This window comes from Artibeus jamaicensis, unplaced genomic scaffold, assembly GCF_021234435.1.
Source record: "Artibeus jamaicensis isolate MK-2021 breed Jamaican fruit bat unplaced genomic scaffold, CSHL_Jam_final scaffold_537, whole genome shotgun sequence".
Lineage (NCBI taxonomy): Eukaryota > Metazoa > Chordata > Mammalia > Chiroptera > Phyllostomidae > Artibeus > Artibeus jamaicensis.
The window spans coordinates 45,996,354-46,068,250 of NW_026522047.1; the positions used below are offsets into that span (position 1 = coordinate 45,996,354).

A 71,897-nucleotide genomic window follows, 5' to 3' on the forward strand; every position below is an offset into this window, starting at 1 on the left:
AAACAGTATTTATTGTTTCTTGTTAAAACAGGTAACTGTCATGAGAAGAGAATATGCAAAGAGAGCCTTCCTACTGGGCATTCTCGTGTGTGAGCACTGGGAGTGTCCATTCAAAGCTTCGCACTGTGTGGGACAGAAAGCTCTCCACCTTCTTTTGGGAAATTAGACTACTTCAATTTTGATTACTTCATGCCTAAAGCACCCCCAAACCAAACAACCTTACTGTTATCAGGCTATCTGCCCCTACATGGGCCTCAAGTCCACATCCCCCTATGCCATCCAGGATAGGATGGTACCCTGGAAATCTGGTGGGTGTTTCTGGCTAAGGATCAAAGTAGACTTCAGCTCCCAGTCAGCTTCTTAGAAACATGCACAGTACTTCCAGTGAAACGCTGAGATTTTCACTTTTGGGTATAATAGGGCCAGTGGTCAACCAATCAGTATATAGTACTCTGGCCACAGGTGGTACCTGGTCTATAAGCTGCTCACTCCATCTCCAAATTCTCTTTTTTTAAAAAAATTATTTTATTGATTATACTATTACAGCTGTCCCATTTCCCCCCTTCATTCCCCTCCACCCTGCACAGCCCCTCCCACCCACATTCCCCCCATTTAGTTCATGTCCATGTGTCATAAGTTCTTTAGCTTCTACATTTTCTATACTATTCTTGCCCTCCCCCTGTCTATTTTCTACCTACCATCTATGCTACGTATTCTCTGTACCTTTTCCCCCCTCTCTCCTTCTCCCACTCCACTCTCTCCGTGTGATCTCCAAATTTTCTTTAAGTTGCTAAACCAACAAGAGTGAATTCAAGTTTCAAAGTGGCACACCAAGTTTTATACCAGGTAGAGGACATCACCTGAGGTAAATGCTCTCAACAAGCCCATGCACAGAGCTCTGATCCCACCCCCCCCCCCTCATCTTTAGGATGGCCCAGTCCTTTCTACAGCTCCTCTATGGTGATAGTTCCCAGTATCCAGAATCTTTGAGTAGCCTTCACCCTTACAGATTGGGGGTGGTTGAATTAAGGAATTACATGGCAACTTCAAAGCCAAGGACACAGGCTGCATTGGCTGAGAAGGTCTCGGATCATCACTGCATTGAACCCTTTGTACAAGGATGTGACTCTTTTGTCCTGGGTCAGCTCCTTCAGCACATCTGAAACCATTAGGATATGTCCCAGGAGGTTAAGTCTGGAAGTGGGATCTCAACATGGCTCAGGGGATGGCCACAGCCCAGCTGCAGATCCCTGTGATGCCCCAGCCACCAGGATCCCAGGAACACTGAGTTCACTGACACTCTTTCTTTCTGGAATGAAGATATTTTCAGCCACTTGAATGTCATGAAATACATCCCACTGGCTGGAACCTCATGCATGAGGTTGAGCACAGACCCTTTTAGGTGCTGAGAATCCCAGACTCCTGGTACAGCTTCTCTGCAAAGTCTCTGGTATCAGCATACATACTTGGTTTCCCCTCAAGAAGCCTTAATCTGTAACAAGCATTTGATTCTTTATCTGGGTCTCATGATTCCTGTGATGAATATGTCCAATAACAGCAGTGAATAGTTGGGGATAACTATCTTCTGGGTGTTTCTGTTGCATTTTCTACCCCAAAAGAAACCCAAAGAAGCACACAGCAAATATGGGGGTGACCTGGATGATGGAGGTAGCCATGCCTTTATATAGCCCTGTGATGCTCTCTCTAATAAGTCTTCTGAAATAGTTAAAGATCCCAGAATACATGGGAAGCTGTGCAAACTCAGGGGTTGTATTTGCAGTCAGACCTTAACCATGTCCAGTGGGTGCCCCATGAACACCAGGGACAGGTTTCCAAATCCTCTGGCCAGTGGGTTCTGAGCGGGTTGATAGGCTTCACCTAGTCTGCCATGGTTTGTCCATCAGCGTGTCTGCATGTTCCCTGCAGCCTAGCTCCATTGCCTCCCCTAGCACTTCTTATCTGGACAGGCTGATAGGAAAGCTTGGAGAATTAGGGACTGTGAACTGTTCCTTTCTGGGGCCCTTCTCTGGTGAGCCATGCTGCCTGTGTTATATTGTTGACACTGCCAAGCCTGGGCTCAATATACAAGGGATTCTGAGATGTAAATGTTGATAATTTGTTGTATTTCTGGAGCATGAGTATGGGAATAGGGCTCTCCTTACAGGTTTTGAGTTGATGCTTTAAAAAAAAATAGAATTTATTGGGTTAACATTGGTTAATAAAATTGTATAGATTTCAGGTGTACAATTCTACAATGCATCATCTGTATATTGTATTGTGTGTTCACCACCCCAAGTCAAGTTTCCTCCTATCCCCCTCTACCCTCTTCTTCCTTCCCCCACCCCCTTTTTTTCAGGTAAGCACTCAACCCCCCTCCCCTCTGAGAGCTGTCATTCTGTTGTCTGTATCTATGAGCCTGTTTCTATTTTGTTTGTTAGTTTATTTCATTCATTAGATTCCACATATACCTGAAATCACATGGTGCTTGTGTTTCTCTGACTGGCTTATTTCACTTAGCATAATACCCTCTAGGACCATCTGCAATGTTGCGGTGAGGGGTAAGATTTCTTTCTTGAGTTGATATCTTGATTGGAACCTCTATCTGTGTGTTATAAGGAAAGCTGAGTTATAAGGAAAGCTGAGTTCTCCTCGATATAATATTGGGTTTTGGGGATGGGGTCGGGGGACGGTACCAGGGTGATATACCCTGTGAGGTAAGTCTATCAGTCTGTCACTCCTTAAAGAACAGGAATTTTCTTTACTCAGTTAAAGAAATTCTTTGAAATTTATCTTTTATTCAAGTGTATTTCATAATATATTATTTTCAGGTGTGTAACACAATGACTTGCAATTATTTACCTTATGATGTGACCACCACCACAATAAGTTTAGTAACTGTCCATCACTGTACAATCCTATGATATTCCTTATGACATATTATCTGTGGAGTGCATTACGTCCCTGTGATTGATTGATTTCATCACTGGAAATCTGTACTCCTTATTTCTTTTTGCCTTTTCCATCCATTCCCCTTGCCCTCATTCTCTCTTGCAACTGTTTGTTCTGTGTTTCTGTTTTGTTTTGCTTATTAATTTCTTATTTTTATTTTTTGGTTCTACATACAGTATTTGTCTTTGTCTAACTGACTTGTTTCACTGAGAATAATGCCCTCCAGGTCTTTTCATGTTTCACAAATGGCAAGCTTTCATTCACCTTTTTATGGGTGAGCAATATTTCATTATATGTAAATATCAGATCTTCTTTATTCATTTATTTATCTGTAGACACCTAGATAATTTCTGTCTTGGCCATTGTAAATAATTCTGCTATAAACATAGGGGTACATATATATTTTTGAATTTTCATATGTCTGTACTTATCATATGTCTTCGTAGAAATGTCTATTCAAATTCTCTTGTTTTATCCGGTCTATTTTTTTTTCACTGGGTTTTTTGATGTTGACTTGTATGAGCTTTTATATATTATGAATATTAAGCCCTTATCTGACACATCATTTTCAAATATTTTCTCCTATTCAGTAGGTTATCTTCTCATTTTGTTTGCTCCCTTCACAGTGCAGAACTTTTATTTCATGTCCTCCCATTTGATTATTTTTGCTCTTGTTGCCCTTGCCTGAGGAGACATATCCAAAAAATATTGCTAAGACCCATGTCAAAGAGCTTACTGACTGTGTGTCCTTCGAGGAGTTTTACGGTTTCAGGTTTTACATTTAATTCTTTAATCCACTTTGAGTTTATTTTTGTATATGGTGTAAGAAAGAAATTCATCTTCAGTTCTTTGCGTGTATCCGTCCAGCTTTCTCAGCACCATTGATTGAAGGCACTGTCTTTGCCCCATTGTATATTTCTGCCTTTTTATTGTAGATTAGTTGACCAGATAAGCTTGGGTTAATTTTTTTGCTTTCTATTCTGTTTTATTTATTTCTCAGCTTTTGTGCCAGTATCATGCTGTTTTGATTGTGAAAGCTTTCTAGTATAAATTTAAATCGGTGAGTGTGATGCCTAAGCTTTGTTCTTTCTCAAGGTTTCTTTGACTCTTTGGGCTCTTTTGTGGTTCCATCCAAATTTTAGGATTATTTTTATTTCTTTGAGAAATGCCATTATTATTTTGATATGAATGAATTGCATCTGTAGATTGCTTTGAGTACTATGAACACTTTAAGCATATTAAGTCCTCCAATCCATAAGGATTGGATTATTTTCATTTATGCATTATTGGTTCAGAGCTTTCATTGTCACTATGGATATATTGAAAGAATGAGTTTTATGACCATAAATCAATGCACACTTTTGACTTTTAAAGTGAAATAGATGCCTTTCTTCTCTTTTATTTCTGTAATTCTCCTAAGATCATGATATACCTAGATTTAGTTAATTGAAATCCCAGGTATAATTGTAGCTTGAGACAAAAGATAGTTAATAATTCAAAATTATTTTTAGAGACTCAAAATCCAATGAGTGCCCATTAATTTTTTTTTAATGTAAAACCTTCCTATATATTTTAGGTTCCTAATTGGCTCAAATTATTATATACAATTTTTCAATACTTTTTTTCTTCTTCTCTCATGCCCTTACCTTTTTAATATTTTAGGTAAATACATAAACATTGAGACAGCATAGGACCTCTCTACCTTGGTATCCATAAACTTTTTTCCTCCAAAGGGCCTTGAATCAGTGCTATCAGCATTAGGACCCTCCCCCACAGTCACACCTGGGCGTGTCCTCAGAAACCTTTCATTATAAGGCTTCAGTGACCAGCTCCCATACCTCCTGGAGTTACCCATGATGGGTGATAGTTTTATACTGTAATTCCTGCCTCCCTATTTTCTTAGTTACGCTTATAAATATTGTTCCTCTAGTCAAAGCAGCAGTTATTTTTGTTTGAACTTTCTTCATTGATTTCCCAAAATAATCTGGTTTTCTAATTTTTATTATTATTTTATTTTGCTCGCTTTAGGTTTAGTTAGCTCTTCCTTTTAGTACTTTGTACATTAGGTGTGCACATTAATGATTATAGATTTTTTTCCTATTTTGCTGGTGTATTTGTTCAGTGACATAAATTTTCCTTTGGGCATTTCCTTTGCTGCATCCCACAACTTTGAAGTTGTTTTTTTTTATTTCATGGAGTTTAAAAGAATTTTTAAATTTTTTCAAGATAACACTTTGGAATTATTATTTGGGGTATCTTTTAAAATGACTATACATTTGGGGATTTTCTCACTATCCTGTTATTGATTTCAAGAGTAATGCTTCTGTGACATGACAGCATATTTTGTGTGACTTAGGTTCTTTCAGATTTGTTAAGGTGTGTTTTATGTTTCATGATGTGTTCTGGCTTGGTGAACTTGAGAAGAGTGAGTATTCTGCTCTGTCGGATGAGTATTTCACACAGATTACAACTAAATCCATTTGTTACACAGCAGGGTTGAGTGCATTTCTGTCCTTGGTGACGTTCTTTCTGTTAGAATGTAATTCATGGGGAGGGGTTGTTGAAGTCTACGACTGTGTGGGCACTTGTGCCTTTGTTTCTCTTTGCCTCATGCTTTTTCCTTTATTGTTAGGCACACAAAAGAACTGCTAATTCTCCTTAGAGAATTGACCTTCTATTATTATTTAAAATTTTAGTCTATATTGTTTTAAACCGAGTATCATCTGCTTTATTATGATTCAAAATACAAAAGATATTTAATATTTATTTGATTTTAATTGACAAGTATCATTATTTATATTCTTCTGATACATTTTTGAATGTTCCTTTTAATGTAGGTATACTCATGTCAAATTCCTTCAGTTTTTATCTCATAATATCCTTATTTTTCTTTTTTTAAAGATTTTATTTATTTTTTAGAGAAAGGGGAAAGGAGGGAGGAAGAGAGGGAAAGAAACATCAATGTGTGGTTGTCTCTCATGTGGCCCACACTGGGGCTCCAGCCTGCAACCCAGGCAGGTGCCCTGACTGGGAACTGAACCGGCGACACTTTGGTTTGCAGCGTGTGCTCAATCCACTGAGCTACACCAGCCATGGCTATTTTTCTTTATTTTTTCAAGGATAATTTTTCTTGACACAACTCTAGAATAGTGTTTTTTCTTTCTTTCAAAATTTAAATATGTCATCTTATTCTATTGCTAGCATGATTTACAAAGAGAAGTTTGATTTAATTCTAATATTTTGTATATGTAAGGTATTTTCTCCTCTGGCTTTTTTTCCAATGCATATTGTTCGTCTTTAATCTTTGTCTAATTTAATATGAGACTTGGGTGAGCACTTTTGTTGTTTGTGATGTTTAGTGTCCTGTGACCTTCTTGAATTTACTGTTTGGTGTCATTGTTAATTTTAGAAAAATTTTAGTAATTGCTACTGCACTGATTCATTTAATTTTGTCTTTCTTTTTTAAAAGGTATTCCCATTATATGTTTTAAAACTTTTTATTTAAAGAAAGTTGTCCTAGGGTTCATGGCTATTGCCTTCTGTCTTTTCGGTTATTTGTTGTTTTTGCATTATTTTTCACTGAAATAAATTTAAGTATTGGTCATGTGTAGAACGCAATATTTGGGCCATATTTTAGAATGTCAGGTTCGTTTGCTCTTTCCCAATTTTTGAAACATCAGGTGCCTCGTGATGTAAATTATATTATGGAGCTAAAAACAGAAGTTCATTTTAACTTTCTGGAATTTTTACCTGTAATTAGAAGAATGACATAAGTTAATTAAATTCCAATCCAGAAATGTGAAGTCTCTGACTCTAATTATTGATGTTTGATTGCTGACAGCTTTACAACTTTGTGACATTTCCCCCTTTGTCTCCACATTGATCCGAGGAGACAGGAAAGCTTAGTACTTGGTCCCTTGGGGTAGCAAGAGATTGACTACACCCAAACTCAGCCCTTGTGTATGAACTCTGATCCTAGTTCTCTACCCCACCCCCAAGTTTAATAAAACAAGTCCACGTACATTTCCTTGCTCTCTAAGCTATTACATGCCTATTTGAGGGGCCTGCTTACTGTCCCCAGAGACCTAGGGACAGTAATAAATGCAAGCAATAAATCCTTTCATTCCCCATTGGCAATGTGTGGTGTCATCCGCTGAGGGACTTCTGTGCCCAGGTTATCCTGCCCCTTTACCTCACAGCAGAACTAGGAAATGGCAGAAGAAGAAAAGGCATTTTCTAGATACACAAATACTTATACTTATGTTGCAGTTGCCTGCAGTATTCAGTACAGTAACATGCTATGCAGCTCTGCAGCCTGGGAGTAAGATGCCGTAGCCTCTGTCCTTGGTGTGTGGTAGGCTATGTGCTCTAAGTGTGTGTGTGTGTGTGTGTGTGTGTGTTTGTGTGTGTGCACTGTATCACGTCCCCACAACAACAGATTCACCTAACAACACATATCACGATTGATTCTTTGTTATTAAGGGCATGATGAACATTTTAGCTCATCAAAGCATAGAGAAACAGAAATAAAGAACCAAAACCAAGGTAAATATTACACAAGAAAAGAGCAATGTTTCTCCATGGAATATTTCCATTCAGCCAGATGCATCTGACAACTCGTAGTGCCCTTGAGGACTTGAGGGAGGTATGGCCTGCTGCACCTCGTTAAAACTTGGGTTACCAAAGACCACATGCCCGTGATGTAAATCATGTTTGGTGATCAAAAGCTTCTACTTTGTAACTAAATTTTATTCATTGGATGCAAATTTGACCTTCTGTGAGTAATAAAGAAGAAAATGAATTTTTCTTACAATCCATTGATGGTATTAAAACAGTGGTATTTGTTTATTTGTAAAGCATTTCTGTCATTTCCCAACATGATCTGAACTTTGCTGTTAGAGAAATAAAAGTATAATGAAATCACACTACAAATGTGTATATAATTTCCATGTGTTCATAATTGTGTTACATTAATAAGGGAGAAAGTGTGGCCAGAATAAGTTTCTGATGGTCTAGTCATTGAATAAATGTTTGGAGATGACAGAATCATATGGAACGTTCTCTTAAATGGATTATAGGTGTCCAGGGCTGTCAGTTTACTCTACATATATTTGAACTATTTTAGGACTCATTTGTCCTTGATGATGTGGCTATAACATTCACCCAGGAGGAGTGGGCTTTACTAACACCTTCACAGAAGAAGCTCTACAGAGATGTGATGCAGGAAACCTTCAGGAACCTGGAATTCATAGGTAAGTTACATTCAGTTCCTCGTCTGGAGGACAGGTGTCTCTTGCCCATCAGCATATTCTAAGATGTGTAATGTGAGAATGAAGGACAGTGGCAAAAAGCCACAGCTCATCATAGAAGTTGAATGTACTAAATTTTTTATAATTTCCAATATTTTATAATTATTTTTCTGGGCCTGCATTTTTTTAGGTAAAAAATGGGAAGATCATGACACTGAAAATCAGTACAAAAGCCAGGGGCCAAAACGAAGGTGAGTCTCCCGCATGAGAAAAAGCAGTGTTTCAGGTGAGAAATCTGTTCTCAATGAAATTTTAAAAAGAAGCAACCAAAACAACCCCTACTTTAAATGTACTATTTCTTAGAATATTTTTACAAAATTGCATCTTTACATATGACATAAATAATCAGTGTTTGCAAAATAGATCACAGAAAATCAGCATTCTTAAACCCTGTATATAAATATCAGTTTTATTAATAGCAGGGAGCAACTTGTCTTGCCAAACCTTAATTGTATTAAATTTCCAACAATTCAGGCAAAACATAAAACCTATGCTTTTGATATGAATCATAAATATATTAAAATATTTTAGTAGTAAATGTAAAAACTAATAAAATCATTAATGTGCTTCCTGGTTTTTACAGATTTCTTGTGTTAAAGAAAATCCATGAAGGGGAAAAGGTTAGTCAATGTGGAGAAAATGTCAGTCTTATTCCAAATCTCTCCTATTCCAAGAGAAATCTGAACAAGAAGTCTCTTCCTGGAAGAAAACCATATGAATACAGAGCATGTGGGGAAGTCTTCATGGATCATCCACCCCATAATAGGCAAATCAGACGTCACACTGGACATACACTGTCTGAGGATCGGAAATGTGGAGAGAAGCCATATAAATGTGACAGATGTAGGAGATCCTTTAGTTCTCTTCAGTGCTTTGAAAAACATGAAGGAACTCACACCAGAGAGAAACCCTATAAATGTGGGGAATGTGGAAGAGCCTACATGTGGCTCAAAACCCTTCAAAGACACATGGTAACCCACACTGGAGATGCTCCTTACAGATGTGATGTGTGTGGGAAAACCTTTAGTACTTTAGCTTCTCTTCAGTCATGTGAGAGAAGCCACACTGGCAAGAATCTCTGTAGGTGTCAGTACTGTGGGAAAGTCCTTAGAAATTATAACAGCCTTCAAAGACATGAAAAATGTCACACCGAAGAGAAACCCTATGCATGCAAGTTATGCGGGCAGGCCTTCAGATATTACAGCTCCATAGAATTACACAAAATGATTCACATAGCAGAAAAACCCTATAAATGTAAGGAATGTGGAAGAGCATTCAAACAGTACAGGTCCTTGGAAGCACACACAGAGATCCACACAGGGCAGAAATCCTATCAGTGTAAACATTGCGATCGAGCCTACAGTCACCTCAGCTCCCTTCAAGAACACATGAAAATGGTCACTGGAAACACTCCTTTTCAGTGCAAGGAGTGTGGGAAAGCGTTCACTCGACTTAGCTGGTATCGAAGACATGAAAGAAGTCACACTGGAGAGAAACCCTATGGATGTAAACAATGTGGTAAAGCCTACAGAAATTCTGGTTCCTTACAAGTACATAAAAGAAAGCATACTGGAGAGCAGACTTAAATGTAAGAAATGTGGGAAAGCCTTCACTTATTACAAAACCCTTCAATTACATTTGAGAGTGCACACTAGGAAAGAAACAGGTTCTTAAATGTGAAGAACCTGGGGAAGGTTTTATTGATCACTCTTCTTTAGGAAGGCATAAAAGGATTCACTGAATAAAACCTAGTGAATATCAATTGTGTGGGAAAGACTTCAGTTTGCCCACATCTTTATATGTGAAAACTCCTACTGAAAGAAATGAAAATGCAAATAACCTAATAAGGCCTGATGAAGTTAATTTCTATATAATGCTCCAGAAAACTCTTAAGGTGAAAGAGTTATTAAAATGATGAATAATTATTTCCCGTTTCTTTAAGTATGTTATTGGAGTGTGTTACTATATTGTCCCTTAAATACATGGGGACTAGGGGCACCAGTCACCCATGTAGCCAAAGGTCTTTGTATAATTTAAGCCACTTCTCCATGTGGCTTCTCGACCATGAATGAAAACTGAAGTTTATGCTTTAACAACAAGGGGTTGAACTGCCACTGATAAGTGAACCCATGCAGGTCAGATCTGTTGTAAATACTTTCAGAAATGAGTATTGTAGTGATATGGCTTTGGGAGTTGTCTTTCAAAAATATTACAAATTAGTAAGTAGTGATTTTTCATTATGTTAATAATGTCTATTTACTTTTTGAAGTCTACTGAATTTAAACTGAATTCAAGTGTATTTCTACTATGCAGTTCATTTATTTTTTATAATGTATTTGTGCTAAGGGGATATTGAAAAATGGTATTTCGTTATTTTTGATTTTGCTGTTTGAATTTTCCTTCTGGCTTTGTGAAATGTTGTGGGTACCTCTGGTACATTATATATGTTCTCCTTTCTTACTGACAAAGCTCCTTTTCAGAAGGTTATGATATTAAAGTCTTTTCTCATGTTTTTTTAAAAAAATATTTTATTTATTTATCTTTAAAGGGAAAAGGAAGGAGAGAGGGAGAGAAATATCAATGTATGGTTGCTTCTTGTGCGTCCCCCACTGGGAACTGGCCTGCAACCCAGGCATGTGCCCTGACTGGGAATCGAACCTCGGTTGTTTGGTTCACAGGCCCATGCTCAATCCACTGAGCTATACCAGCCAGGGCTTTTCTCATCTTTCTTAGCCATAAAAAGTTGGAGTAGGACTTCTGCCAAGATGGAGGCATAGGTGGAAATACCTTGCGTCCTCGCACAACCAAATCTAAAAACAGCAAAGTTTTAACAACAATAAACGCAATCAAACCACACAGAAAATCGACAATATGGAGTCCGAAAACAACGAAATGCTCAGCTAAGCCTGTAAGAGGGGTGAAGCCTGCAGCGGAGCGGGTTGGCCAAAAAGATCCCTGACTGGGGTGGTGCACAGGCAGCCGAAGGTGCGGATCCCAGGTGCAGGCTACCTACGGGTGGACACAGGGAAGAGGTGCGGCTGGTTGTCTGCTGTCAGTTATGCATTTGCGCACAGATAAACCACTGAAGAGGTGAGCATTGAGACCTCATGGCGCAGGGCAGCGGGCTTGCACATTTCCGCTCAGATAAACAGGCAGGGGCAAGCAGTTGGACGGACTGGGTGAGTGGAGAGGACTACTATAGCTTCCTTTCTGACCACACCCCCACATACAGCATCACAAACCAACGACCTGGGTGGCCCCACCCTGGTAAACAACTAAGGCTCCACTCCTCCTCATATGTAACAGGCACAAACAAATAAAAACATGGCTCAAGAACAACTCAGAGCCCCAGAGCCTATAAATCTAAGCAATGAAGAAATAGCCAAACTTTCAGATGCACAGTTCAAAATACTGGTCATCAGGATCCTCACAGAACTGGTTGATTTTAGTCACAAATTAGAGGAACATATGAAGGCAAAACTAATTGAAATGAATGGAAATGCACAGGAAACCAATAGTAATGGAAAGGAAACTGGGACTCAAATCAAAGGAGTGGACCAGAAGGAGGAAACAAAATGACCAAACAGAAAAGGATGAAGAAACAAGAATTCAAAAAAATGAGGAGAGGCTTAGGAACCTTCAGGACATCTTTAAACATTCCAACATCCGAATTATAGGGGTACCAGAAGGGGGAAAGGAACAGCCACCAGTGGAAAACTTATTTGAACAAATAATAAAGGAGAACTTCCCCAATCTGGCAAAGAAATAGACTTCCAGGAAATCCAGGAAGCTCAGAGAGTCCCAAAGAAGTTGGACCCAAGAAGGAACACACCAAGGCACATCATCATTACATTAGCCAAGATTAAAATGAAGAAGAGAATCCTAGAAGCAGCAAGAGATAAGAGGACAGTCATCTACAAAGGAGTTCCCATCAGACTGTCAGCTGATTTCTCAAAAGAGACCTTACAGGCAAGAAGGGGCTGGAAAGAGGTATTCCAAGTCATTAAATCCAAAGACCTACAACCAAGATTGCTCTATCCAGCAAAGTTTTCATTTAGAATGGAAGGGCAGATAAAGTGCTTTTCAGATAAGACCAAATTCAAGGAGTTCATCATTACCCAGCCCTTATTATATGAAATGTTAAAGGGACTTACCTAAGAAAAAGAAGGTAAAAAAGATGAACAGTGAATGGACAGCAAACTCATAGTTATCAACAACCACATGTAAAACAAAAGCAAATTAAGAGGACAGCTAGATCAGGAGTGAACCATAGAAATGAAGATCATGTGGAGGATTAGCAACAGGAGAGTGGGAGAAGAAGGGGGGAGAAGGTGCAGAAAATAAGTAGCATAGACAGTAGATAGAAAATAGATAGGGGGAGGGTAAGAATAGTAGGGAAAATATAGAATCTAAAGAACTTGAGACACGTGTTCATGAACTAAAGTGGGGGGAATGGTGAGGGAGGGGTGTGCAGGATGGAGGGGGGAATGGAACAAATGTAATGGCATAATCAATAAAAAAAGTTGGCGTAAATTTTTATGTATGTCAAGATTATGAAATAATATATATTTTATATTACTTTTATATTTGACCATGTGCTTTGGATTTTTTTCCTGAGATGCATGTTGGATATATTTTGATGTGAGGGGAGACACCTGTGATGTGATAAAAAAATCTGGATTTGAAGATATCTCCCTGTAGGTACTGTTAGGAACTAGATTTTCCACAATTCATTTGCTCTGTGGTTCCAAATCAGACTTTACCAATAGCGTCACTTGCATTAGATTCAGGCGGCAGATGGAAAGACGTCATTAGTTACGCTGTAGAGCCACCATGTGGGGAGTGATACCAGCACACAGGGGCTTCAAGAACACCATCTTCTAGCTCATTTTTTTGGAGTCTTTGCCCTTCTGGTTAAGAGTATTCTCAAAGTGGCTACAATCTGTTTGATTTCCATTTTCTTAGAGGCATGGTTCTCCACTGGTGTTTTTAAAAGATTCACTTTCTAAGATCCATTAGAGTTTGGCTTTTTCTGTAACTTCTCTCATGTCCATCAGGTCATACAAGAGACGACTGTCTGATTTCTCTCATTTCTAGATTATGTTCATAGTCATCGGTCTACTATGTACAGTTGTCCCAAGCTCTATCGCAGTTAACTTATTGCAGCTTCACTGTATTGTGGTTTTTTAAAATATATCTAATTCTGTATTGCAGAGTTTTCACTATATCTCAGGATTTTGCAGTATACTGTACCCATATAGAATTTCATGTTGTTAAAATTATGTAGGTTTAAGAGTGTAGAAAGTGTTTAAGAGCATATGAAGTATTTATAAGAGTGTGGGAAAGGTTAATAAGTGAGTGGGAAAGGTTTATAGGAGTGTGGGAAGGGTTTATAAAGCCTTAAAATATATATAAATAATAAAATAAATATAACGCTGCTACTTCATGAATTTTCACATATTGCGGGGGTCTCTGGAATGTAACTCCTATGATAGGTGAGGAATCGCTGTATAGGAAGCAGCCTATGCTGTGAATAGTGCTGGTGGCCATGTGTTCTGCATTCACCATGACATCTGCAAGTGTAAATTGAAAAAAAAAAGGGGGAGTTTTTTTCTTTACTGCATTTTACAGTGTTTGGCTTGACCTGGTGTTTTAATAGGACAGTAAGGACTTCCCTTCTGTCAGGAATGCTGGGTATTTTCTGTTACTTACAGCTCAATGTAATTCCTCAAAGTACTTTCACTTATGTTTGATGGTATATGATCATTAAAAGTATGCATTTTTGTCAAGCAAACATTTCTCTTGTTATTTTGTACAAAAATTTTATTATCTGTTTTTTAAACTGTAGAATGCTAACAAATATTGTATAAGAGGTTATAATTTCTATTTAAGGAAACAAGACCTTTTTCTGTGTAGAATACTGTGAAAAGGCAAACTTTGTTCTGTCATTACCATTCATAATATTTGTTTTCTAGAAGGTGGAAACAGTATAGGGGAGCTAACCTTAATTCATAAGTAGCTCTAGTCAGTGATATTAGTATGAAGAGGGAATACTGGTCATTATTATGATTGGGAACTATATCTTTTATCACTTTTAGGGATACGGTTATAAAATACCATTATAATTTTTGGTACATTCTGGTCACTGATTACCTTTGATGAAGATGGTGTGTGGTATTTCCCTCTTCAGCAAGAACTTCCAAGACAGGACTTGCTCTTGCAAAGATTTCGGGCCAGCTACTAACTAGTCTTCTGCAACAGCTTTGTTTTTCTTATTTAAAAGCAGGTGTATTTTTTCATGGTACATTTGACACCATTTACTGGAAAGTGCCTCAGTTAAAAATATAAATTTATTCCTAAGTGCAGTGCACAATATATTTACTATTTCTTTTATGACTCAACTGAGGCCTCTATGATTAAATTAAAAAAAAAAACACCACAAACCTAGCAATGGAGAAAGAGAGGAACACTATTTCAACCAAACCTTACTTCTCAGAGACTATACTGTTGTTATTTTTCAGTATTTCTGATTATATTGTGCACTTTTTCTTTTATTTTTTCCATTACCATTTACCCCCCTCTGTATCCTCTTCCCCCTCTGCTCACAGCCTGCAATCACCACGCTGTTGTCTATGTAAATGAGTTCTCTCTCTCTCATTTTGTTTTTGCTCAATCCCTCTGCCCACAAGCCCCCATACCTTGCACTTTAAAGTCACCATTCGCCAATCAGCACAGATAATCAAGGCACTGCCAGATTTGGAAATATTGGCATGATACAAGTTTTTTTAGTCTTTATATTTTTATGGAAGAGAAAGGTGGGAAACAAACGATAAAGCTTTGCTTTGTAAATGAAAATAAGGACTGTGATAGAATATAAAAAAAGAACAAAACATAATAATAAGTCTGGGGTGTGTACAACTCTTCCACATGGGTATGTAACCAAAATGCGGGTTCAGCTGCCTGCCACAGGAAAAGCTAAATTTGTGAGGCAGGTGCTGGTACGAAAGGAAAGAGGTTTATTCGGTTGCCACGACCTGGGGGAATGTTGGACTCCTCCACTTCCTGCTCTAGCCTTCAGCTCTTATAGGGGTAGGGAGAGGAGGGAAGGATTTTTTCTAATTATCTTGCTAGTATACATAGGCCAAGCAGTGTTGCAATTAAAAACAATTCCTTCTTACTCATTGGATCATAGCTTTATATGGACTGATCTACTAAAATTCAGCCCAGTGGGCTCTTTTCAGGAGTTGAAACAGAACAACCCCTGAGGGGACAAAAGTACTAACCCAAGATCATGACCATAGAGAGACCCCAGACAAAGTGGGAACATATGAACAAAACTTGGATCCATAATTTCTTTAGTTCCAACGCACACCCACAAGCAAGTCCTAGCATTTTATCTCCTACCAACCCATAGCAAGCAGTCCTGACCAGACCCAAGTGACATGAGCCCAAACTGCACGAAGCTCAAGTGGCAGGGATAGAGAATCCCTAGTGCATGCCCTGGTTCAACTTATCCAGTCTTAAAGTCTGTCTGCTCCCCAGAAACCCATTTTCTTTCACCAGCTGAGCATTTCAGGCAGGTGATGCCTGGAGAAAAAATGCAGAGAAATTCTGCAAGAAAAGCTCTTGGCAGCTGCTGGGAAGTTCCCACAGCCCCATTCTTGGGATAGGCCTGCCACATGCACCTGGGACCCCCGCCTAGGTCCTTGGGGACTTACTGAGGTCCATGCTATTCCATCTGAATTACCAAAACAAGTGGGTTTGGCTGCCTCCCACAACAAAAGCCAAACTCGTGAGACAGGTGCTGGTGCAAAAGGAAAGAGGTTTATTTAGGGACCATGACCTGGGAGAACGGTGGACTCCCATCTCAAAGATTGTCTCTTCCTTCCTGCTCAAGCCTGCAGTTCTTATAGGGGTGGGCTTTTTTCCTGTCCATTCATCTTTCTAGCTCTTGGCATGCTCAGTGTAAGAACCTCCCCCTGCACCATCTTGGTCAATGTGGGAGACTCCCCAGTGTTCCCTGTCTACAGTAGTGGGGGCGGGGAGCTTGCTACAGGATCTACCATTAGGAAGTCTGGGGATACCACAGCTCTCAGCTCACCTCCTGACACTGGACACAGTGTCCACACATCTGAGGGATAAAGTTGGAGTCCACAGGGCACCCTGTGTCCTCCGTGCCCCTCCAAAGAAGACAACCAGGCCTATTCTTCAACTGTTGGCTGCCTATGGTAACAGGTAGAAGTTTCAGTGAGTGATCATGTCATCAGTGATCAATTGAATTTCTACCATCTTAAACACAGTTTCAGGAAATGTATGGATGTGAAAATAAACAGAGCCCAGCAATATAGAAAATTCTGCATCTTTGTAATTAAAAAGAATGATTCTCATCAACAAAAATAAACAAGCAAGCAAAATATAACCAAAGACACTGAAATTGACAACAGGCTTACAGTGACCAGAGGGGAGAGGGGAGGGATTTGCAGGAACAAGTATAAAGGACATGTGGGCAATAACGAGGTGGGGGGTGAGGATGGGAGGGAGATAGGAAGGGCTGGGGGTGGGGTGGAATGGGGGTAAAAGGCAGACAACTGTACTTGAACAGCTACTAAAATAAAAAAAAATCATAAAGAACAATTCCCCATAAAGATGTAGACATCTTTTATCTTCATTTTAATACTTGGTAAACATTTTTGTTAAAGTGGGAAGAGATTGTCACTGCAGATTTAAAAAACAAGCCATGATATAAGTATATGCCATTTATACCATACTGGATTTAAAGATACAAACAGATTGAAAGTAAAAACATGTGAAAGATATATCTGTGAACAAGATAGATGGTGAGATGATATAAATATTGGCAAAATAGGCTTGAAAAGAATATTACTAAAGATATTGAAGGACATTCTATAAAGCCTAAAATGATTAAAGATTATGGCTTGCTTCTAAATGGAACATGAAAAATAATTGTAAAAATTAATTCCAATTCTGGAAAAAAACTCTTAAGTCCATAACTCAACCTTTCTTTTTATTAAACAGCCTTGGAAGGATAGGGCACTATATCCAAAGCAAGGAGAAAAAGAAATAATTAAATTTGAGCAGAAATTCATGAAATGAAGAATAGAAAGTCAAACACAGAAGTAGGCTTTCTGGAAAGATTAACAAAATAAACAATTTTTTTTAAATTTCTTAAAATTTTATTTAGTTATTTTTCTTTTTTTGAAGTTCTCAATATTTTTTATTTAATTATTGTTCAAGTACAGTTTTCTGTCTTTTACTCCCATCCCAGCCCACCTCCCCAGTGCTCCCCACCTCCCTCCCGTCTCTACACCTATTAGTTTTTGTCCATGTGTTCTTTATACTTGTGAATATTTTGACTGTGAAGTAAATATTAAAAAGAAACAAGCAAACTTAATTTTAACTCTGTATTTTACTTAACCCAATAAATCTCAAATATCATCATTTTAACATGTAACCAATATTAAATTTTTTTCCCCCTGGAAATTATACTTTTTTATTTATTTATTTATTTATTTATTTATTTATTTATTTTAATTATTTTTTTAATAATTAATTTTATTTAGTTATTTTTCAAGTACAGTTTTTTGTCTATTTTTCCCATCCCAGCCTCCCCCGTCCCTTGCTCCCCACCTCCCTCCCATTTCCACCCCCCTTAATTCTCGTCCCTGTGTCCTTCCTATTTGTTCCTCCAAATCCCTCCCCCTTTTTCCCCTTAACTTCCCTTCCTTCTCCCCTCTGGTCAATATCTCCTTGTTCTCTATTTCAGTGTCTTTGTTTTTTTTTCTGCTTGCTTGTTTGTTTTGTTGTTTAGCTTCCTATTAAAGGTGAGATCATATGGTATTTGTCTTTCAACACCTGGCCTATTTCACTTAGCATAATGCTTTCCAATTCCATCCATGTTGTTGCAAAGGGTAGTAGCTCCTTCTTTCTCTCCGCTGCACAGAATTACATTGTGTATATGTACCACAATTTTTTGATCCATTCATTTACTGACGGGCACCTAGGTTGCTTCCAACTCTTGGCTATTGTAAATTGTGCTGCTATGAACATTGTGGTGCATAGGTTCTTTGAAATTGATGTTTTAGGATTCTTAGGATATAATCCTAGCAGTAGGAATGCTGGGTCAAAAGGCAGGTCCATTTTTAGTTTTCTGAGAAAATTCCATACTGTTTTCCATAATGTTTGTCTGCAATCCCACCAACAGTGAACTAAGGACCCCTTTTCCCCACAACCTCTCCAACATTTGTTGTTTGTTGCTTTATTTATGATAGCTATCCTGACCTGTGTAAAGTGGTATCTCATTGTGGTTTTAATTTGCATCTCTCTCATAGCTAACGATATTGAGCATCTCGTCATGTGTCTCTGGATGTTCTGTGTGTCCTCCTTGGAGAAGTGTCTGTTCAAGTCCTTTTCCCATTTTTTAATTGGGTTGGGTGTCTTCTTAGAGTGGAGTCATGTAATTTCTTTGTATATTTTGGAGATTAAACCTTTGTCTGAGGTATCATTGGCAAATATGTTTTCCCATACAGTTGGTTGTCTTGCTAATTTAATACTGTTTTCTTTGGCCACGCAGAAGCTTTTTATTTTGATGAGATCCCATTAGTTTATTCTTTCCTTTATAGTCCTTGCTCTAGGGGACATACCAGTAAAAATGTTGCTGCGTGAAATATCTGAGATTTTCTTGCCAATGTTCTCCTCTAGGACTTTAATAGTTTGTCATGGCTTATATTTAAGTCTTTTATCCACCTTGAATTTATTTTGGTATATGGTGTAAGTTGGTGCTCAAGTTTCATTTTTTTGCATGTAGCTGTCCAGCTCTCCCAACACCATTTGTTGAAGAGGCTATCTTTACTCCATTTTATGTTACTGCCCCCTTTGTCAAATATTAATTGACTGTAGAGAGTTCGTTTATTTCTGGGCTCTCTGTTCCGTTCCATTGGTCTATGTGCCTGTTTTTATGCCAGTACCAGGCTGTTTTGATTACGGTGGCTTTGTAATACAGTTTGATATCAGGTATTGTGATCCCTCCTACTTTGTTCTTGTTTCTCAAAATAGCAGCTTCTATTCGGGCTCGTTTATGGTTCCATATAAATTTTTGAAGTGTTTGTTCTATGTCTGTGAAATATGCCTTTGGTACTTTAGTAGGTATTGCATTGAATCTGTATATTGCTTTGGGTAGTATGGACATTTTGATGATGCTAATTCTTTCAATCCATGAACAAGGTATATGTTTCCATTTGTTTGTGTCTTCCTTGATTTCTTTCTTCATGGCTGTGTAGTTTTCTCCATACAGGTCTTTTACCTCCTTGGTTAGGTTTATTTCCAGATATTTTATTTTTCCTTTTGCTATATTAAATGGGATTTTTTCCTTGATTTCTGCTTCTGCTGATTCATTGTTGGTATACAAAAATGCCTTTGATTTCTGGATATTGACTTTGTAACCTGCTGTTTTGCCAAATTCCTTAATTAGTTCGAGCAGTTTTTGGGTAGAGTCTATAGGATTTTCCATGTACACTATCATGTCATCTGCAAACAGTAACAGTTTTGCTTCCTCCTTTCCTATTTGGATGCCTTCTATTTCCTTTTCTTGCCTGATCACTGTGGCTAAAACTTCCAATATTATATTGAATAGAGGTGATGAAAGTGGACATCCTTGTCTTGTTCCTGATTGTGGTGGAAAAGCTTTTAGTTTTTGCCCATTGAGTATGATGTTGGCTGTAGGTCTCTCATATATAGCCTTTATTATATTGAGGAATGCTCCCTGTATTCCCACTTTGCTGAGTGTTTTTATCATAAATGGGTGTTGTACCTTATCAAAAGCTTTTTCTACATCTATTGATATGATCATGTGGTTTTGTCTTTGCTTTTGTTTATATGATGTATTACATTTACTGATTTGCAAATATTGAACCATCCTTGCATCCCTGGGATGAATTCCACTTGGTCATGGTGTATGATCTTTTTGATGTATTGTTGGATGGGATTTGCTAATATTTTGTTGAGTATTTTAGCATCTATGTTCATCAGCGATATTGGCCTGAAGTTTTCTTTCTTTGTTGTGTCTCTATCTGGTTTTGGGATTAAGATGATGCTGGCTTCATAAAAAGAATTTGGGAGTGTTCCATCCTTCTGGATTTTTTGGAATAATCTGTGGAGAATAGGGGTTAGCTCTTCCTTAAATGCTTTGTAGAATTCTCCTGTGAAACCATCTGGTCCAGGGCTTTTGTGTGATGGGAGTTTTTTGATTACTGCTTCAATTTCTTTTGCTGTTACTGGTGTGTTTAGATTTTCTGCTTCTTTTTCATTGAGTTTTGGAAGATTGTATTTTTCTAGAAATGTGTCCATTTCCCCTAGGTTTTCGAATTTCTTGGCATACAGTTCTTCATAGTAATTTCTTACAATCCCTTCAATTTCTGTGGTAACAGTTGTAATCTCTCCTCCTTCATTTCTGATTGTGTTTATTTGTGTCCTCTCTCTTCTTTTCTTGATGAGCCTATTTAAAGGGTTGTCTATTTTGTTTATCTTCTCAAAGAACCAACTCCTGGATTCATTGATCCTCAGAATTATGCTTTTAGTAGAATCTAAAATGTCATTTAATTCTGCTCTAATCTTGGTTATTTCCTTTCTTCTTTGCTCTGCCTGTCTTTGTTGTTGTTCCTCGAGTTCTTGCAGGCGTAGGGTTAGGTTGTTTGTTTGAACTGTTTCTATCTTCTTTAGGTAGGCCTGTATTGCTATAAAGTTCCCTCTCAGGACTGCCTTTGCTGTGTCCCATAAGTTTTGGGTTGTTGTGAGATCATTTCCATTTGTTTCCAGAAACGTTTTGATTTGTTCCCTAATTTCATTCTTAACCCATTCATTGTTCAATAGTATACCATTCAGTCTCCATGATTTCGGGTGCTTTGGGTTTTTTCCTTTGGGGTTGGTTTCCAATTTCAGTCCCTTGTAGTCAGAGAAGATGCTTGGTATGATTTCAATTTTCTTGAATTTTTTGAGGCTCGTTTTTTGTCCTATCATGTGGTCTATCTTTGAAAATGTTCCATGTATATTTGAAAAGAATGTGTATTTAGCTTCTTTGAGATGAAGGGCTTTATATATATATCAGTTAAGTCTATTTCATCTAGGGTGTTGTTTAATGCCGCAATATCTTTGTTTGGAAGATCTGTCCATTTTTGATAGTGAGGTGTTAAAATCCCCTGTTATAATTGTGCTGCTGTCAATATCTTTCTTGAAGTCCTCTAAGATTTTCTTTATATATTTGGGTACCCCTATGTTTGGTGCCTATATGTTTACAATGTTAACGTCTTCTTGGTGGATTTTTCCCTTGAGTATAATGAAGTGACCTTCTGGTTCTCTCTTTATGGCCCTTTTTTTGAAGTTTATTTTGTCCGATATGAGAATTGCTACCCCAGCTTTTTTTTCTTGTCTGTTTGCTTGGAAAAGTTGTTTCCAGCCTTTCACTTTTAGTCTGTGATGGTCTTTTGTCCTGAGGTGGGTCTCTTGTAGGCAGCATATGTGTGGGTCATGCTTTCTTATCCATGCAGCTATTCTGTGTCTTTTGATTGGAGCATTTAATCCATTTATGTATAAGGTTATTATTGATAGGTACTTATTCATTGCCATTTTTGTACTTGTGTTCCTCTCTGTCTCCCTCTTTTCCTTCCTTTCCTTAAAGCAGTCCTTTTAGCATTTCTTGTAGAGCTGGTTTGGTGGAAGCATATTCTTTTAGACTTCTTTTGTCTTGGAAGCTCTTTATTTGGCCTTCTATCTTGATTGAGAGCCTTGCTGGGTAAAGTAGCCTTGGTTGTAGGCCTCTGGTTCTCATTACTTGGAATATTTCTTGCCATTCTCTTCTTGCTTGGAGTGTTTCCATTGAGAAGTCAGTAGCTAACCTTATTGGGGCTCCCTTGTATGTTACTTCTTTTTTCTCCCTTGCTGTCTTTGAGATTCTCTCTGTCTTGGAATTTTGCCATTTTGATGATGATGTGTCTTAAAGTGGGCCTCCTTGTGTTCCTCTTGATTGGGACTCTGTGTGATTCCTGGATTTGTGTGACTTTTTCTCTTATCAAATTAGGGAAATTTTCTCTCATTACTCTTTCAAATACCTTTTCTATCCCTTGTTCTTCTTCTTCTCCTTCTGGTATTCCTATTATTCGGATATTATTATGTTTCATATTGTCTTGCATTTCTCTTAATCCCTCTTCATTCTTTCTGAGCCTCTTTTCATTTTCTTGCTCTTTCTATGAGATGCTTTCTACTTTGTCCTCCAACTCACTAATCCTATCCTCCTCCTCATCTATCCTACTTTTGAAACTTTCTACTGTGTTCTTCAATTCAGAAATTGTATTCTTCATTTCCTCTTGTCCCTTGCTGATATTTTCTATTTCCTTTTTCATGTTGATGTAGTTTGCAGAGAGATCATTGTAGTTCCCCTGTAGTTTCTGATAGCTCATTGTGAGCTCTTTGAACTTCGTAATAACCAGTGCTTTGAATTCACTATCTGATAGTTGATTAGCCTCTATTTCATCTAACATTCTTTCTGACGTTTCTGCTTTTTCTTTCATTTGGGGATTGTTTCTTTGTCTTTCCATTGTTTGAGACTCTTCTTGTTAGTCTCAGCTTCTAAAATTGATTTGTTTTGACTCCCTGGATTTATGGTGTGAACTTCTGTGGTATGATACCTGTGAAGTTCAGTGGTACAGACTCCTTCAGGTATCTTGATGTTCTCCGTCTCCACCTACTCTCATGCTAGTCCTTGTGCTTGTCCCCACGCTGATCGCCTACCACGGCTGAATGTTCCAGCTCCTGCAGCCGACTCCTCCGGGGCCCAGGCCCGTTGCTATAGCAGGAGCACAGGGGCTGCGAGTGTCCAGGCTCCCATAGCTGATTCCCCAGAGCCCGCAGCTGACTCCCTGGTTCCCACAGTAACAAATTAGGTAAATAAGAAATGGGAGAATTCCTAGAAAGACCAAAATTAATGAAACAAATTTAAGAAAGATGGAAAACATGAATAGAAACTGCAGCAAGTAAGATGGTGGGATTCATAAACAAAGAAGCAAAAAAAAAAATACCACTCTTTAAGCAGGTCAAGGTTTACTGGACTGATTTATTCAACAAAGTCAAGTACCATTTCACTATTAAAGCACTGAGCATTCCAAAAAAGAAGGAAAAAATTTAATTTTATGATGTAGAAACACCAATGGAAAACCCACACCTAATATTATGTTTAATGGTAAGGCTAGAAGACTTTCCCCTGCAGAAGAGAATGTCTGGTCTTGTCACTTCCAATCTAAAATGTATTAGAAAGTTTAGCCAGAACCATTTCACAAAAATAAACAAACAAACACAAACAAAATGCATATAGTATGTTAGGAAGATGTAAAATTATCTCTACTTCCAGGTGAGGGGTCTTGTGTTGTCAACATTTCACCCCAAGATATGGCATATGGGCACATTGATTATTTTGAATTAAAAGCACTTGAGAAACAGCTAGTGCAAGTAGGGCATTCTGACCAGCCTTTGTCCTTCTGAAAGCAGATGAATCTCCCATGTGAAACATAACCATTGTGCAGCAGAAGGGTAAACAGCTACTTTATCATCAAAGACAGAAACATTTAGCATGAGAAGGCTGTATAGAGCAATCCCACTTCTGGATTGCTGTATACACTAATTTGAAGAAACATAAGCACCCCTAGGTTCATTGCAGCATTGTTGGCAATTTACAATTGCCAAAGTATGGAAGACCTTGGAAGACACCCAAGTGTCCATCAGTAGATGAGTGGATAAAACAATTATGGACCATGTATACAATGGAATACTATTCAGCCATAAAAAGAAGAAAATTTTACCCATTGTTATATTATGGATGGAATTGGAGAACATTATTCTAAGTGAAATAAGCCAGTCAGAGAAAGACAAGTGCCATATGATTTTGCTCATATGTGTATCTAATGAACAAACTGAACTAACAAGGAAAATGGGGACAGACTCATAGATAGAGAGCAGGTGACAGCTATTGTGGTGGCAGAGAGATCAGGGGGTGGAGGGATCAAGCAAAAAGGAAAAAGTACTCATGAACATGGACAACAGGGAGGTGATTGTAGAGGGGAGGAGAGTATAAGAGGACTAAATAGTAATGGAAAATATTCAATAATTTTTTTTAATCCTTATTTCTTCATCTTTCAGTATCTCTATCCTGGACCCCCGGGCCCTGTTAATTCATCCCAAGTTATTGGTTCTTTGTCCATAAGGTACAAAACTTTCTGCTTTGGTTGCTTCCTTGAATCTCATATTTTATGGGTCTCCCATATATAGGAAATTAATTTTTTCTTTTTTTATTATGTCATATCATTTTAGTTATTGGACCAGGCAAAGGAAAGAAAGAAAAAATGGATCTGTACCTATACTTCCATAGAGAAAACTCTAAAGAGACCATAAATGAACTATTAAAACTGATAACTGAGTTGTACAATGTTATATGATACAAAGTCAAATTATAAAAATTAGTTATATTTCTATACATGTGCAGTGTAGAATCTGATAACTGATCTAAGAAAACCAATGCATTTACAATAGCATCAGAGGAATCAAATACTTACAAGTAAATTTAACAATAAAAAGGAGAAAGAAAATTCTGTGAAAACTACAGTCTCTTTCTATCCCCCTTGCCCCCTTTTGCCCACCTCCATAAGCCTTCTACCCCATTTTCCTCTGGCAGTCAGCACATCATTGTCGATATCATTTTCTTCTTCTTTTTTTTACAGTCACATAGCATTCCATTGTGTAAATGTATCACAGTTTTTTATCCACTCATCTGCTGGTGGACACGAGTTATTTCCAGATTTTGGCTATTGTAAATAACACTGTAATGAACGTAAGGGTGCATACTTTTTAAAAATTAGTGTTTTGGGCCCTGGCCAGTGTGGCTCAATTGTTTGGGCATTGTCTCACAAAGCAAAAGGTAATTGGTTTGATTCCCAGTCAGGGTACATATCTGGGTTGTCGGCTCAGTTGGGGCACATGCAAGAGGCAACTGGTTGATGTTTCTCTTACACATCAATGCTTTTCTTCTCCCTCTCTTTCTCCCTCCCTTCAAACAAACAAACAAATAAAATACTTTAGTGTTTTTAGTTTCTTCGGATATATTCTCAGAAGTGGAATCACTGGGTCCAAAAGCAGTTTAATTTTTAAATTTTTGAGGAAATTCCATACTATTTTCCACACTGGCCGCACCAATCTGCCTTCCCACCAACAGTGCATGAAGGTTCCTCTTTCTCTACAACCTCACCAGCACTTGTTGTTTGTTGATTTATTGATGGCAGTCATTCTGACAGATGTCAGGTGATATTTAATTGTGGGTTTAATTTACATCTCAGATGATTAGTGACATTGAGCATTTTCCCATGCCTCTTGGCCATGTGAATATCTCCTTTGAAGAAATATCTATTCAGATTTTTTACCCATTTTTAAAATTTGGTTGTTTGTCTTCTTAGTGTTGAATAGTACAAGTTTTTAAAATTTTTTTTATTTTATAGATGAAAGAAAGAGGAGAGAGAGTGAGATAGAGAGAGAGAGATAGAAACATCTCTTTCTTGTTCCACTTATTTATGCATTCGTTTTTCACTTCGTGTATGTGCTCTGACCAGGGATTGAACCCACAACATTAGTGTCTCAGAACAAGGCTCTAACCAACTGAGCTACCAGGCCAGGGCTTATAAGTTCTTGATATATTAATATTTTGAAAATCAACCATTTATCATTGATATATCATTGACAAATATGTTCTCCCACTCAGTGGGTTCCTTTTCATTTTGTTGATGGTTTCTTTTGCTGTGTGAAAGCTTTTTAGTTTGATTTTGTCCCATTTGTTTGTTTTCTTCCCTTGTTTTTCTTACCGGAGGAGATATATCTGCAAAAATATTGCTATGAGAGATGTCTGAAACTTTACTGCCTATGTTTTCTTCTAGGACTTTTATGGTTTTATGACTTAGGTTTATCTTTAATTAATTTTTAGTGCATTTTTGTGTTTTGTATTTGGTCTACTTTCAATTAAAAAAAATCATTTTATTGTTGTTCAATTACAGTTGTCTGCATTTACCTACTACCACCCCACCAAGCCAAACCCACTTCCCTCCCTTGCTTTTACCCATCAGCAGGAAAATCTCAGATATTCCATGAAGCAATATTTTCACGGATATGTCCCCTAAAGTGAGGGACATAAAGGAAAGAATAAACAAATAGGACCTCATCAAATTAAAAAGCTTCTGCACAGCTAAAGAAACATCATTAAAATAAAAAGAGAACCAACTATGTGGGAAAACATATTTGCCAATGATACCTCGGACAAGGGTTTGATCTCCAAATTATATAAAGAACTCACACAACTCCACTCCAGGAAGACGAACAACCCAATTAGTTTCAATTTTTTGCATGTACCTATCCAGTTTTTCAAACATCATTTATTGAATAGACTGTCTTTACTCCATTGTATATTCTTGCCTCCTTTGTCAAATGTTAATTGACCATAAAGATGTCAATTTGTTTCTGTGCTCTATTCTGTTCTACTGATCTAGATGCCTGTTCTTGTGCCAATACCATGCTGTTTTGATTACTATGACCTTGTAGTATAGTTTGATATTAGATAGTGTAATACCTCCAACTTTGTCCCTCTTCCTCGAGATTGCTGAGGCTATTCTGTTTTGTGTGTGTGTGTGTGTGTGTGTGCGCGCATGTGTGTGGTTTCATCTAAATTTTTGAAATATTTGTTCCAAATCTGTGAGATAAGCCATTAGTATTTTAGTAGAAATTTGCACTGAATCTGTACACTACTTTGGGTAGTATGGACATTTTAATGATGTTAATTTTTTATTGGTATATGCTTCCACTTATTTGTATCTTCCTTAACTTCTTTTTTTTTCAGTAACTTATAATTTTTCAAGTACACATATTTTATATGCTTGGTTAAATTTATTCCTAGATACCTTTTCTGGTGCAATAGTAAATGGGATTGTTCTCTTAATTTTTCTTTCTGGTAGTTCATTATTGATGTATAAGAATGCCAGCAGTTTCTAAATATTAATTTTGCATTATGCTAGTTTGCTGAATTCATTTATTAGATCTAGTAGTTTTTTGATGGAGTCTTGTCATGTCATCTGTGAGTAATCAAAGTTTTATTTCTTCCTTGCCAATTTGGATGCCTTTTATTTCTTCTTCTTGTCTGATTGCTGTGGCTAGTACTCCCCATACTATTTTGAATAAGAGTGCTGAAAGTGGACATCTCTGTCTTCTTCCTGATCTTAAGAGAAATGTTTTAGTTTTGCTTGGAAGTTGATGGCTACCTTTGTAGTGGAGAAACTATTTACTTTGAAGTAGTCCCACTTGTTTATTTCTACTTCTATTGCCTTTGCATTTGTTGTTAAGTTCAGAAAAGTATCACCAATGTCTATGTCAAGCAGCTGTGGCCTACTAGCATGTTTATAGTTTCCTGTCTTAACATTCAAGTCTTTAATCTATTTTGAATTAATTTTTGTCTATGGTGTAGAGAGTGGTTCAGTTTCATTCTTTTGCATGTAGGTGTCCACTTTTCCCAACATCATTTATTAAAGAGATTGTCCTTTGCCCATTGTATAGTTTCAGCTTTTTGGTATTTATTTATTTATTTATACATGATCTAAGTTTAGTTTGCTGCAAAGATTGAGACAACACACTGGAAGTTGGCGGCTCCTATTTCACACCATTCACAGCGCTCACTCAATTCTTCATCTCATTCACGCACCCATGTAGAAAAATGCTGGTACACACACAATGATGTCTGATGTTTATTGATTTCCACAGTATAAAAGGAAACTTGACATTTCAATTAAAAAGGTAAAATGAGGATATTTATCATCAGACTACAAAATTCTTCTTCTGGAAGAGGGATACTATGGTGTTTGAAGAACTGTTTTGGAAAAATCATATGCAAAGTGAAATGAGCACCATTTCAAGAGCAGTGGGATTACATTAAACTTAAATAAATTCCAACACTCATAATAAACAAATCTAGTTTCAACAAAAGTTCCAATAAGCTAAAATTGTCTTAACAGGCACAATGAACAGTAAGTAAACACTGTTAATTATGGGTACCAAGTTTAAGAGGGCAGACAATAATTGCTTCTGCATCCACACTTCTTTTTTTTTAAATGGTACTGCTTAAGCTATGAATGTTTTACCAAAAATCTTAACAAATGTGGTAAATGCTAAAAATCTAGCCAGATTATCATGCAACATATTATATAACGAAGACAAGTTTATAATAAACACAACTTGCATTCAAAATGAACTCTACCTTTATATTTTATTAAAAGGGCATGCCAGCCTGCAAAGCAAAGGGTTTCTGGTTCAATTACCAGTTTAGGGCACATGCCTGGATGGTGGGCCAGGTGCTCTCTAGAGTCACTCGAGAAGCAATCCCACATTGATGTTTCCCTCTCTCTCTCTCCCTTACCTTCTCTCTAAAAATAAACAAATACTTTTTTTAAAAAGGGCAAACATCACAAATTAACCCAGCTGCTTATTTGAATTATAAAAGTAACATAATTCATTAGGAGAATAACAAACTATCTACAAATCTGACAGTAAAATTGCAATATACAATGCATACAGGAGTCATACAGAGCAATAAACTTGTGCAAAACAGATATTTTAATACCTTTAAAATCCAAATTTTTCCTTAAAATCATTTATGAAAAAGATTCTCAAGTCAGAATGAATACCTCAATCAGTCAAGCATCAGTGAGCTACATTACAGCTATCTGATGTACAAAGAGACACCCTTTCACCAGTCCTTTTCTTCCAATGTCTCTGCTTCAGAATCAAAAAGACTCTCTTGCTTCTCTGTATTTCCCACTCCATCATTTCTTCTGATCATGAAAACTGAATTTGTTGAACAACAGAAATCTGTTGGTATGATGCTGTGTAAACCATAACATTTTGTTGTGGACCATCTGCAGTTATTAAGACAGCTGGTAACTGGTTCCTAAATGCCTCGTCCCTTAGCACTTCACTTAGTCCATCTGCAGCTGTGACTGCCCCACCAATTCTTTTCTCCTCTTTCATTGCCTCTCCGAATTTCTAAAGGTATAATTTCAGAGGTTGTACCTAGCTGTCAAAGTCTAAGGTAGACATGACAAAAAGAATACCTTGTCCATTGATTGTCTTCTGTTTCTCTTGACAGCATCTTTCACTTGCTTCAGATGTTATAAAGCTGATGAACTCAGGCATTCTTGAACATATTTTCCAGCATCTTTTGCAATCTTTCCCATGTGAGGTATGGCATTTTTCATCACCCTTGCCACATTTGCGATTGGAAGATATATCTTGTTCTCTGAAACTTCCTTTTGAAACTTTTGTGTCTCTGTGATCATTCATGCTGTCCTCAGTGTATCATCAGGAGGCTGTATAACTTGAAGACTTCCTCCAATATAGCCTGCAAAAGTTCCGACTTGATAAGCATTGTTCTACAACTGTCACCACCCATTGTCATGAAATAGCATCAGAACCGTGTTGTCAATGACGTTCAAGAACTCCAGTCTGAATGGTGCCTAATCTTTGTCCAGTTTCAACCTCCAGTGCAGCCCTGCTTGGCTCCCATCTCCAATCGGCTGTTTGGCTGGACAGAGAAGGGCTGTGAAGGAACCAGTCCTGGAGTGAAGCTCCGCTTGCAGCACTCGGCCTCCCTCTCCCTTTTTTTTTTTTGGTTATAATTTAATCGACCATCTATTTGGATTGGTGTATTTCTGGGTTCTATTCTTTGTTGTTGTTGATCCATGTGTCTAGTTTCTTTTTGTTTTGTTGTTTGTAAATAAGGATTGCAGATCCACTGGCAGACTCCCAGTCTGTGCCAAACTCTCACTGGGGGAGGACCTCGGACCTTCTGGTCCCTTAGATTTGCAGTCTGGCTCTGGAGCCCCTCTTGTTTTGCATGAGGGCATTGCTCTGCCTGGAGACCGAGACTGGAATTCCCTGTGCACAGCTGTGCTTCAGTTCAGGTTAGCTGCAGGAAAACACCACTGTCTCTCTAGGACCAGAAAAAGTTTTGTTTAACAGCCAGCTGGAGCCCTGGCTGATGTAGCTCAGTGGATTGAGCACAGGCTGGAACCAAAGAGTCGCTGGGTCAATTCCCAGTCAGGGCACATGCCTGGGTTGTGGGCCAGGTCCCTGGTGGGGGGACGTGTGAGAGGCAACCACACATTGATGTTTCTCTCCCTTTCTTTCTTTCCCTTCTCTCTAATTTAAGAAAAAAAAAAAAGCCAACCGCAGGGGACAGGTCACACTCACTGGTCAAAAGCTGGTCCTGCCGAGGCCCACAGACCTGTCCCCAAGTTGTAACGGAGGAATGGGGGTGGGGTGGGGGAGGCAGGCCTTTGTGCACTGCCCAATCAGAGGTGCGGAAGGGCAGGCGGGTGGGGCAATACTCAGCAAATCACAGGGACACTCCCGGCCGAGTTCCATCGGAGTCTTCTGGGCTGTTACCGGGGTCTCAGGATCCACGCCAGTGGTCAGTCCCTCTGTGACCTACGCTGACCTGCGGTAGCTGGGGAGACGACACCGGGAGACCTCGGAAGCCGGGAAAAGCTGACTTTGTGGTCCCAGGTCGGGGTCCAGGGCTGGTTGGAACCAGCTGTGGAGAGACCCAGCCTCCCCGCGGTCAGGTCCCTGAGTCTGTGGACCCGAGTCCTCCAGGGGCGCCATCTGTCCTCGGTGCCCTCACAGCCTCGGCGCTGGGCCGGCAGCTGGACCTGCATGAACCATCCGGTCATTGAGCGCAGCGACGTCTGCCCAGAAGCAGCTCTGGGCAGCTCTGTGCCCGCAGCCCCGCGTGTCCCCAGATGGTGCGGTGACCACCGGGAGGATCACCGAGGGAAATTGTGACTCGTTTCCCACGATTCCTGCGTGGGAGGTGCTGTAGCCCCTGGGCAAGTCCCTCCTTTCTCCCCAGCGGGACTCTTTTCTCTTGAGCTTTTCCAAATGTTTGGGGGGTGGGGTCTCCAATCCATGACTCTGTCCCCCCACCCGCTCCATCCCAATTTAAGGGGTGGCAATAACTGCCTGCATTTCTAAGTCTTTTCCTGTATGGCCAAACACCAACTCCCCTCTCCAATTCAAGAATTATAATCAACCATGTCCCCCCCAGTGCATTTCAAACACACCCATATTTTAACTGTTTATCATTTTCCCACAATCAATGGATGGCTGTTTTAATATTTATTTTTTGACCTATGTGAACACAAAGATCAAAGAGTCTGCTCCTCTATAAGACAAGGAGAAAGGTCTCAGGAAGAACCAGTCCTGCTCACATCCTGATCTGAGATTTCTAGCTTCCAGAACTGAGAGAAAATGTTTGTTGTTTACACCAACCAATGAGGAACTATGTTAAGGCAGCCTGAGTAAACTAACACTGCCTGTCAGGACACACTTCAGAGTTCCTGACGGAACTGCAGACACGGCAACTGAACTGACTCAGGTCGAGGTCCAACATCACTGAGGCATTTGGCCTCCCTTGTGCGACACCGTGACCGCAAGCAAGGCCCTGGCTCCTGGCTGTGGGGTGTCCAGGTCTGTGAGATGACAAGTTGCCCAGAAACCTGTAGAGTAACAGAATCTCATCCTCCCTTTTTGTGTACAAACCATCCTATTAAGTGTCATGTGTGTGAGGCCTGGAGAAGGTCTGGAGGGACAGTGGCCACACAGGCTCCTGGGGCAGGCAGTTCAGCCATCAAAACAGCAGCAAGATGCTCTAGTGTGAAGTCAAACGACATACCGTTTTCTGTAATATTCTCACTAGTGTGTGAGAGTGTCTCTTCTCACTAGTATGTGGAATATGTCTTCCACGAGCTGGTGGTGGAGAGGACGGAGGACGGGATTCCTCTGGGAGCGGGACAGTGCGATGCCCTTGTGGGAAAGCCTGGGAGTGCCCCAAGGAGGTCTCGGATTTAAGTCCGGGTTCCAGGCCCACTCAGGTCAAACTGAGGACCTGGGTGTGCACACCCCTCTGTGCCCGCTCTCCCCTCTGCCTGGTTCTGACTGTTGGTGGCCTGGTGCACCTGCCCAGGGAGATGGAGAAGCTGTACCTGTCTACCTGCTCCTCCATGGTCTCCTGGGTTGAGCTCTGTGATGACACTGTCTGGTGTCAGCACAGGCAACACCAGGGCCGGCCTGGGCATGGCTGCAGTGGTAAACTCATCATAAATCCTGCTCCTTGCCTCAGGTACAGAGGGGCATCTGCAGAAACCTGCAGCTGTGGGGGAAATAATGACACCTCAAGGGCCCAGGATTATAAGTGGGTAAAGAAGCTTGTCCCTAGCACTCACTTCTTCTCCTGCCAGCCATGACCTGATAGACCCCCCAGGCTTCCAACACCTAACAAACTGCTGCTGCTCTTGCCCAGGCAGGCCCCCCTCAACTCACACACACGAGAATTGGCCAGGGCCGAATGGCTGCCCTCATGGGACCACAGCAGTGGCCTTACCCCATCTGGCCTGCCCTGTGTAAGTGTAAGTTACCTGAGGCTACACACTGCTGAATGTACACAGGCGTTGGAGGGGAGGCCAGAGCTTCTGTCTACCGAGGGTGAAAGAGCTTTCATTATCAGCTTTCCTGAACCTGCGGCCTCAGAAAGTCAGGAGGTAACTGGAGAACATGCTGCCACTCTCTCAACCACTTCCAGTCAAGCGAACCAGAGAGGGGCCTTTCTCTAGAATCTGGGTGCCTGGTTACCAGAGTTCTAACTTCTGTTTTGTTCCATCACCAAGGATATGAGTTCACCTTCCTCAAGAGTCCATTACCTGGGCCCCTTCCTTCAACCAGATCCACTCAGAGGCCCCTTTGGGCTGGCAACTGCTCACCTGCCTCGCCCACATCATGTCCATAACTGTACGCAGACACCCGACACAGCCCTCCCCGCAGCTCTGTGGAAGTGTACCCAGGGTCCGAGTTTTGAGGAGACAGAGTTGAGCTCAGGCCTAATTTTTTCTGACCATTCTGTGTCCTGGCAAAGCTATCGTGACTCTCAGGGCCTTTGTAGTGTCCCAATGTGGACACAGTAGAAATAATGCCAGAAACCACTTCCTAGGGACATTGGCAGATATATATGACATAAAACCTACAATCCCTGTGGGCTGGTGACCTCTGTGTCTAAGGCAAAATCTCAGAGATGGAAGAATTACAGAAGAGGAGGGATGGAGCAAGAATACCACTTAAAACAGGCCTGGGTTTCAATTTTGTGATCTTGGGAATGTCAAATGTATCTGAGCCACATTTTAAGCTCTGCACTTTTAAGGAACTGATATTAAGGAAATCCAGACATTGCCATCTACTAGCATGAAACCTTTGGTAGTCCCCTGTCATTCTTGAAATCAGACACTGTGCCTCCTGTGGGCACCTGGTAGGACATCTCCTGGACATCCCTTGGGGCGTGGAGCTCAGGAAGCACAGTCCTCCCACTGCCCTCCAAGAAGTTGACGACTTACCTAAGGTGAGGTGGGGAGCGGTGCAGAATCCCAGGGCCAATGGTGGCTCTGGGCGTGAAGCTTCTTGCACTGTGGCTGATTCGGTATCTGTGGAGACAGTAGAGTGTGGGAGTTGAGTGCTCTTCTCAGGCAGGATTTTCTTGAGTGTCAAGGGCATGACAAGGAGAAAGCATCAGTGACTCAAATTTCAAATGTGTGTATGTGTGTGTGTGTGTGTGTGATGATATATGCAATTCTGAATTAACATGTTACTTAAGGACAAAAAATAAAAATAAAGATCTAGAAGTCTATATCTAATTTGAGAACATAAAACAGCTCTTTAATGAAATATTATATTGGAATTTGTTGGAATACTACACTCACAAAATATTCATTCTGAATAGGTAGGTTTTACTCTGACGGTGGGGGCAAAACTGGATAATTATAGAACTTGGATAATTCTCTACTGGCTTCACAATACAAAAAACCAATGTACATAGCAAATGAAAGTGAATATGAATTTCCATTCATGCTGTTGCAAAGGGTAGGAGCTCCTTCTTTCTCCCTGCTGCGTAGAATTCCATTATGTAAATGTACCATAGTTTTTTGAACTGGAAAGCATTATGCTGAGTGAAATAAGCCAGGCAGTGACAGAGAAATACCATGTGATCTCACCTTTAATAGGAACCTAAACAACAAAAGAAACAAGCAAGCAAAATATAATCAAAGACACTGAAGTTGAGAACAGGCTGACAGTGACCAGAGGGGAGAGGGGAGGAAATTTCAGCAGAAAGGGGGAAGGGTTTACAGGAACAAGTATAAAGGACACATGGACAAACACTAAGGGGGGTGGAAATGGGAGGGAGGTGGAGAGCACGGGGGGTGGGGTGGGCTCGGATGGGAGTAAAAGACAGAAAACTGTACTTAAACAACAATTTAAATTAAAAAAATTTAAAAAAGAAAACGAATATGAAAAACTAAGATGTCAATTCTTTCCTCCCCTAAAACCCAGCTTTCACCTTAAAAAAAATTTTTTTTTTTTTTGCAACCAAGACTGCAAAACCCAGCTGCCCTTGGGTGGTCCTATCCTAGCCCCGCAGGGAGTCCTGCGCCTCACACTCAGCAACATGGTTGCACTGTGCACATCCTGAGCTCATCTGAGGATCTGGGGTTCCCTGCCTGCCTGGGGGACCCCATACCACGTGGGAATTCAATACTGAAGACTGAACTATTTCAGCCCAGAGAGCAGAGCATGCGCATATCCCACGTGAAGAGGAGGAAGGGGAGGCTCCACTAGGTCTCCAACCCCCCTTGGGACCCTCAGCACACCACATCCTGGGGGTCAGCCCCTCTTCCCTGAGCACCCTCTTCGAACCTCCAGGACCACTGCCAGCCAGAGCTGCTCCCAGCTGCCCGAGTCCAGGCTAGAGATGCGCCCTCTGCCGGATGAATTCAGCCAGACTTCTGCAGTCTGGGGCCCAGGCTTTGCTCTGCGCTTAGAGCCATGTCTCCCTCCCTGCGTCTGAAGATGCTCCAGGAAGGCCCAGAGATGTCTCTCCTAAGAGGGTTGTCCCTGAATGCCCGCTCCACAGTCAAGAACTGGCACATGCCACTCAGGGACAGAGGACCCCCGCTCCTTCCTGTGTATCTGGATAGAACTTGTCTTATCATCATTCTGGTGTGGACTACATTTCCATTTGGGAATGTTGGATTTCTTGAGTTTTAAGATGTTGTATTAAAGTGCTCTGGCTCTATTTGTGTTTATTTTAAAAATGTTTTTGTTTGAAAATTTGAAATCCCATATTGTGCATTGTGGTTTTCATTGGACTTGGCTGGACAAATCAGAGGACAGCTAAGCCCAATGAGAGTGGACAGTAATTAATTCCCAAGGCCAAGAAAGCTCTGCCACCTTCCAGGAAGGTGTGATTTACCCCACAGCACGCACATATGCACGTGCACACTCATACTGTGAGGGGATAGAAAAAATAACCTACAGTGGTCATCATTTTCAACATACACAGGTATCATATCATAATGCTGTATACCTTAAACTTACACATTGTGATGCATCAATTATATCTTGATAAATCTGGAGCGAAGAAAGAATTTATCTGGAGTTTCACAGGAGCCATGAAACCTTGTAGTCACCTTGGTGGATCTGTAGCCGTGGGTGCGGGTGGTGTGTGTGGAGAGAGAGTGTGTGTAGTGTGTACTATTCCACTGTGGTTGAAGATCAGAATAGGTGCTATTTTAGCGGTCATTCGGTTCCTTTAAGAAAACAGATGTTTGTATGTAAATGCTGACAAGTAGGGAGGAAGATATCCATTATCTCTAGCACCTGGAATGTCATAGGTGCTTAATAAATTTGTTCTGAAAATTTTTTAATACAGAAAAAGAGCATTGCTACTATGATAAAGTTAATATGATTTGGAAGAGAATTCATGGCACTCTCTTAAATGTTTTTCAATCTTTTCAACCCAGGGCAGAGAGTCCTGTCTTCTCAGCATGTCTACACCAAGGCCCACATGAGAGGCAATCTCAGTGAGCAGTGGGGGGCAGGGGCTCATGTCCAAGTCCAGGGAGGGGCATGGCTGCGGGAACCCTCAGTCGGGGCTCAGTGTCCCTCTGACCCTCCCACTGTTGGTGGGAATGCAGACTAGTGCAGCCTCTGTGAAGAACAATATCAAGTTTCCTCAGAAAATTAAAAATGGAACAGCCTTTTGACCCAGCAATTCTATTTCTGGGAATATATCCTAAGAATCACAAAACACTAATTCAAAAGAGTACATGCACCTCTGTGTTTGTAGCAATGTTGTTTCCAATAGCCAAGATTTAGAAACAGCCCAAGTGCCCATCAGCAGATGAGTGGATGAAGAAGCTGTGGTACTTTACACAATGGGATACTCCATGGTCATAGAAAAGAAGGAAACCTATATGATCATACTTATATGCAGAATCTAAAACCCAAAATAAACTGATGAACAAAAAAGAAACAGAGGCATGGATATATGGAATAGACTGACAGCTGTCAGAGGGGAGGGGTGGAGGGACTGGATGAAAGAAGGTGATGGGATTAACCAAAGAACACATATAGATACCTCACGGACACGGACAACAGTGTGGTGATGGCCAGAGGGAAAGGGGCATGAGGGGAGGTGGAGGTGGGCAAAGGGGGTGCAATGGGGATGGGAAGAGACGTTGCCTGGGGAGATGGGGACACGACGTAGTGTGCAGGTGAGGTTTTACTGAGTTGTACACTTAAAACCTGGATGGCTTTGCAACCAATGTCAGCCCAATAAATTCAATGAAAAATTTGTAGTCATTTTGTTAATATTAACAAACAAAAATAAAATCAACAACCTAAACTTTTACCTTACCAGACTTGAAAGGACATGATACCAAACTCAAAGAAGGGGAAAGGAAATAATAAAAATTAGTGCAGAAATGAATGAAATAGAAAACAGAAAAAATCATGTAGAAGGTCAACGTAGATGAAATGGGTTCTTTTGTTGGGCAGGACCGGCTCCCCGGGACAGTGCACACAGGTGTGCCTGGAATTCACGGACCACAGGAGCTGCTCCATCGCCCACAACTTGAAAAGCCTTGTGCACAAGGGCGACGTGCTCGCCCTGTTGGAGTCAGAGCAAGAGGCTCCAGGCTGCGCTGAATTTGTGTCTGGTTCCTGGACAACCGGGTGTCCACATGGGTGGTGGTAATGATGTTCGATTGTTGATAAAGCATTTATACAATGTATTTGTATGTAAAAAACAAAACAAAAAATCTCTAAGGAATCCACTAAAAAACGATTGTAACTAATAATTGAGCTAAGCAAGATTGTAAAATTCAAGATCAAAATATAAAAATCAATTATATTCCTATACACTTGTAATGAACAATTTGTTAATGAAATTAAGAAAAGAAATGCATTTACAATATAATAAAAAGAAATGAGTTCTGGCTGGTGTGGCTCAGTGGATTGAACGCTGGACTGAGAACTGAAGGGACACCAACCAGTTTGATTCCCAGTCAGGGCACATGCCGGGGTTGCAGGCCAGGTCTCCAGTGGGGGCCACGTGAGAGGCAACCACACACGGATGTTTCTGTCCCTCTCTTTCTCCCTCCTTTCCCCTCTGTCTAAAAATAAATAAATAAATTCTTTAAAAAACAAATAAAATACTTTTTAAAATTTAACAAAATAGTTACAAAAACATACTCTGAAAATGACCAAACGTGTCAAAAATTAATGAATATATAAATAAATGGGAAAACATCCCAATTCATGGGTTGGAAGACTTAAGACTGAGGAAGTGGCGTGATTCCACAAAAATGACCTAGCAATTCAGTGCAATGCCTGTCATGATCCCAGCTGTGATCTTTATAGAAGTTGGGCAAGCTGCTTCCTAAATTTATGTGGGATTGCAAGCGAATAAGAATGACCACACCCATTATTGAAAAAAAAATAGTAAGATTAACGTTTCTTGAATTCAAACCTTTTTACAAACCAAAGAGGATCAAGATGGTTTGGAACTAACGCAGGGTAGCCATACAGAAATGTAGAATAGATTGAGATTTGAGAAATAAACCTCTATATCTATGGTCCATTGATATTTGAAAAAGGTATCAAGAATGGGGGAAGAATTAATTTCTCTTCATCACTTTCTATAAGTTGGTGCTGGACCTTCTGGACAACCCCACGCAAAAGGAACAGGTTGTACTGTACACCTCACACCACACGCTGTAACTTACCCCAAAGGATCAAAGACCTAAACATCAGATGTAACTAAAATGAACTTAGATAAAACATAGAAGATAATTCTGGACCTTGGATTTCACAAAATACTGTTAGGTATGACACAAAGAGCAATACAAAAATAAAATTAGTAATATAGACCTCATGATATTAATGATTTTTTTGTGTTTCAAAGGACGGGCAGCATCCAGAGATGAGGACACCCATTGAAACCCTGGTGCAGAACTGCTGGGAATATAAAATCGTGTTGCCAGTTTGAAAACATGATGGTTTATCAAAACATTTAGCACTGAGTTACTATTTGATCTAGCAATTCTACTTCTGTGTAAATACACAAAAGAACTGAAAGCCAGAACTCAAGCAGATATATGTCTACTCATGTTTACATTAGCGTTATTCACAATAGCCCACAGGTGGAGATAACCCAATCATTCATCATGAGATGAATGGATCAGAAAAAATTTGGCACATCCATACAACAGAATCTTTTTCAGCTTTAAAAAGAAAGCAATTTCTGACACATGCCACAACATGGAAGAAGATTAAGGGCATTATGCTAAGTGAAACCAGCCTGTCAGAAAAGACCAAGCACTGTATGACTGTATTGGTATAAGGTAGACAGAGTATTCAGATTTGTATGGACAAAAAGTAGAACGGCTGTTGCCAGGAGCTATGGTGAGAGGAAAGAGAAGTTGTGTCCAATGGGAGAGAGTGTCGCTTTTGCAAGATGAAAGTGGTCCTGGAGATTCATCTTAAAATGTCAATGATCTCTTGACTGAAAAACACACTTAACGAATGTCAAAAGGGTACATTTTATAGCGTCTACACATCATCACAATTAGAGATAAATTTGTAAGGCAAGAGAGTGAAAACACAACCCACGGAATGGAAGAATTTGGCAAATACATCTGATAAGAAACTTGCATCAAAAATATCTGGAGACCTTTTATAACTTAATTATAGAAAGTCAGAAAACTCAATTTAAAAATGGCAAAGAGTTGAATACACCTTTTCCCAAGGAAGATAGACAAATGGTCAAGAAAGAGCACGTGAAGAAATGTTGGACGTCATCACTCATCCACAAACTGCTTGAGTGAAAAGTCATTAATCCAAACCCCAATGTGATAACCACTTCACAGCCACTAGGGCAGCTGGAGTCAAAGAGTGAGACAGTAGCAAACATCGTCAAGGACACGTGGACGTGTTTGGACCCTTGTACACAGGTGGTGGAATATCAAATGGTGTAGGCATATGGAAACCTGGGAGTTTCTCAAAAGTTAAACCTAGAATTACCATTTAATTCATCAATTCTCATCACAAGTATGTGCCCAAGAAAAATGAAAATAAGTTTGAACAAAACAAAAACTGGTATACAAATTTTATAGCAACATTATTCACGGTCGCCAAAAAAGTGGAAACAAACCAAATGTACATAATGAGTGGATAGATCAGTTGTGTCCATCGATGGAGCACTATGTGGTCGTGGGAACAGATGAAGTGTTGGTTCATGCTACAACCCAGTGGCTTTGAAAAATGTATGCTCTATCAATGAAGTCAGTCACAAAGACCATAGGTAATAGAATTCCTCTCACAATACAGCCCCGGACAGGGAAATCTGTAGAGACAGAAAGTAAACTCACGGCTTCCCAGTGCTAAGTTTTGGAGAGGAATATGGAAAGTTTGGAAGTTACAGCTTTATTTTTTTGAGGCGACAAAAATATTTAAAAATGCACTGTAGTGATGCTTGCACATGTCTGTAAATATCCTGAAAATCATTGAGTTGTACACTTTAGGTGAAGGGTACAGTATGGAGATTACATCTCAATAAAGTGGTTCATGTAAATAAATAAATGCGTTCAGAGTTTTGCAATCCAATCTCTCAGGCACATTAGAGTTTCCAAGTTAATGAACACATCCATCACCTCACATAGCTCTTGCTTTGCATGCATGGTGAGAACGCTTAATTCACTGTTTTAGCAAGTTTCAGTGATACAGTATGTGTATGTTGAATCATCATGTCGTAATTTTTAAATATAGACATTTTTTTCTTTCATCCAATTTGCCTTTTACTTTATTGGAAATAAAATTACTCAAAGCAAAGTGTGTTACTTTTGGTGAAACACCTGCAGTTAGCCACCTGAAAGTGCTGTCTCCTGTTTTAGAAGCAACACATAAAAACTAGAATAATAAAGTAACTGACTTTTCAAAGTGCAAAATTCAAGAATTCCAAATATCAGGTCACGGGAGCAGTTTGGAGGGTTGTAACACATAGTTAAATATCAGTCTACATATTAATACACATTTGATTCCCAAACACAATATTAATATGTCATTTTCAATTTGTAGATAAACTATCCTCTTTCTTGCACACTTAATCTAAAGTAAATTAAACGGCACCCATCACTTGCTAAATGAGGAAAAGGCAAACTTTGTCTTTATATATTATGACATTTTTAAATATTACTAAAAATGAAAATCATAATATAATCTTTAATAGTATACTGATCTAAATTCACTTTTTAACTTAAAGTTGCTTCCTCTTCCACACCACACTTTTTAAAATTTATTTTTCAACTACTGTTGACACAATATTATATTAGAGTCAAGTGTACAACACAGTGATTACACATTTATTAAATACTGTACAGACAATTTTGTTTTTCAATTATACCTCCATAAAGCTGGGAGAAAAAAGTTTCCAGGTGCACCCACATCTACATAATGATTTATTTTTATTACATTATTAAATATAGGAATAAATTGCCTTAAAGACATTATAGTTGTTTGCAGTTTAAAGTTCAGTAGGGACACAGGCAAAAAGTGATCTGAACTAAATTTCCCTCCAGGGCGAACTGTCCACCTGAGAATGTAATGAACGCATCTGACCCTGTGTTTAGACTGGGAAGAGTCCTTGTGCCCAGGTTGGTGCCTAGTGGTTTGAACTTCCCACCACAGCCAATACTCTGGGATTCTTTTTCTCTTAAGGCCCAAATGGGTGGGATTGGGGAAGGGGTGGGGGAGGTTTAAGGTTTGCAAGGATCAAAGACTAAAATGGAATCAGACCCAAGTACAGATGGTTAAGTCCCATTTCAGTGTCTGCATTTCTAAACAAGGGCCACAGTCCTGTGTGTGGGCTTACAGATTTATCGCCAAGCCCTTGACCCTTAGAGGATATATGACCCTCTTGCTCCATTGTGGCTTGGCCTGATCACCTTCTTGTTCGTGCTTACTTGCTCCATCTGAAATCTAAATCAGGATTCCTTGCACATAGCTGTGCCCTCGCCTTCACAAAGAGCTGCATCCACTACCTGGGCAGCCCCAGGACTGGAAAAAATTCTGTTTATGCAAACATTCCAAGCTGGGTCAGCTTCCAGTTCGCCAAAAGAGGCTATTTCAGCGGAGCGAGAGTTCTCCCGCGGGCTGTCACTCAGGCTTGGGGCCTGTCCAATTAAGAGCGCGCTGGAGCGGGTGGGCGGGGCAACGCACCGGAATGGCTCGCATATCCCTGTGGCTGCAGAAGTGCTCGGGATCCAGCGTCGCCCGCTCTCCGCCGGCCCGAGAGGGTCTCCTGCGGCGTCTGTCGCGCTGTAACCTATCTTGGGAGTCGTAGGGAGAACTCAGGAAGACCCAGGAAACCTAGAAATGGTGAGTGCCCAGGGCCAGTGGGAGATGGGAGGAGGGGCTAGTTGGAACCGGTTGGAACCGGCGGTGGAGGGACTCCCTCCACCACGCCCCCCCCTCCCCGCGGTCACCTCGGAGTCATGAGGCCCCAAGTCCCATGGGTCCCTGCTTGGACTCCGTCCCCTCTACCTCGCAAGGTAGGCGCTGGGCCAGCAGGGGCACCCAGGCGTCCTGCCCCGTCTCTGTGCGCGACTTCAGCCCCGGAGCTTCTCTGGGTAGCTCTGCTCTCCGCAGCCCCGCGTCTTCCCAGATGGTGCGGTGACACGGGAGGGTCATCAGAGGACAATTGTAATTTGGTCTCCGGGGATCACTTCTGGGAGGAGCCGTGGTCAATGGGGTCCCCAGTGTGCGGGAAAATGGGGGACTATAATAAATTTAACCGAAAGTACTTAACAGGGTGATCAAATCATAAATTCCAAACTAGACAGGCCATGGTCACGCCCCAGGCACACAACTTTACATTTATCTTTGTCTTAAGCAAGCCCCCTGCATGGTTCTGGTGCATTTAGGTTAGCATACCTTCGAAACGCCTCTTTTTCAGACATCTTGGAAACATAACCACATTCAGGGGACCACATAATCTTTTTCAGTATCCTGTCATTCAGTCTCCACCTTGCTTCTCCCACAGTCATGTAATAATCTTCCTTAGGTTCCCTCCTTAATTGCCTCTAACCTCGCTCTTTCTGGGGCAAGTCCCTACATTTTAAAGATTTATTTCTTTATGTCTATAGGTTTTTTTACATGGGAGGAAAGCGGAGAACAACCACAAGGAAAACTTGAAATCCTTGACATCGGGTTGCTTGAAATCCCCAGGACCTTCCCTGGGCACATACATCCTATGAGAAGTTCTTTGGGTGGAGGTTGCTCTTTGGAAACTTTCCTGGTTGATCTCTCCCGTCAGCACCGCTAGTTCCGTGGGTCTCTCACCTTGAGAAGATCAATAGGAATAAAAAATATTTAATCAGTAGAGCTTGAAATATAAAATAGTTTTAAACAGGCAGGAAAGGGGTGAATTTCAGAAAAAAAATATTCCATGATTACATTCCATTTGTATAGAATTCTTCTTTCACTCTTTAGTCCCCTAAGAATGTGTAGGAAGGATCGAGGTCTTTTTTCTTTTAACTTTTGGGTGTTTTCAAATTAAATTGCAGAGTTTAGACTTGCAGAGAAGAAATGTTTAAGTATGATTAATTATTTACAAACCAATTATTTTCCCTGGAAATACAGTTAACTGATATTTTCCTGAAAATATTAGGTGTTAGAAGTTTTCTAATTGACCTAGTAAAAGATTCTTACAGTTTTCTTCCTTTTTTTCCACATAAGGGTGGGTTTTTGGGACTTTGGAGGATTTTTAAAACTGTGGGCTTTTGTTGTTTAAAATATCAAAAGTTGTCCAAACCAACTCTGGTGGGGGTCAGAGGCCTGTGGTCAGTGACTCAAGATAAAGGCTTCTGCCCCTGCACAGGGAAGTACACGAAGGCCTGGTTGTTCCTGAGGAGCCTCCCCCTGCAGGTGTCCCACCTGCTCACACCCCCCATGGCAGGAGCCTGTACCCTGAGAAGCTGCAGCCCTGGAAAGCTGGGGCCCAAGTGCATGTGGGGTCGAGGGTGGTGGGGAGGGTGATCATGCCCTCTTTGAGGTTATAGTTTCTTAGGCCAAGACATTTTTAGACTTGAAGTTTGAGTTTTGCATCCAGTGTTGCTGTCCTCGGGTGTAATTTTTGCACACTGAGAAAGTGTGAAGATCAGGGGTTCTAACTCCAGGACAAAGGTTTGAAGGATTGGGGAAGAATTTGGTTCAGGACCTGAAACTGAGTCAGGCTTCGAGTTCCCTCGCTGTGAGAGAGGATGCCTGGGGGAGGGAGCGCTTCCATGCTTTGGAGAGAGGGAAGAGTGCGGAGCTCCCAGAACTCACTCCTGGGGCTGCTCCCGTGTCCATGTCCAGACTCTCCTTGCCATGCTGGGGGTTCTGTCTCAGAAAGGGGTGTCGGCACCAGACTCCAAGTTTGTGATTATGTTCCACTTTCTCAGTGTGAGCTTTTCTTCACTGTAGGGAAGCAGGCTGCTTCTCTGTTTTGATTCCAGTATCGCTGTGTCTTTTCATTGCATTGTTTTTTCTCTCGAATATTGTGGCCCTTTGGCTCTCATTCCCATTAGCACTTGGACTTTAAAATACAACTGCATTGAGGGAAATGATGTGAATAAGGCAAGACTGATTGGCAAATAAAAAAAATTGCATTTTCATTCTGGTAAGAGAACATGACTATATGAGATGGGTGTTTTTAAGTTCTCAGGGGCGTTTTTCATTTTTAGGTCAGTTTTGTGTGTGCCTGTCCTGAGAGAATTGTGACATGTAAAAGGCTACACTATTCCTGAAGTAAATAAACTCCTGTTTTAAAGGATGGAAGGAAAACAAGTATTGAATTTTGATTTTCATTGATATGAAGAAACACATCAAAGCTTATGTAAATTTTTGAAATTTCAAGTATAGATTTAAGTTGCAAACCCCTAATGCATAAATATCCAGAGTGTGAAATATAGTGGATGGAAAAGTATTATAATTCCCTTTGGGTTTGTTTTTCTTTAAATTTTATTCATTCATCTTTAGAGGGGAAGGGAAGGAGAGAGGGAGAGGAATATCAGTGTATGGTTGCCTCTCATGCATCCCCTGCTGGGAACTGGCCTGCAACCCAGGCATGTGCCCTGACTGGGAATCGAACTGGCAACTTTTTGGTTGGCAGGCCAGCGCTCAATTCACTGAGCCACACTGACCAGGGCTGAAATAGATTTTTTTTTAGTAAAGGCCATATTAAGAACAAAATATTTAGGATATTTTTCTAAATGCCAAGTTTACTTTCTCTTTTCCAATTTTGGTGACACCAAGTTACCTTGTGACCTAAATGCCCCAGTTTGTTTCAAGTTTTTTAGCTTTTGTGAATTTGGGAATGACAACTTCTAAGTTAATTAAATGTCAGACCAAAAACTGTCAGTCTCCTGCTCTAATTTTTTTCCCTGCTCTCATTCTTAATTTTATTCTTTTATTGATTTTAAAGAGCGGAGAAGGGAGGGAGAAAGAGAGGGAGAGAAACATATGTGTGACAGAGAAACATTGATCGGCTGCCTCCTGCATGCACCCTGACCCAGGACAGAACCAACAACCCAGGCAGGTGCCCTGAGCAGGAATCGAACTGACCTTTCAGGTCTGTGGGACACTGCCCACTCCACTGAACCACATGAGCCAGGGCAACCTTCTCTAATTCTTGATGATTGATTGCTGACAGCTCTAGAGCCTCATTCCCACCTCTTCCCCTTGTGCCCCACATCTGCACAAGGTGATAAGAAAGCCTCAGCGCACCCTCCCTGTGGCAGCAAGTGACTGAATCCTCACAAGCTGCTTCCCTCACGTGCGAACTTTTACCCCAGCTCACCCTGTAACCTCGGAAAAGAACATGTCCCTGCTCTTCTCTCACAGGCTATTCAGTGCCCTCTTGAGAGGCCTGCCTTACTCACACTACCCAGACACCTCACTTGTGACAGTAATAAACCCTTCATACCCTACAGGTTGGGTTGTGCTGTCATCCATGGAGGGATCCCATGCTCCAGGGTTGAGCTATGCTGTTCCTTGTCTCCACTGGGAACTTGGGAATGACAGAAGGGAAGGCAGCCCCCAGAGTGGCTGGTCAGGAAATACTTCCAATTGGGGAATGGATGCCAAATGCTCTTTTGGAGGAAACCACTGCTGCACCCTTAACATATTTTATAATCATGAGCAAGTTCACATGACACCATGGTGGATGTCAGTGACCTCCCTTGCACCCTAAACCTCTTAACCTGATCCTCAGTGTCAGTAGCACCCAGGAAAGACTTTATGATTGTGCTGGGAGGAGCTCTTCTGCCATATTTTTATTTCAGCGTGTGCCTGTGCGTGCCAGAAATTGGCTGGAAGCAGCCCTGAGGTGCATGCCTGTAGGGATTTTGTTGTGTAAGTAGTCTTGCCTTCTACTTTGTGTCAGCTCTAAGTCTGAAGTAACTTTTTAGACCATCAGATTGGACAGAAAGAGAAAGGAAAACTGAGTCTATGGAAAATATTCCACAAGGTAAGAGCAGTGCTTCTCCACAAGGATATTTCCATGCAGCCAGCTGCCTGCGGTTCCTTCTCATGTCCTGGAGGAATTTAGCACAATAGCCAGCTGGGCTTTGTTACAAGTTGGATTTCCATAGGCCTCCTGGACACTCATGTTTGGGATGGGACTAGAACAAAAGGCTTGTAGATCTTCACTGTGGTTTTATTCACTAAAATCTCCTTGCAGATGTTAACATCTGCCATGAAGTGCTATAAATGGTGGCTATGAGGAAGGAGATGAGACTATTTTTTCATAAAGAATTGATGATCTTACAATGATAATATTTGTTTCATTTGAATAGCAGTCTAGTTATTTGCAACATTCTCTGAACCCTGCCATTAGAAAAAAAGTAAGGTGTAATGCAGTTAGAGTAACAGTGTGTAAACAATTTCCACGTATTCATGATGGTGTTAAATGCATGACGAAGCAAGTGTGGACAGAGACTTTCTTATAATTAAGTCATAGAATACATGTTAGGAGACAATAGAATCACTTGTAACCTTTCTATAAATGGGGTCTAGGTGTCCAGTGCAGTCATTCTCACATATCTTACTCTACACATATTTTGGGTCTTTAGGACTCGGTGGCCTTTGAGGATGTGGCTGTGAACTTCAGCCTGGAGGAGTGGGCTTTACTGGATTCTCCACAGAAGAAGCTCTACAGAGATGTGATGCAGGAAACCTTCAGGAACCTGGCCTCAGTCAGTAAGGGTGACAAGTTACCTCCACCTTGTTAATCAGAGGAGAGAAACAGGTGTTTCTTGGCCAACATTGTTCTCAGATGTGGGATGTGGGAAGGGAGGACACTGGTAAATAAACTGGGTGTGCTCACAGCTCATTGTAGAACTAGAATCTAATAATTTTTTTTACCAATCATTAGATGAGTAAAGTTTCTAACAGTTTGGAATCAAATTTCTGGGTCTGTATTTTAGGAAAGAAATGGGAAGATCATGGCATTGAAGATCAGTACAAGCGTCAGGGGAGAAGACAAAGGTGAGTCACACTCACAACAGAAAGCACTGTCTTGTTTTAGAAAACTGTTATGCTACCAGATTTAAAAAGAAGCAACCAGAATAACTTCTGCTTCAAACTTATTACCTATCAGAAAATTTCCACCTAATTTCTTATCATGACAGATTTGTTCAGTGTTTGAAAAATAATTTAAATGGAAAGAGTGTTAATAAACCCTTAAGATGAATATCACTATTTCGATGGTAGCAAAGGCAAACTCCTCTTGCAAAGCATTCAGTACATTAATTAAGTTTCTAATCATTCAGACAAGGCGAAAACCTATGTTTTTGCTATAAATCATGAAAGTACAGTTCAAATATGGTACTAATAACTTTAAAATCATTAATGAAAAATATTAGTAATGTGCTTCTCAATTTTTACAGAAATCCAATGTTAGAGAGACTGTGTGGAGGGAAAAGAAGTAGTCAATGTGGGGAAAACGTCAGCCTTTTTCCAGATCTCCGTCTGCAGAAGAAAACTCTTCTGGGAGGAAAACTGTGGGAACACTGCATGTGTGGGAAAGCCATCTTGCACCAGTCATCCCATAATGGGCCCGTCAGATGTCACCCAGGACGCACACTGTGTGATTATCAAAGTTACAGAGACAAACTATGTAATTATGATGCATTTGGGAGAGCCTCCAGTTATCTCCAGTGTGTTGACAAACATGAAAGAAATCACAATGGAGAAAAGGCCTATAAATGTAAGGAATGTGAGAAAACCTTTAGTTCTTCAAATTCACTTCAAATACATGAAAGGTCCCACACTGGAGAAAAACCATATAAATGTAAAGAATGTAGCAAAGCATTTAGTTGTCTCAGTTCTCTTCGACGTCATGAAAAAGTCCACACTGGAGAGAAACCCTATGAATGTAAGGAGTGTGGAAAAACATTCAGGTATTATCAAAACTATCGAAGACATGAAAGTAAGTTTACTGGAGAGAAGCCCTATGAATGTAAAGAGTGTGGAAGAGCCTTCATATGTTATCAGAGTTTTAGAAGGCATGAAAGAAATCACAGAGAAGTGAAGCCATATGTATGTAAGCAGTGTGGTAAAACATTTAGTTGTCTTCGTTATCTTCGAAAGCATGAGAGAAATCACACTGGAAAGAAACCTTATGAATGTAAGAACTGTAGTAAAGCATTTAGGTATCCCAGTGATCTTCAAAAACACGAAAGAAATCACACTGGAGAGAAGCCCTTTGTATGTCTGGAGTGTGGGAAAGCCTACAGAGATCCCAGTTCCTTACAAACGCATCAAAGAACTCATATTGGAGAGAAACCTTATGAATGCAAAGAATGTGGGAAAGCTTTCAGTTCTCATCAATGTGTCCAAATACATGAAAGAAATCACACTGGAGAGAAACCCTATGAATGTAAAATATGTAGCAAAACATTTGGTTATCCCAGTTCTCTTCGATACCACAAAAGGACGCACACTGGGGAGAAATCCTATGAATGTAAGGAATGTGGAAAAGCCTATAGATACCTCAGTTCCTTAAGAATACACCAAAGGATTCATACTGGAGAGAAACCTTATGAATGTAAGGAGTGTGGAAAATCCTACAGATGTTATCAAAGTTTCCAAACACATGAAAGTAATCACACTGGGGAGAAGCCATATGTATGTAAAAAATGTAGTAAAGCATTTAGTTGTCTCCATTATCTTAGAAAACATGAAATAAACCACACTGGAAAGAAACCCTATAAATGTAAGAACTGCAATAAGGCATTTAGGTATCCCAGTGACCTTCAGAAACATGAAAGAAATCACACCGGAGAGAAGCCCTTTGAATGTAAGGAGTGTGGGAAAGCCTACAGAGATCTCAGTTCCTTGCAAACACATGAAAAAACTCACACTGCAGACAAACCCTATGAATGTAAGGAATGTGGGAAAGCCTTCAGGTGGTATAGAAATTTCCAAACACATGAGAGAACTCACACTGGAGAGAAGCCGTGTGTGTGTAAAATGTGTGGTAAAGCCTTCACTTGTCTCCGTTATCTTAGAAAACATGAAAGAACTCACACTGGAGAGGACCCCCTATATGTAAGCAATTTGCCAAAGCCTTCATTTATCACACAACCTTTCAAAATGTGAAAGCGCACACTGGAGAAAAACCATATTAATGTGCAGAATTTGGGAAAGGCTTCACTTTTCCCAGTTCCTTTCAAAAGCATAAAAGGACTCACTGGATTAAAAGCTCTAGAATGTAAACAGTTTGAGAAAAGATTTGAATTGGGCCACACTCTTGCACGTGAAAGTTTCCTCTAAAAAAGCAATTAAAATGTAAGTAACATGAGAAAGCTTGATAGAAATTAACCCACATATAATGTGCCAGAAAGTTTTCGATGTGAAAAAAGAGTTCTCATTAATGCTGTAAATATATCATGTTTACTGCACCTTGTTCTTTACTTCGTCATTGGACTGTGGGTTTCTAGTGATGACTTTCAGAAATGAATACTCATAGAGATGATAAAGAGAATCCGTCAACAATAGTATGTGAAATTAATAGTAGTGCTTTTTTCTTAATACACTTAATATTTTCTATCTTGAAGCCTCTTATTAATAGATACATGGATGAATTTAAGTCTGGTTTTTATATGCAGTTAGGTTAAACATCTTTCTATGACATTTTGTTTTGTTTTATGGGGCCACTGAAAAATGACAGTTTGGTGTCAGGGTTTTCCTCATGGCCTGACCACCCTATATATCACTAGCCCATTAGACACATTCTACTTTTCCCTCTGACGAAGCTCCTCTTTTTGGCATGGTAAGTGTAGGAGCCTTTTTCTGTTTTCCATACTGATAATTTCACATATCACAAGTTTAGGAAAGAATATAGTTATATGTGAATTACTTTAATATTTGGACCTTTGCTTTCTTTGGACTGATGTTTAGTGAGTACACTTTGAATTAAGAACAGGGACCTGTGATAGAGGAGCAAAATCAAGAGCTGAAGATTTTCCCTTTTACTGGGTAATGGTAGGACCTTGATTTTTCGAGACTGCAGCTCCTTTATGGTCTGCGTTAAAATTCCTTAGTAGCCTCACTTGCCTCAGGTTTGGAAAGCAAAGACGAAGAAGGCAAATATTCCCACAAACAGGCATAGGAGCTTCAAGGACAAAGTCTTCTTGCCTGTTACTTGGATTTTTTGACCTTCCAATCAAGACCATCCTCAAAACCACCACCAACTGCCTGATACCCATTTTCTGAGATGCGTGGTTTTCTACTGATGGCTTCACAACAAAGGCGCATCAGAGTTTGGATGTTTCTGTAAGCCATGTTGTGTCCACCAGGATACTGATTCATACTTCTTGCTCATGTCTGATTCCCCTCTTCTCTAGATTATATCTGTGTAAGATCTAATTTGTAGAGGAAACACCTTATGCACTTAACAGTGATAGCAAGTGTTTTTTTTTATTCAATGTGTTTTCAGTCATGTTCGATTGTATGCAATTAAAAGTATGTGTATTGTCAAATGAACACTTCTGCACTTATTAACTGTTTTCTAAGCCCTTGTATGCTGACATATACTGTGTTTTTTATTTCCTGAGAAGGTATATTAAAATGTTTCCTAATAATTATGAATTCCCAAATAAACTGTGTAATTCTCTTCGTTAATAATTATACTCTATGAGTTAATTTTATTATGCGCATTTATGATCAGGTAGTTTTTCCCCAGGTATATTTTGTTCTTTTTTTTCATAGTTATGGTTTTTTTCATGACACAAATTACCACTCAATCTTAACACCAAAACCCCAAATTATGGTTTTTTCATGTCCTCTTGCCAGTGACCTGTGTGATTGAGGCTGTAGTCAGAGGAGTGTGAGGCGTTGTAATAATAAGAACAATCACAGAGTGCACATGGCTCTGGGTGTAATGTCAAAGGCTGATCAGGACTTCCGTAGGATTTGGCCTGTGATACATGGTATTATGGCTGTTGAAGGCACCAAGACATTTTGTATATTGAATGCCCTGAGGAGGTAAATGAATTATGTTACTGGCGATCATAAACCTCATTTTCTGGAAAGCATTGTAGTGGAACTACGCCTAATCTGTAAGAGGCCCTGGTGAGTCACATTAGTAAGAAGAGGATGTTATTGGCCACTTCCATAATTTGGCACTGTCACCTTTGTCATTTTGTGAGCCACTGTCCTTCATGGTCATCAAGGGCCTTTGGTGAAGGGGTGTGTGATCTTTCCCTGGTGCCATGAGACTTGGCTGCACAGTGGTCGCAGCCCCTGTCCTCTGAAACAGCCTGTGGCCGTGGGACTCCCTCTCGGAGCACTGGTGTGTTTCCTATGGTGCATCACACCATTCACCATAATGTATTTCAGTTAAAATCCATAAATTCACTTCCAGGTGGACTGTGTAGTATTAATATCTCATTTCTAACTCAAATGAGGCCTCTATGTGTAGGTAAGTTGTGAAAGAACACAGACCTGGCAAGGGAGACAGGACCACTGGCCCTGTCTAACTCAAAGACTGTGTCCTTGACACTGACAGTTCAGCATCCCTCATTCCCATGCTCTTTAATAGAGTCATCGTACCCTGTTCAGTACACATAACAGAGGCCCTGTAGGATCTGGATATAGCGACATGAGACAAACATGTTCTAGCAGTCCTGGTGCCTATATTTGGTGGGAAAAAAGAGAGATGGTTAACAAATGGTAAAGCTTTGGTTTATAAGAAGTAAATAAGGGCTATAAAGGAAATGAAAACTGACGTGATGTAATAGGGAGGGTGTGTGTGTGTGTATTTTATAAGAGTAGCAGCCTCAGTCAGTGAGGACGTCATTATTGACCACTTGGAGTTTGACCACACACCTTAAACACTGTTTCAGGAATTGCTTGGTTATGTGTATAAATACAGGGTGGTAATACAGAATGCCCTGCTTTCACTGATCCACAGTAAAGATTCACCATAGAGATAAAGGTACAAACATGGTTTATCTTAATTTACACAGTTGTTACAAATGTGTGTGGGTAACATGTCATGAGTCTGGACATTGTTCTGTGGAACTTGAGACTTCCTATTAATCTGGACCACAGATATTTGTGGTGCCTTTCTGTGTTTCATTCATTTGAAAGGATTTTCACTTGACTTTATTGAATATCTTACAGTATTTGCCATTTTTATGTTGCTGTTGTTCACATTGACACAATGCGTACCCACTCCACCAGAGTCCTCCCAATTGAGGAGGGAGAAAGAGTTACGCTCACCCGCACTGTTCTAGCGCATCCTGAGTTTACTTTATGTGTAGGATGATATCTATGCAAGTCTGCTGTGATTCCCCAGTGGAAACACGATGGAGAGCTGTGGAAGTGTAAAGGCAGTCAGTCATCCAAGGAATAATTGAGGTGCCTTGCAGAGAGAAGATATTGTTTTGAGTCATAATCTTAACTGAATGTGACAGGAGAGAGGGGGACTTTAAAACATCTTTTTCTTGCAAGAAGAGTATTTGGAAGCCTTTTGTTTCATGATCCAGCCCCGTGGCCCATTTACTATTCACATGGCCCATTTGCTGTAGCAGCAGTGAATAACACACTTGTTTGCATATGCTGAGATAATGCTTAGCTTTCCTGCCCTGGCTGGATGACTCAGTTGGAGCATCATACCCTAACCAGAAAGTCGTTGGTTCAATCCCCACTCAGGGAGCCTATAAGAAACAACCAACCTCAGCTTCTCTCTCGCATCAATGTTTCCACCCCTCCCTCCTTCCTTTTTTCTCTCTAAAAAGCAATTAAAAAATGCCCCCTGCTTCTAGGATTCTCTCCTTCATTTTAATCTTGGCTAATATAATTATGATGTGCCTTGGTGTGTTCCTTCTTGGGTCCAACTTCTTTGGGACTCTCTGAGCTTCCTGGATTTCCTGGAAGTCCATTGCCTTTGCCAGATTGGGGAAGTTCTCCTTTAATATTTGTTCAAATAAGTTTTCCACTTGTTGCTGTTCGTCTTCTCCTTCTGGTACCCCTATAATTCGGATTTGGAATGTTTGAAGATGTCCTGGAAGTTCCTAAGCCATGCCTCATTTTTTTGAATTTTTGTTTCTTCATCCTTTTCTGTTTGGTTGTTTTTTTCTTCCTTCTGGTCCACTCCCATGATTTGAGTTCCAGTTTCCTTTCCATCACTATTGGTTTCCTGTGCATTTTCCTTCATTTCAATTAGTTTAGCCTTTATATGTTACTCTAATTTGTGACTACAATCAACCAGTTCTGTGAGCATCCTGATCACCCCCCCTGCCCATGGCAGATGCACTCTGGGTCTGCCATGTAACATCACCTGGACAGCCTATGTACCCTGCATGTCAGTGTTGCATTTTGGGTGTCCCCTTCAAACCCCTCTGGCCTGTCCAACACAAATATGTGCTGTTTTCCTACTGTATGCACTCAGTCATTGTCCTGTCATCCCTGGAGCTGACCTGGGCACATCATTAGTGCCAAGCAGGAAATGTCCAAGACACTCTGGTTACATGTAGTAGACAGACAATGCTTTAGATGATTTCTTGAAAGAAAAGTTTCTGCAGCCATGGTAGCTGATGACCACTTGGCCTTGGACAAATTATTAGCCTCCAGGGAGAGTTCTGTTCCCCTAAAAGGGCTACCTGCTGCGTGTGGGTAGGCTACACTGGCAAGGTGTCACCAATTGCACAACCTATGAGTCAAAAAATTGAAATAAGCATGTTACTGAAATATTTAAACAGAGTTCTGGAACCAGATTAACAGTTTCCCGGATCTTTCCAACACTCTGGGATGACTAGATTCAAATTCTTTTTTAAGGCTTTATTATTTTAATTATAATACTAATATATTGCTTGTGCTTTTCACATGGCTTTTAACTTAATGTTCAAATTTAAATTTACTTATGAGTTTTGGCTCATTCATTGATTGAATCAAGTACTTTTTTTTGAGGGAAACAACCTCTGCAATATTGCTACCACTCAGATCTGACTGAGCCGTGAGGCTGTCTGTGTTCTCTGTATGGCGGATGCTGACATAACCCTTCAGATTTCATAGGCACAAGGTGGTCACTTCCAAGATGGATCTCCCACCACTCCCGGTTGAGTGGAGGGGCGGGCTGGGGCGGGGGTAGAGGATTGAAAAATGTCTATCAAAAATTTTTGTGTACCCAGAACCTTAGATTTGACTTTATATAAAAATTGGGTCTTTTCAGATGTGAGTTAAAGATACGAAGATGAACTCACCCTGGATTTCATGTGGACCTTACATCCAGTGACTGAGTCCTTATGAAAAAAGGGGAAGACAGAGAGACACGAAGGGAAGAAGACCCAGTGAAACGCAGAGGCAGAGACTGGGGCTCGAAGGCTGGTGCCACCGGGGGCTGCTGGGGAAAACCTGCAAATCAATGTACAGCTTTCCAGTCATTCTCACTCAAACTATCAAAACCTAACAGCACCTTGTCTTAAAAATTCTAATTATTACGTGGCTTGTCAGGTGGATGTCCTGAAGATCATTAACCAAGCTGGATGCCATCATCTAAATTTCTCAACCCCCCAACGATCACACCTGAACACCTTCATTTTTCAATGTAACTTACTGAAATCATAGTTTACATCTGGGAATCACTCAGGAATAATTTAAATGCATGAGAGACAAAACCCCAACTAAAACTAACTTAAGATAAAATAATTAAACAGAATGTAAGAAGAGGGAAGAAAAGATTCAAGATTCAATGAGGGGGAAAATCAGCTCACATTAACAGGAGTAGGTATATCCACGCACAGAGGCAAGCACTGTGCAAACGATGGGCAGGTCTCCTGACCATCCCCAGGACCCACCCACTCACTGTTCCCCGGTGGTCTCCAGCCCTGTCAGCTGTTTCTGCGTTGTGACCTCACACGGCTCCACTTCTCAGAACTCCCAGTCTGACATATAAGAACCCTGTCTATACCTGGCTCCTCCTCCGATTCCATACGGGTCCTGTGCTGGATTCTCTTGGAACAGGGAAGGCCATGTGACATCCCCCTAGCCCAGGACCTCTGCTAGAACTGCTCTATCTAAAGTTCTAGGAAGTCCAGAAAATGCCTGGTCACTCTAAACTCTCATTACTCCTTTTCTGTCTTGGCCCAGTGAAAGCATGTTCTTATTCTTGCTCCTGTAATTTGATATTTTTTCCCACCAAATACCTTTGATCACTTGTTGATTGAAAGATTATGATGTGCCCTGTGCTGTGAGCAGGTGAGCAAGTTTCTTGACTCAGGCAGGACCTAGTACCAGGGCCAAGACAATGAGTTCACTGCCAAGGTTCTCTCTGTGTGAAATGTTCCCAGTCTACACTTCCTTCTGAAGAAGCTAAGGTTTGCGCTAAACAAATCACCCTGGTAATTTTTAGAGACAGATAGCAGAAGTGCTAATTAAATTATACTATAATGTCTTATGTCTGAATTGGCCTTTGGCAAAAAATAAAAAACAAAGAGATACAATTTACGTTAGAATGAGATATAAAAGCAAGCTTATTAAAATCATATTTGATGGAATCATATTAATTTACCATTAAAACAATCTCTGTAGCCCTGATGGGAGTGGCTCAGTGGACTGAATGCCAGCCTGCGAACAGAAAGGTGGCTGGTTCGATTCCTGGTCAGGGCACAGGCCTAGGTTGTGGGCCAGGCCCCCAGCTGGAGGCATGCAAGAAGCAACCACACCCTGATATTTCTCTCCCTCTCTTTCCCCTCCCTTCTCCTCTCTCTAAAAATAAGTAAAATCTTTATAAATAAAAATCTTTAAAAAAAAAGCCCCGGCTGGTGTAGCTCAGTGGACTGAGCACGGCCCTGCGAACCAGAGTATCGTGGTTCGATTCCCAGTCAGGGCACATGCCTGGGTTGCAGGCCAGTTCCCAGCAGGGGACTCAGGAGAGGCAACCATACAGTGATATTTCTTTCCTTCTCTCCTTCCCTTCCTCTCTAAAGATAAATAAAATAAAAATCTTAAAAAAAATAAAAATAAGTAAAATCTTTTTAAAAAGTCTCTGTTGAGTAGATATTGCCTTTTCCTGGAGTGTAAGTATTGTAAGAAGAAATCGTAACTGATTAGTCTCAAAGTTACCTCTATAGAGTGTAACGTAAAAGTGAATAAAGACCATGGGAAACAGAGAGTGAGGGGTGTGAGGATAAGATCTCCTTTCCTGTCACATGAAACTGAATCTCTCATCCACAAAACCATCTCCTCTCACATCTTTGTCTTTCGAAAGAGTTTAATAATGTACGGTCTTAATATAACAAAGCATCACAAGAAGCCAGATCAAGGAACAGGACTAACATGGAAGGAAACAGGTACCCTGAGGGCAGTCCTGGTGGACCGCTTCCCCAAAGCCACGCCACTGGACTTTCGGGCACAAACGTCTCCTAATTTTCAGTACGTCCTTCTGGGCTCCTGGCTCTCTCTGCCTCCCTGGCCAGCCTGTCTTCCCTCAAGGCCACAGCCAGTCTCTCTCTCGCTTTTTTCACTTTCAGAGTCTGTCTCCGGATATGTGCACGGGTAACCGGTTGTCTGCAGAGAAGCTGTGGGACATAGAGACCTGTCCCTGGGATTATCTCGGCCCAATTTGAAGACCCTGCCGTGGTGGGCTCGGGGCTGGTGTGTACAGACGCAGGCCCAGCACAACCCAGTGATCCACCCGCACTTCTCCGTGCGATTGTACTCATGGTATTCATGACGTCCAATGTACTTAAAGGCTCCCCTTCGCTGCTGCAGGCCTGGAGTCCCTGCAGTCTCCTGTATGCACAGACTTGCTGGGGCTTCTCAAGGTTCTCCTCTTGCTTCTTGTATCTGACCTCATTGCCAGGATGGGAAGTTATCTTTGTTACTGGCCTCTTGAAAATGCAGCTGGTCTGCCTCAAAGGAAGTTCAGATCTTTCACGACGTCTATGCTTGGTCTCAGATAAAAGTTGTCTCTTCTTCCGTAAAGTCTGGGGCATCATGTTTCTTTTGACATGTCCCTTTGAAAACACAATAAAATTAAAAGTTTGAATAACATAGGAGATAAAAGCTTTCAGTGCACTTGGATCCTCTACCCTCCTCTCTTTCTGAAGAAATGTATATGTTCATCACAGTGAGCTGGAAAATTGTTAAAACTCAGTTTTCTGGACCTCAAGCCAAGTAGACCTAGGGTTGGGCCAAGAATTCACATTCCTAAGTGTTCCCAGATTGCTGATGCTGCTAACACAGGCTCTGCACATTAAGAACTAGATCTGGGAACATCAAAGCAGATATGAGTCAAGAACAGAAGGCTCAAGGTCATTTATCTGGTTTCAATTGCAGACCATTTCATTCACCATCTTCCTCTGGGGATGTTTCCCTCTCTGCATCTGTGTCAATGCCAACTACACACACGCTGGTACCCTCTAGCCCAGTGAAATTGTGTGCCTTTCTTTCAACCCTCAATGAGCACTTTTACTTATACACCCAAGTCCCATCTTTCTTTAAATATTCTCTGGTTCAGAAGTAACTCAGACATATTGTATTTCCATCACACAGTTTCTCTTTTGCACAAAGACCTTCACTGTAAATAGCCATTTTTATCCTGCTGATTCTTCCTTTTCTCCTCCTACTCCTCCCTGTTAATCTCAGCTTAACACAACTGATGCTTCTTAGAAGTCAGAAACTCAACATTTATTCTCACATTTATTCTACATCCACACCCTTTCTAGGCCATCCATCCATTTCCCTGGCTCTAAATACCATTAATGAACTAGAAATGCCCATAGAATCAGTGTAACCTGACTTCAACCCTGAGACTCAAATATCCAACTGCCCACTCAGCACATCAGTGCTCACATTCTTGACTCAACTCACAGTGACCATGTGTCCCACTGAACCAACCAGCTCCCCAAATAATTCACCACTATCTCAGTGTCCCTGAAAGTCACTTGTTGATGGTACAATCCTGTTTAAAACCGAGTGTCATTCTGGACACCCAACCACCCCACATGCATATCTGTGGACCATCTATCCACCCTCTGAATCCATGTGAACATTCTCAACTTTTGAATAAATTTTTAGCATCTTTCTTCCAACTTTCCTACAAAATATTCTTTATATAGAATGACTTTCCCTAATCCAGCAATCAAAATTAATATTACATTCTCTGTGTTAATTTTTTCAATGTTTATTTGTATTTTTAAAATATTATTTTATATTATTTTTTATATTTTTTTCACTAAGCTGGATACCCCATGAAGAGAAGTCTAATGTAGACTTTAATGCTTCACACCACCATGTTCACTTTTTGATTTGCTCTCAGAAGGTGCTCAGATATGTTATTGAAAGAAATTATTCAAACTCCAAAGAAATTCTAAATATTTCAAACAAATTTATCCAACCAGAATTATACAACAATCTGCAATATGTTATCATTGCTTCAGAGTTCAAATCCTTTCCCTCTTTATCCTATTATAAAATTCTAGTCACAATGACCTATTTGAAATGTAAATCCAGTAAGCATACCTTTTCTTTTAATCCGCTCGTCTGTGTCTTCACAGTTACGTTTAAGAGGAGAAACCATAATCTCATTACATTCCTGTTGTCCTGCCATAATTAATGCTGCCCCTTCCATTGCCCAAGATGTCTCAGTTTGAAGTGAAATTTATGTGTTTTTCCCCTTTATAGACCACCTTTTATATGCCAAGTTGCATATATACTAAAACCTGTGACTTAGAATTTAACTTGAAAGTCACTGCCCCTGTTGATTTTAATCTGGTTGGAAGGGAAGGGTTAATAGACTGATAAATGTCTAATATAGTGTTGGATATAATTAAGTGATGTGAGAAACTGTGAGGCCAACAGAGAGAGAGAGAAAGAGGAAGGGATGGAGGATGAGAGATTAAGAGGGATAAAGAGAGAAAGAAAATAGCTACAATTATTGATGACAGACTAGAAAAAAACTAACTAATGGCAAGACTCTTGAGTACAGCACTAAACTTTTTTGTTTATATGACCCAGCACACTGTATATAAAAAAAATTTTCCAGAGAGGGGAACAATGTAAATAGTGCGAGGTCAAATACTACTTCTAATTTCTAGTGATAATTGATGTTGGTTAAAAACAAAGCAAAACGACCCTGGCTGGTGTAGCTCAGTGGATTGAGCACGGGCCTGTGAAGCAAAGGGTCGCCGGTTCCATTCCCAGTCAGGGCACATGCCTGGGTTGCCGGCCAGGTCCCCAGTAGGGGACACATGAGAGGCAACCACACATTGATGTTTCTCTCTCACTCTTTCTCCTTCCCATCCCCTCTCTCTAAAAATAAATAAATAAATATTTAAAAAATACAAAGCAAAACAAAGACAAAGCACAACACATCAAGCATATTATTCCCAAGAAAGCTTTATATACAAAAAAGTGTACAATCCCTTGACGCCTAATATTATTAACACCTAACATTCTTAGGTGTTAATATTTTAACACCTAAAAAATGACCTTTAGTAAGATACTTTCTTGCTTTAAGAGTAACAGTCTACTAATTTCAGGTTTCAGAAAAGGAGAATTATAGAGATGGACACTCTTGCTGTCAGTATGGAATCTGTACTCACCAGAATAGGGCGGTTTGTCATCCAGACAGATGCAGGCTCCCCCATGCTGCAGAGCGGTCTTGCTGACCCACTCCCAAGATGCAGAGAGCCTGTGGCTTGCTGAAAAACAAAGTGCCTTTTACCACCGATTTCCCTTTTATGGAGGAGGGGACTGGATAATCCCATCAGCAGATAATCTGATATCTGGTCACATCAAGGGTATTAGATGGCTGCCTAAATCTTTATATGGAAACACAAAAATATGGGATTATTGACACTGTTCAAAACTGTTATAGATTTTAAAAAGTAATGCATTTGTATGTATGCCCTGGCTGGGGATTGAACCCCCAGTGAGGTCGATTTTATATGGGGCCAAGTGCTCTGGTCCGCTGGGCCACCCGGCAGGGGTGACATGATCAGTATCCAGAAGGAGGGAGGGAGGTCCTGCATCCTAGACGACTATGCTGACCTTTCTTTCTTAGGAAATGTAAAGCATCAAATGACATTAAAAATATTAGTATGAAAGTCCTTTTTACTGTGGTTGTGTATAGCAAAATTAGGTAGATACTATATTATCTACTGAACAGAATCAATGCATTTGTTGATTGTGGGTGGTATTTTCAATTTCTAGCAACATTTGAATGATTTTTTATCACCCACATTGTTACATTCTATAAAAACAGAAATGGAAGTTTCTATGCACAAAAATTTCCATGCAATTTATGTCTTAGTAGAAAAACATAGCGACTGTTTAAATATTTATCATGAGAAGACTACCCAAAATACTTATTCTACCTATTACAGACATTAAAAGTAAATCAATATTCTGTGCATTTGCACTTTACCTAATTACTGATAAATTTGAAATTGTTTCAATCACCTTACTTTTTTCTTTACCTTCGCTCTAATTAGATATTGTTCCTTTACTCTCTACTTCACTGACTTTGATTTAACTATTTTATTATTTTTTAATAATAAAATTTATTATTAAAATAATAATTTTATTATTATTTTAGAGAATAATGTAGAGAATTTTTTGAGTTTATTTGAGTCAAACTGATGATGTATGCCAAAGATCAAGACCTTTTATTGTTTCATCTATGAATTTGTTAGTTGAAATCATGTACAATCTGTGTGTAATTACACTGATGATTAAATCATCCACCCTTAATATACTATGCTACAACGAATTGCTGTTCCCACCACCCCAAATGCTAATAACTGAGAACATTTTCAATTCTATTTGTAACATTCCTGAGTTTTGCATTACTGTTGTCATTCATTTTAATTCGGTTCGTGCTTAGTCTTTTAAATGTTTTTTTTTTTCCAAAAATTTGGAATCCCCTGTGGTGCATTGTTGTTTTCTATTGCACTTGGCTGGACGAAGCATAGATTAGTTAAGCCCAGTGAGAGTGGGCAATAATGAATTCCCAAAGCAAAGGAAGCTCTGCCACTTTCCAGGAAGGTGTGATGTACCCGAAAGCATGCTCCCATACACACACACACTTGAAAATGTACATGGGCTTGTCGATGTAAGAAATGTCCACACCTGTAGAGAATTTTTTGAGTTTATTTGAGTCAAACTGATGACGTATGCCAAAGATCAAGACCTCAAAAGCTCCCGAGAATAACGGTTTTGCCGAAGCTCTTAAGCATTTAAAATTAAGGAGGAGATGTAAGGAAGATCACGTGGAGGTGGGAGCAAACAAGGCGGTGAGATATTGGATTACAGAATACTTAACAAGGTTATGTGCTTTCTTGAGGGTGGCTACAGCTTATTTCAAAAGATAAGCCTTTTAGTAAATAAATTACATATATGCCTGGGGCATAACGACCAGCTATGGCTTGCCTAGTTAGAAACTTACAATCACCCTGTGAGGTTACTTCTCATGAATCCCCTCCCTCCCTTTTTTTTTTTTTCCAGCCACAGGCCCAACCTTTTTTTCCTTTGGTCTCTCTCACTTCCCTTTATCTTCATAGGACACACCCAAACACCCTCATACTGTGAGGTGATGGATGTGTTAATTAACTATTGAGATTTTTCACTCCCATTACATTTTATACTTAAATTTATGCCATGTTATACTTATATGAGTGGGGAGACAAAGATTTAGCTGGAGGTTTTATTTTTTTTAAAGATTTTATTTATTTATTTTTAGACAGAGGAGAAGGGTGGAAGAGACTGAAACATCAGTGTGTGGTTGCCTCAGAGGCGCCCCCTAGTGGGGTCCTGGCTGCAACTCAGGCATGTGCTCTAGGCTGGGAATCCAACCCTCAATCCTTTCGTTTGCAGGCTGGCACTCAATTTGCTAAGCCACACCAGCCAGGGCTAGTTGGAGTTTTACAGAGCCCACACCTGTAGTCATCTTGGGATGTTTATAGTAAGTATGTAGTAGTATGTTTATGTGGTAGGGGAGTGTAGAGCATGTGTGTATGTTGTATGTACTATTGTATTTATTCGAAGACGAGGTTTTACCAGGACCTGTTTTACCAGTCATTTGTTTCCTTTAAGATAGTAGATAGTTGAGCATATTTAAATGCTGATGAATAGAAAAAGATATCCATATATCTCCAGCAGATATTTATGAAGATCTCATAGGTGAAAAAATTAATATAGAAAAAGACCATTGTTAATATATTAAAGTTAATGTGATTTAGAAGAGAGGGCACTGGGCCCTTAGATTTTTTTTTTCAATCTCCATATTTGTTTCACTCTTAGGATATAGTCTGATGATTGGTCAGTCTAGGTTAAAACATGCTGCAGAAACACATGTGCACTGCACCGCCCACATCCTGGTCCCACCCACAGCTCCCCTCCTCAGTCTAGTTCCCTTCCCAGTAGATATCTCAGCTCAGGGCCCAACCTTGTTCATACTAAACAAACTAAAACATCTGGGGCTGAGGTGGGGCTGCCAGGGCCAGTTGTATTGCCCACTGCTTCAGCCGAGACCCTCAAAGTTCAGCTCTCAGCACTGGGAGGCCGATACCAGAGGCAGAAGTGCAGGTGCAGAAGGTGTTGCTGGGGGGCTGGGGCACACGAGTGGAGGGGTGGTGAGACGCTGGGGATCCCACCCAGGATGCTGATGCTTGTCATCTCAGCACTACCCATCAAATCCTGCCTGAGGGCCAGGCCTTGGTCAGTGATAGGGGCTGGGTTTCCTCCAGACCCAGGGAGGGGCTTGGACTAAAGACATCCCTTGTCAGAGCCTGGACTCCCTCCTTCCTGCCCGCCTGGGAACCCCGATTTCCTCTACAGGAGCTTCCACTGTTCCCTCAGGTCAGCCTCAACCTGCTATGTCCTCCCAGCTCAGGCAGGACCCCTCCTCAGATAGTCCCCTCAATTACTCTACCTTGGGGGCATTTTGCCCTCACCACTCCTCCTATGGGGCGACTTTTCCCGCAAGTCCCCCCATCCGCCATGGATGAAAGTAAACACTACTAAGACATGATCTGCTTGGGGAGGAGAGGTGGCCAGTTTCTCCGGGGAAAAAGGCCAGGAGCGGTGGCCAGTTCCTCAGGGGATAAAGGTCTTGAGCCCCTTCTTCCAAGGGCTTTTATTGCGTTGTAAAACACAGGAATACAGGGCAGCAAGGATCAAATAGTAGATAACATTTCAAAGAAACCTGAGGGCTTAGTCTGAGTCAATGTCTGTCAGGAAGGAGGTTTGCAGAAATTTTAGGGTTTCCTGCTCAGACCCTTAACATATGAATGAAAACACTCTTATCAGAGCAGGTTTCACAGGTTTTTGAGGAATTCTTTGTGATGCCAGATCCTCCCCCCCACCCCACACAATCTGCTCTGGCAAGGCAAGGAGCAGCACCCCTCCCCATCAGGTATTCAGGCTTAAGTGGATTAGAGACAGGAAGCGCTTCTCTCAGAAGACGTGGGGACTCAGGCTATGTCACATAGACAGGGGGCAAGGGTCCAGTGCTTGCTCCTAGTTGCAGCCCCCCGAGTCCTTCCATGATGGCCTCCCAAGTAGTTGAGTCTGGCTTAGGTTGCTCCTCGCTGTGAGGAGACTTTCCCATCATGGACTTCTGATCGTGCTTTGGGGGCAGGGAGGAGACTGAGGCAGTGTTCACTACCAGACACAAGCTTTGTCTCCTGTTGCTCGCATTCTGGAGGTCGCTCACCTGGAGGTCATTCTTAGCCATGCGGGGGGCGGGGTAGAGTTACAATTCCTGAAACCTGGCAGAGTGGTCCACAACACCCTCCCCCACGTCCAGCCATGTCTGGCGACACTTAGTTCTCACAGATGGGGAGGACACAGATCTCCTGGCGTCTAGAGCATGGTGGCCAGAAATGCTGCTCAGGGTCTGCAACGGGCAGGAGCCCCAACACAAGGACTTATCCTGCCACCTGAATATCAGTAGTGCTGAGCTTAGGAAACCCTGCTCTGGGGCCTTAAAATCTCTGAAGCCCTAAATGAAGTGGCGAAATTGTTTACAATTCAGCAGTCATTTGTGGACCCTTAAGTGCTAACCTGTGTTTCACGGGTCCGGAGTCACCATGAACTCTTTAAACTAGCCAACTGAATTCAGCCAGGAAATGCTCCAGCATGAAGCTGCTTCTCACTTGGGAGAAAAATCCAGCTAAGGCTAAAAGGGTGGGTGGGCTCTTGTTACATCTTAAATCAGGTTAAAAATCAAATTACCTGATTTTCTTATAAAATAATATAATGTTTAGATTTCTGTTTAACTTTTTCATTTGTTTGGAAACTAAGATGTGTGTAATATGTTCATGAGTAAAGGCACCAAGGACACGGATGTGAGCAACATTGCATTAGGGTAAGGAAATGACTACGGGTGGTAAAAATAAAAATGTAAATTTTTTTTGGCTGTAACTGCTATCTTCCAGTAATACTCCAAAATGTCTTAGTAACACAAAGGACAAGAGGAGAGGCACTGACCATTTGTGTTCTAGGCCTTTTAGAAAACATGGAGTTGTTCCTTTGGCCACGTCCATACAAATCTATAAAAAGGTGATTTTCTAGACATAGAGGGAATTGGCACTGTTCAAAAAGGATTGTCCCACAACTGTTACCATGGCAAAACTGGAGAAGTCTACAGTGTCACCCAGCGTGTGGTGGGTGTTGTAAATAAGTTAAGGGCAAGATTCTTGGCAAGAGAATTAATGTACATATTGAGCACAATATGCATTCTAAAGGCCAAGGTGCTTCCTGAAATGTGTGAAGGAAAATGATCAGAAAGAGAAGGAAGCCAAAGAGAAAGACACCTGGGTTTAACTGAAGTGTCAGCCTGTTCCACTCATAGAAGCACGCTTTGTGAAAAATCAATGGATGGGAGCCCGAGCTGCTGAAACCCACTCCCTATGGATTCATGGCATAATGAGTGTGAAAAAATAAAAGACCTCTGTGCTGTTGGAAAAAAAAGTGCAACATATCAGGTTATATCATTAATGGACATGATCTGGGTAACAATGATACCATCAAAGTGGCAAAAGAAATAGAGCTTGATAAGGAGAAAATTCTGAGATATTCTAAGAGAAAGAATTGTTAGCCTGTTAATAGCTGTAAGCCACTCAACAAATACTACCAAAGATGATGTAGCAAAATATACAAAGAATTATACACCAGGACCAAGTGGGATTTCTTCTAGGGTTGAAAGGATGAGTTAACATCTGAAAATCCATCAACGTAATACATGAGATCAGTAGAGTTAAAACCCAAAGTACAACATTTTCTCAATAGAAAATAAATGGACAAAACCCCAATACCTTTTCATAATTAAAATACTCAGTACGCCCAGAATAGGAGAAAATTTCCAAACCTCATTGTGGGCATCTGTGGAAAACCTACAGCTAATATTATATTTAATCATGAGCTTTTCCGCATGACCCTACAGGAGCCATACGGCATTGTTCTTGGTTCCCACATAACCTAAAGGAAAACTTTCACAATGTCTGGAGACCTTGGTGTCCTACAAATGAAGGAAGGGGATGTCCTCAAATTTCTTGCAGCAGGAACCCACTTAGGCGGCACCAACCTTGACTTCCAAATGGAACTGCACATCTACAAAAGGAAAAGTGATGGCATCTACAGCATAAATCTGAAGAGAACCTGGGGGAAGCTTCTGCTGACAGCTTATGCCATTGTTGCCATTGAAACCCCCACTGAAGTCAGTGTCTTATTGTCCAGGAATACTGGCCAGTGAGCTGTACTGAAGTTTGCTGCGGCCACTGGAGCCTCTTCTACTACTGGCCACTTCACTTCTGGAAACTTCACCAACCAGATCCAGGCAGGCTTCTGGGAGCCGGTGGTTACCAATCCCAGGGCTGACCACCAGCCTCTCACCCAGGTGTCTTAATCTGACTCCCACTGCTCTGTGTAATGCGCTCTCTTCTGGGATCTGTGGACACTGTCATCCCCACAACAACAAGAGGCTCACTCAGCGGGTCTGATGTGGTGGATGCTGGCCTGGGAAGTGTGTACACGTACAGCACCATCTCCTCTGAACACCCGCGGGCAGTCATGCCTGATCTCTACTTCTATAGCGACCTTAAAAAGATTGAGGAGGAAGAGCAGGTCACTGCTGAAAGGTCTGAACAAGGAGGAATTTCAGGGTGAATGGGCTGCTCCCGCTCCCGAGGTCACTGCTGCTGAGGTCGCTGACTGGTCTGGAGGAGTGCCAGGTGCCCTCTGTGCCTATTCAGCAGTTTCCCCCCAAAGACTGGAGCACGCAGCCTGCCACTAAATATCGGTCTGCAGTCCTCACTGCACAGGCCACTGAGTGGGTGGAAACAACCACTGAGTGGCCTTAAGCTGTCCTTCCACAAACTCCTAACAGGATGGAAATAAGGTTGATGGAAAATAGAGTTTCTTAAAAAAATCATGAAAGGCTGAAAGCTTTTCCCTGAAGATAGGGAACCAAACAAGGGTGTCTACTCTTGTCACTTTATTCACCAGCTTACTGGAGATTTTAGGCAGAAACTTCAGACAAGAAAAGAAATAAAATGCATCCAGATCAGTTAGGAAGATGTAACAGTGTCTCCACCTCCAGATGAGGTGTCTTGTATATAGAAAATTCTAAGGAATAACCCCCCCACACACAAACATTCAAACTAAGAATTGAGGTTAGCAAGTTTGTAGGATTCAAAATTACAATATTAAACTCAATTGTATTTCTATACACTAGTAATGAACAGTCTGATAGTGAAATTAAGAAAATAAATGCACTCACAATGGAATGAAAGGAAAAAATATTTATATAAATTTAACGAACACATACATACTCTGAAAACTATCAAATATCACCAAAAGGGTTTAATAAGTGTACAAATGATTAGAAAGCATTTTAATTTCATGGATCTGAAGACCTAACACTTTGGAAATGCCACTACTCCACAAAATAACCTAGAGTTCAGCACAGTATCTATCAGATCTCAGCTGTAATCTTTGTCAAAATTGGCAAGTTGTTTTTTGAATTTATATGGAATTGCATGTAAACCAACATGACCAAACTCTTCTGGAAAAAGAACAAAGTAGTGGCACTAACATTTCCTGATTTCCAAACTTGGTGCGAACCAGAGGAATCCAGACAGTGCAACACTGACACTAGAATAAACACGCAGCTCTGTGGGATGGATTGAGACGTGAGGAATAAAACCCTGACTCTATGACCAACTGATATTTCAATAAGGTAACAAAAACAGGGAAAATTACTTCTTCATAAATCAGTGTTGGACTAACTGGAGAGCCACATGGCAGAGAAAGAGGCTGCACCATTATGTCACACCACATAGTGTCATTTCCCCAAAGACACAAAGATCTAAACATAAAACAAACCTATAACCAAGTTAGATAAAGCATTAAAATTTTTTTTGACCTCGGATTTGGCAAAGTATTCTTAGATATTCTGACACAAACCACTAATTTCAAAAATTGGTAATTTAGACTTCATCAAATTAGTGAATTTTTTGCTCCAAAAGACACCATCCAGAAAGGGAAAACACCCACTAAAAGCCTTGTGCATCATTGCTGGGACTATAAAATAGTGTTGCCAGTGTAAAAATCAATATGGCAATTCATCACAAAATTACGAGTTCAGTTACCATCTAATCTACCCATTCTACTTCTGGGTACCTATCCAAAAGAACTGAAAGCCTGGAGTCAAGAAGGTATATGTCTACTCATGTTCATGATGCATTTTTTTGACAATAGCCAAAAGGTGGAAGTAATCCAAGCATTAATCAACAAATAAACAGGTTTCAAAAATTTGGAACATCCTTACAACAGAATCTTTTTCAGTTTTACAAAGAAAGCAATTTCTGACCTGTGTTACAACATGGAAGAAGGTTAAGGGCATTATGCTAAGTGAAACCAGCCTGTCAGAAAAGGCCAAGCACCGTATGACTGTATTTGTATAAGGTAGACAGAGTAGTCAGATCTGTATGGACAAAAAGTAGAACGGCTGTTGCCAGGAGCTATGGTGAGAGGAAGGAGAAGTTGTGTCTAATGGGAGAGAGTGTCGCTTTTGCAAGATGAAAGCGGTCCTGGAGATTTGTCTTAAAATGTCAACGATCTCCCGACTGAAAAACACACTTAACGAATGTCAAAAGGGTACATTTGATGGCGTGTACACATCATCACAATTAGAGGTAAATTTGTAAGGCAAGAGAGTGAAAACACAACCCACGGAATGGAAGAATTTGGCAAATACATCTGATAAGAAACTTGCATCAAAAATATCTGGAGACCTCTTATAACTTAATTATAGAAAGTCACAAAACTCAATTTAAAAATGGCAAAGGGTTGAACACCTTTTCCCAAGGAAGATAGACAAATGGTCAAGAAAGAGCACGTGAAGAAATGTTGGACGTCATCACTCATCCGCAAACTGCTGGAGTGAAAAGAAGTCATTAAATCCAAACCCCAATGCGATAACCACTTCACAGCCACTAGGGCGGCTGGAGTCAAAGAGTGAGACAGTAGCAAACATCATCAAGGACACGTGGACGTGTTTGGACCCTTGTACACAGGTGGTGGAATATCAAATGGTATAGGCATATGGAAACCTGGGAGTTTCTCAAAAATTAAACCTAGAATTACCATTTAATTCATCAATTCCCATCACAAGTATGTGCCCAAGAAAAATGAAAATATGTTTGAACAAAAACTTGTATATAAATTTTACGGCAACATTATTCAAGTAGCCAAAAAGTGGGGAAAAAGACCAAATGTACATTAATGGGTGGATAAATAAATGACACGTGTTGTAACCATCCAGTGGCACATTATTTGGCCATAAAAACAAACGAGGTATTATTGTGCGTTCTACAACAAAGATGACTTTGAAAATATTATGCTCTATCAATGAAGTCAATCACAAAGACCCTGGACAATAAAATTTCTTTCATATTAATGCTGGATAGAGATAGAAAGTACATTTGGGGATTGGAGAAGAAGACAGGGTATGTGGGAGTCATAGCTAAATGAGAGAGGTTTTTCCCCCAGGTGTTGAAAATGTTCAAAAATGGACACTGATGATGATTGCATATGTATGCAAATTTTCTGAAAAAGCATGGAATTGTACACTTCAACTAGGTATAGTGAATAGTATGTGGATCACATCTCAGTGAAAGTTGTTGTTGATATAAATAAATAAATAAATAAATAGCTTTGCAATCCAGTCTTTCAGGCACATTAAAGTTTCTAGGTTATGTAACACATCCATCACCCCACTTACTTATGGTTTTATGTTTTTAATTAAAAAACATAATTTACTGTTTCAGCAAATTTCAAGTTTATGATGCAAGGCATATACAAGGGGGGACCCCCCAAAAAACCCCAAATTGTGTTTTGGTGGGCAGGCCCCTGGTACTACAGGCTTCCTCTGCTAGGCGAGTGTTCTAGGCACCCATCTGTATCAGTGTACCAGCAGGCATTGTTGTGAGAGGCTGCATTTGGCTTCAGTGAATTTTTTTGGTAGACTGTTTCAGTGGGTTTGCCCAGTTCATGAAGGGTGATTAATGAGCACACCTGCTCACACTGTGCTGAGTGTTCAGCAGTTTTTGACCAAAAATGGCATGACCCTCATACCCTACCCTTCCTATTCACCTGATCTCACCCCGAGTGACTTTTTTATTTCCTCAGGTGAAAAAAGTCCTCAAAGGGAAACACTTGGCTGATATGGAAGAGGTGAAAGAAAAAAAGGGCAGAAGCACAAAAAGGCGTCAAAATTGATGAGGTCAAAAATGGTTTGGAACAGTGGAAAAAAGTCTCGAGAATTGTATTGCATCAGATGGAAGGTATTTGGAAGGTACTTTGAAGATGACTGAAGTTTAAACATGTAAAAATAAGTACACAATTTTAAATAAATAAATTCTAGGTTTTTGGGGTCCCCCTCCTATAGCAAATCACATTGTAATCTTTAAATATAGACAATTTATTAGTCAATTATGCCATGATAAGTCCGATGGAGGAGAAAAGTTTCCCGGTGCATTTCACATTTACATAACCATTTTAAAAAGTATATATAGAAAAGAAAAAGCAACTGGCAGCTGCAGCTATTATGTTGACCTGAGCTGGCAAAGGCTCTCCAGGTTGCTCTCGCATTCAGTTGGTGAGCCAGTGGTTGTAGCCAGCCGCAGCACTTGGAAATATGCTGTACTGTTTTTCATATACATTAATGTTAACCAATGGTCATTGGTGCCAATTCAATACCAACAGGAATCCCCAACTTGGGGTGCAGTGAAGAAAGAAACTTAATTCAGTGCAAACACTCAATTGTTATACAGCATGGCTGTGAAAACAATGTGGCTGTTAGCTAGCCCTAGGCCCATGGCCCTCTCTGGCTACATAGTTGTGGTCTGCTGTGTGTCATGGTAGGTGTTTTCACCTCCAGCAGGGAAATACAGTTTTCAGTCTTTGGTGGAAAGGGAAAGAGTATTCTCTAAGCCAAAGGGGAGCAGACTTATTTAAGCAGAAGTTCCTGCCTCTGGGCCCTGATTGGCCTGTCCTCATGCAAATGAGGACTCCAATCCTTTGCAGTTTTATTTTGCCAAAAGGCACTGTCCTATCTGGTCAGAATGGAGCTGCTCTGATTGGTCAGTGAAGATTCTGATGGGGATATAGCTGGGGGATATAGCTGCATAGCTCCAATCAAATGGGGGGAAATCTTATTCCTACTGGTTAAAATAAGATCCCTGAAACTCCTCTATAAGAGCTGGCTCAGATGGCAGGAACACAGCGCAGGCATAGTTCAGTGCAGGTTTCTCCCCCAAGCGCAGTTTACATGACAATCTCTGGTGTTCAATGACTGGTAGGCTGTGTTTTTAAAATTTGAGTCCAGTTCAGCCACTAGGGCCCCTTTTTGGTTGGTATCTTCTTTCTCAAGGTCCACACGAAGAAATAGGAATCAATTGTCTTAGAGATATTATAGTCATTTGCCTTTCACTGTTCCCTAGGGAGTCAGGCAAAAATGGATGTAAATTAAATTCCTTTCCAGTGTAAAATGTACACCTGAGAATGTAATGAGCACATCTCACACCCTGTGAGACCGAGGAGAGTCCTTGCACCCAGGTTAAGGCTTCAGGGTTTCAACTTCCCACCAGAGCTAAGTTCCCTGGGATGCTTTCTCTTAAGGAGCAAATGAGTGGGGGTGGGGTAGGGATGGTGAAATGTTCCAGGCTTGCAAGGAGCAAAGACTGAAAAATGGAACCAGGCTCTGTTACAGACCTTGAAGTCACATTTAAGTGTGGGAGTTTCTAAACAAGACTCACAGTTCCATGAGTGGACTGCCAGCTTTAAGCCAAGCCCTTCACACCTAGAGGACGTAAGACCCTCTTATTCCAGTGTGACCCATTCTGGCCCATCGCATAGTCTGTACTGGCTCCACTTGGAAACTGAATAAGGAATTTCCTGTGCGCGCTTGTGCCCCACTGTTCACAAATCGCTGAGAAAAAACCACACAGCTCCAGGACCAGAAAAATTCTGTTCATGCAAATATTCCAGGCTGAGTCAACTTCCCTCCCACCCGCTGAAAGAATTTTTTTTTAGGAGCCGGAGTCCGCCTGCCGGCTGTCATTC

General features: G+C 40.6%; 3 protein-coding genes, 1 non-coding gene and 3 pseudogenes across 4 annotated transcripts; 3 read left to right on the forward strand and 4 right to left on the reverse strand.

The window, feature by feature from the left end:
* Nucleotides 1-1,003: 1,003 nt before the first annotated feature.
* On the reverse strand, nucleotides 1,004-1,890 carry LOC119038838 (mitochondrial carnitine/acylcarnitine carrier protein-like; annotated as a pseudogene).
* A 5,662-nt stretch (nucleotides 1,891-7,552) lies between these two features.
* LOC119038864 (zinc finger protein 709-like) lies at nucleotides 7,553-9,844 on the forward strand. Its single transcript, XM_037131410.1, has 4 exons — nucleotides 7,553-7,594; nucleotides 8,075-8,201; nucleotides 8,389-8,449; nucleotides 8,842-9,844. The coding sequence occupies exons 1-4, from the start codon at nucleotides 7,553-7,555 to the stop codon at nucleotides 9,842-9,844; spliced, it is 1,233 nt and encodes a 410-aa protein (XP_036987305.1).
* Nucleotides 9,845-29,177: 19,333 nt separating this feature from the next.
* On the reverse strand, nucleotides 29,178-29,796 carry LOC119038828 (nuclear transcription factor Y subunit beta-like; annotated as a pseudogene).
* A 12,207-nt stretch (nucleotides 29,797-42,003) lies between these two features.
* On the forward strand, nucleotides 42,004-50,910 carry LOC119038875 (zinc finger protein 14-like). The gene is given in 5 exon segments (XM_037131433.2): nucleotides 42,004-42,155; nucleotides 46,892-47,018; nucleotides 47,246-47,306; nucleotides 47,708-49,365; nucleotides 49,368-50,910. Coding segments are annotated over 5 exon segments (1,932 nt in total). The 5' UTR covers nucleotides 42,004-42,152; the 3' UTR covers nucleotides 49,451-50,910.
* A 5,779-nt stretch (nucleotides 50,911-56,689) lies between these two features.
* On the reverse strand, nucleotides 56,690-64,005 carry LOC119057668 (putative methyl-CpG-binding domain protein 3-like 3). Its single transcript, XM_053658471.1, has 2 exons — nucleotides 63,985-64,005; nucleotides 56,690-57,283 (listed from the first exon to the last, which is right to left on the reverse strand). The coding sequence occupies exons 1-2, from the start codon at nucleotides 64,003-64,005 to the stop codon at nucleotides 56,690-56,692; spliced, it is 615 nt and encodes a 204-aa protein (XP_053514446.1).
* Nucleotides 64,006-65,769: 1,764 nt separating this feature from the next.
* Nucleotides 65,770-66,631, forward strand: LOC128626358 (40S ribosomal protein SA-like; annotated as a pseudogene).
* Nucleotides 66,632-70,345: 3,714 nt separating this feature from the next.
* On the reverse strand, nucleotides 70,346-70,476 carry LOC119038886 (small nucleolar RNA SNORA44). Its single transcript, XR_005080500.2, has one exon. It is a non-coding gene; the product is annotated as a small nucleolar RNA SNORA44 (small nucleolar RNA).
* Nucleotides 70,477-71,897: the final 1,421 nt, after the last annotated feature.

Coding starts and splice junctions, on each gene's coding strand:
- LOC119057668 (XM_053658471.1), bottom strand. CDS start 64,005: ATGGCTAAGAATGACCTCCAG. Junction 57,284..63,984: donor TGGCTAAGAATGACCTCCAG/GTGAGCGACCTC, acceptor GTGTTTTCAAAG/GGACATGTCAAAAGAAACAT.
- LOC119038864 (XM_037131410.1), top strand. CDS start 7,553: ATGCATCTGACAACTCGTAGTGCCCTTGAGGACTTGAGGGAG. Junction 7,595..8,074: donor CCCTTGAGGACTTGAGGGAG/GTATGGCCTGCT, acceptor GAACTATTTTAG/GACTCATTTGTCCTTGATGA. Junction 8,450..8,841: donor AGCCAGGGGCCAAAACGAAG/GTGAGTCTCCCG, acceptor TGGTTTTTACAG/ATTTCTTGTGTTAAAGAAAA.